The 70,431-nt window shown below is 37.6% G+C and overlaps 9 protein-coding genes and 1 non-coding gene across 12 annotated transcripts; 4 read left to right on the forward strand and 6 right to left on the reverse strand.

Moving 5' to 3' along the window:
- Positions 1-3,048: 3,048 nt before the first annotated feature.
- Positions 3,049-3,130, reverse strand: BDBG_16591. The gene has a single exon. It is a non-coding gene; the product is annotated as a tRNA-Val (tRNA).
- Positions 3,131-4,182: 1,052 nt separating this feature from the next.
- On the forward strand, positions 4,183-8,952 carry BDBG_02510 (forkhead domain-containing protein). Its single transcript, XM_031720820.1, has 2 exons — positions 4,183-4,460; positions 4,520-8,952. Exons 1-2 carry the CDS (start codon positions 4,259-4,261, stop codon positions 7,912-7,914), a joined length of 3,597 nt encoding a protein of 1,198 aa, XP_031577127.1. The 5' UTR covers positions 4,183-4,258; the 3' UTR covers positions 7,915-8,952.
- BDBG_02511 (ESCRT-III component) lies at positions 5,786-10,920 on the reverse strand. Its single transcript, XM_002627794.2, has 4 exons — positions 10,273-10,920; positions 9,926-10,130; positions 9,608-9,816; positions 5,786-9,504 (listed from the first exon to the last, which is right to left on the reverse strand). Exons 1-4 carry the CDS (start codon positions 10,445-10,447, stop codon positions 9,422-9,424), a joined length of 672 nt encoding a protein of 223 aa, XP_002627840.1. The 5' UTR covers positions 10,448-10,920; the 3' UTR covers positions 5,786-9,421.
- Positions 10,921-10,943: 23 nt separating this feature from the next.
- Positions 10,944-14,907, forward strand: BDBG_02512 (uncharacterized protein). The gene is made up of 2 exons (XM_031720821.1): positions 10,944-11,173; positions 11,413-14,907. The coding sequence occupies exons 1-2, from the start codon at positions 11,076-11,078 to the stop codon at positions 11,924-11,926; spliced, it is 612 nt and encodes a 203-aa protein (XP_031577128.1). The 5' UTR covers positions 10,944-11,075; the 3' UTR covers positions 11,927-14,907.
- Positions 12,107-15,990, reverse strand: BDBG_02513 (MFS multidrug transporter). Its single transcript, XM_002627796.2, has 4 exons — positions 14,188-15,990; positions 13,691-14,067; positions 13,335-13,611; positions 12,107-13,256 (listed from the first exon to the last, which is right to left on the reverse strand). Exons 1-4 carry the CDS (start codon positions 14,526-14,528, stop codon positions 12,512-12,514), a joined length of 1,740 nt encoding a protein of 579 aa, XP_002627842.1. The 5' UTR covers positions 14,529-15,990; the 3' UTR covers positions 12,107-12,511.
- Positions 15,991-16,645: 655 nt separating this feature from the next.
- On the reverse strand, positions 16,646-20,612 carry BDBG_02514 (cell wall anchored protein). Its single transcript, XM_002627797.2, has 3 exons — positions 19,344-20,612; positions 18,614-19,248; positions 16,646-18,530 (listed from the first exon to the last, which is right to left on the reverse strand). Exons 1-3 carry the CDS (start codon positions 19,666-19,668, stop codon positions 17,391-17,393), a joined length of 2,100 nt encoding a protein of 699 aa, XP_002627843.2. The 5' UTR covers positions 19,669-20,612; the 3' UTR covers positions 16,646-17,390.
- A 453-nt stretch (positions 20,613-21,065) lies between these two features.
- BDBG_02515 (BCAS2 family protein) lies at positions 21,066-24,373 on the reverse strand. Of its 3 annotated transcripts, XM_031720822.1 has the most exons (4): positions 23,716-24,373; positions 22,347-23,641; positions 21,524-22,006; positions 21,110-21,440 (listed from the first exon to the last, which is right to left on the reverse strand). In XM_031720822.1, exons 1-2 carry the CDS (start codon positions 23,750-23,752, stop codon positions 23,019-23,021), a joined length of 660 nt encoding a protein of 219 aa, XP_031577129.1. In that variant the 5' UTR covers positions 23,753-24,373; the 3' UTR covers positions 21,110-21,440; positions 21,524-22,006; positions 22,347-23,018. The 3 variants fall into 3 exon arrangements, with proteins under 3 accessions (XP_002627844.1, XP_031577130.1, XP_031577129.1); XM_002627798.2 differs by having other exon boundaries at positions 21,066-21,440; positions 21,524-23,641; positions 23,716-24,318; XM_031720823.1 differs by having other exon boundaries at positions 21,107-23,615; positions 23,716-23,894.
- Positions 24,374-24,741: 368 nt separating this feature from the next.
- On the forward strand, positions 24,742-27,194 carry BDBG_02516 (alkaline ceramidase; the record flags this gene model as incomplete). The annotated part of the gene is made up of 3 exons (XM_031720824.1): positions 24,742-24,944; positions 25,037-25,823; positions 25,890-27,194. The coding sequence occupies 3 exons, from the start codon at positions 24,742-24,744 to the stop codon at positions 27,192-27,194; spliced, it is 2,295 nt and encodes a 764-aa protein (XP_031577131.1).
- Positions 27,195-28,742: 1,548 nt separating this feature from the next.
- On the forward strand, positions 28,743-30,491 carry BDBG_16592 (uncharacterized protein; the record flags this gene model as incomplete). Its single annotated transcript, XM_031724516.1, has 1 exon — positions 28,743-30,491. The coding sequence occupies one exon, from the start codon at positions 28,743-28,745 to the stop codon at positions 30,489-30,491; it is 1,749 nt and encodes a 582-aa protein (XP_031577132.1).
- Positions 30,208-32,542, reverse strand: BDBG_02517 (uncharacterized protein). The gene is made up of 4 exons (XM_002627800.2): positions 32,261-32,542; positions 31,528-32,168; positions 30,524-31,460; positions 30,208-30,443 (listed from the first exon to the last, which is right to left on the reverse strand). The coding sequence occupies exons 1-3, from the start codon at positions 32,309-32,311 to the stop codon at positions 31,289-31,291; spliced, it is 864 nt and encodes a 287-aa protein (XP_002627846.1). The 5' UTR covers positions 32,312-32,542; the 3' UTR covers positions 30,208-30,443; positions 30,524-31,288.
- Between the last annotated feature and the right edge of the window lie 37,889 nt (positions 32,543-70,431).

Below are 70,431 nucleotides of genomic sequence, written 5' to 3' on the forward strand. Positions count from 1 at the left end.
GCTGTGCAGTGTGAGAAAGCTGTAACTCTCAGTCATATATACAGAGAATAAATCACTGTAGTAAGTGTATATGTATTAAAGTAATACTTTTTAATAATACTCAGTCTCTGATATAATGAAAATAGAGTCTCTCTGTAAGATCTGTTTTTATCAGAAGTCAGAGAATCTTATATTTCTCAAGATCATCTTCACACATCTTATCTATGAAATTGATGAAGAAAATCATTAATTTCAGTGTTCTATTCTTAATATTATTCAAGTGACAGCAGAGTTCACTCTGATCACACTTTTTAAGTGTATATTTTCTAATTATTCACATTTATATAGATATATACTGATTATTTATTAGATAATGTTAAGATAATGACTTATTACAGCTGTGTTACTCTCACTATAAGAGATACACAGTTAATAATGAATATTGTGAAGACTCTGAAGAGTAAGTATTTTGAAAATACTGCAGCTCTGTGATTTTGATTTTTTTATTTTTTCTTTTTTATTTTTTTCTTTTTCTTTTATTTTTTTCTTTTTCTTTTATTTTTTTTTTTTTCTTTCTCTTTCTTTCTCTTTTTTTCTTTCTCTTCTTTTTTTCTTTCTCTTTTTTTTTTTTATTGTGATTTTTTCTTGTTATTATTTTGTTTTTTATTTTTTTATTTTTTTTTATATTTTATATTTTTTTTTTAATTAAAATGATATTAATTATAATCTGTATTCAGAAAAGTAATGATATTTGATAATACTCTTTATTAAATTTTCAACAAATGAGTACTATGTTATAATATTATGTAAGTGAGAAATAATTTCATAGTCTTATTTAATATCATTTTTAATAATGAAATCAGAATGAAAATGTAACTAAGAATTCAAATATATTCTTTATCTGAGACTAGATTTTTATTTGAAAAGTGAATCTGAAATCTTTAATATTTGAAATAATATAATTTGAAATCAATGTAATAAACACAAATTATGATCAGAAGTAATGCTTTTAAACAATGTAATAACTGTAAAGTTTGATTCTGGTCTCAGACATAGTCACACGGTCAGTCTATCAATGAGTAATTATTTCTAATAAGAAGATAATAAATGTTTTTCTAGTATAAGAAATCTATACTGAATAGATCAGTATGATATTGATAGATCTTATATAATAAAGAGAAAAACATTAGAGAAGGAAAAGAAAGAGAAAGTGTGAGAATTAATAATTAAAGTGAATATTTATACATGTATGTAATAATGTATGTGATGAAGCTTTAAGATGAAAGAATCTATACGCGTTAGTAATAGCTGAGAATCAGTGATTGAGAATGGCTGAGAATTAAAGTATACATATTCAAGAATGAAGCAGTTGAAATCTGTGAAGTGTAATAGAATAGTCTATATAATTGATCAGACACAGTCTGTTACACTGTAATTTATAAAGAGTTTTTATATTCTGAGCTGAAATTTTCTGATTTTATATATCTGAAATTGATAAATATATAATATTTAACTCTATAGATATTATAGTCTCTGACTGTATATATTTATAATTAAAGAATAATAATAATAACTATCTACTCTTATCTAGACTGGCTGCTGAGACCATGAATTTCACATTTGATCTCATTTAATCTGGTCTCATACATTTCTTGGCGTGAATCCCGCTGGGACTGGCTATCAAAAAAACATGTAAAGTGACTATATATCAGATCTTAAAATGAAACCATGACTTGAAAAAAATAAGAAAGTGGTCTCATTTGATCCCATTTAGTCCCATTCTTGGCATAAAGTTACTATTTTTAGACATTTTAAGGTTTTTTTTAGACTATTTTTAATTTTTTAAAAAGTAACACTTTTTGATAACACTTAAATGAGATTTAAAGTCATTTAAAGCAATAAAAATAATTTAAATTGAGAAGTGGAAATCATGATCTCATTTGAAAAATATGATAAGAGTAGACAGTAAGTCTCACTGAGACAGTATGAGACTACTATCTAATGTTAAAACTGTGTAATGAGATCAGTCGAGTTGGTAATGAGACTATTAAAAAATCTAGTTCTAGTCTCAGACACGGTCACACAGTCAGTCTACTCTTATCACATTTTTCAAATAAGATTATAATTTTCACTTCTCAATTTAAATTCTTTTTATTACTTTAAATGCCTTTAAATCTTATTTAAGTATTATCAAAAAATATTACTTTTTAAAAAATTACAAATAGTTTTAAAAAAAACCTTAAAATGTCTAAAAATAGTAATCTTATATTAAGAATGAGATTAAATAAAATTAAATAAAATTACTTTCTTATTTTTACTAAGTTATAATCTTATTTTAAGATCTGATAAATAGTTACTTTATATATTATTTTAATAATTAGTCTTAGTTAGATTCATGTTAAGAAATGTATAGAATTAGATTAAATAAGACTAAATATAAAATTTATAATCTTAGTAGTTAGTCTAGTAATAGTAGTGTACTAATCTGCATGAAGCTAGAGCTTATATTATAATTATATAAGTGTGACTGAATCTGATGAGAGAGAATGTGATTTAGAAAAATATATAGCTGCTGAATAATAATACAGTTACTTCTGAATAAGCTTATAAATGTAAAGAGACTTTAGCAGCTGCTAATTAATTTACATATAAGAAGCCAGTGTACGCCTGTAATCTTACACTGACTCAAGCAACTTTTGAATCACAGCAGAGCAGTAGAAGTAGTGATAATAATAGAGAAAATAGAGAGTGAAAAAGATGAAAGAAGTGATAAAAAAGAAGTAGAAATAAAGAGTGAAAGTGATAAAGAAGGCTGCGGCCCTGCGGGGCGGTAAAAGTGATAGTGATAATAGAGAGAGTAGAGAGTGAAAGAGGTGAAAGAAGTGAAAGAGATGAAAGAGATGAAAGAGATAATAGAAGTGAAAGAAGTGAAAGAGGTAATAAAAGCCTAAGAGAGAGATAGAGGTAGAGCGTGCAAGTGATAGTTAGAGAGCTGCGCCAGCAGCAAAGCGAGCGTAAGCGAGCGTTTGATGCTTGTCCAAAATTCAAAAAAGAAAAGATTCAAGAAAATGATCGATGCAGGGATCGAACCTGCGATCTCCCGCGATTTTCCAATGTAAAGCGGGCGCCTTGACCACTGGGCCAATCGATCGTCACTAACAGATTTGTCATCGGAGACCTAGCAAATTTACTCATCCTGGGCAATATCTGGAGGATATAACTTGGTAGTTGAACTGGCTTCTACACTGAATCTGCTCATATGGCAATCTAATCGTATCAACAGTGGCAGCTTGATACATGTCCTTAAATGATCAATTCCGTGGAAGAAAGCCTTAAACTCCTTGACAAAGCAGAATCCGGCTCACTTATATACAGGATCACTACGGGTACGAAAGAGCCCCAACCCCAGACGCATCTTCGACCTCGCTTTCTTTTGTCAGCTTTGTCGTGGGATCATTGCCTAGCATCCGTTGAGGGAAATGGATGTCACTCCCTGGTCCTTCCCCTGCCTTGCTGTGCCCATCTCAGCACACCGTCAGTGTCCCATTCTTGTTTACTGTACGGAAACAAATACACCCACATTCGATAAGCAGTTGGCCTTGTACCTCGTCAACGTAGGCTCCTCATTTCCTGGGTGCGCTATCCATGCACAAAGCGCTGTTTATGCAGCCCGCCCAGGAGCCGACCAAGTTGCTCTCCTTTGAGCAGTGACGATAGTAGATAAACCGTACAGTTCAATAAGAGGTAATATGAAAACCTCGGACTCTAGCTTGGTAGGCTGTACAATGCTAAAGTATTATCGGGTTCCCTTGACACGGCATGGTGCTGGTTTGCGCAATATCACTGGGAGAGAGTTGGAGCGCTGTGGAACGAGATTAGCGTTGACACCATGGTCCATGGTTGGTTCTTAGCATGATCTTCTTGTTTTCTGAGTGGAGTCTGGCCCGTCCAAGCCGAACCCAACCATATCCTGGTCCAGGAATAGGATCCGGGGAAGAAATGACCGATGTCATCTGTGGAAGCTGTGTATGGGGGAGTCTGGGGAAATTGACGGCAGGCTGTTCTAGATATACTGTGGATGAGTCAGCATTCCGCTAGCATCAAAGGAGATAGCTAAGCGAGGGGCGACTAAACCCCAAGAAGGCTAGTGTGTTTCCGGTCCTCGCAGGGTTCTACGGTTGACTGCAGCTGCCCGGATCCCGACAAAATTGTCTGGATTCTTTTCAACTTCACCGCTTTGAGCTTTTGCTGGTTGGGTTGGTCCAGGCAACTTCATGCAATGTCGTCGTCTCAGACTCTGACGACGTCGCTGATGGGGCACACGCCTCATGAGCCGGCGCCAGATAGGTCTGCGTACGATCTCGGCGATCCCTCGCGGGATATCCCAAATGACATCGACATCCCCTCAAAGCTCGATGTACCGAACAAAGCCACCCTCGACCACATCCAGACCGTGCAAAACACCTTCTCCGCTCTGTCAGGTATGGCATTTCCTTGAATTTCTATGATGGTCGTCATATTGCTGACTCGACATGTGTAGATGACTACAAAAAACAAACTGATCGGGAAAAGCAGAGTGCGGCAAGCGCTCTGCTTGCCCAACTTTTTGCCAATAAGCCGGCCACAAACGAACCACCGCAAGAATCCCCGCAAATCGAACGCGTACCGGAAAGTTCAGTAACAGGCAGAGATCTTGCGTCCGAAAATCTGTTTCAGATATCGGAAGCCCACGCGAAGAACAATGTGAACGGTACAGATGGAGTGACTGAACCTGCAATGGAGGCGGCTTGGGGAATAAACCAGGGAATAAACGAGGGTTCGAAAACGAATAAAGATATGCTTGCGGGCATCTTTCAAAGAACCCAAGATGGAAATATACCGAAGGATCTGGGCGCCAACTCAGGGACAATACAGAACAGCAATAATAAGGCGGAGGAGGAATTAGAAAGTCTTTGCTCCGGGCTGTTACCTCTTGCTACACCTAAAAACGCGAAAGATGCACTGCGACAAAACGAATTACTCACTAATTCTTATTTTAATGCGGACATCAGCTCTGGCCCAACGCCACGGATTGTCAACTATCCCGAACCGCCACCGCACGGCGACATGGAAAATTCTCAAGCTGCGCCAGAGTCTATCGCGGGATCTGAACCCCGTATTCAGGCCTTTGCTAAGCTAGAATTCGACGATGGCCATTTCTACGTTAATACCTACTCGTTTATTCTAGGCCGTGATGTTCGTGCTGCGCGCGCCGCATTCCAGCGGGAACTCCAAGCCAGACAGGCCAGAGGGCAAAGCTCAAGTGGGGGTAATAAATGCTACACTCCAAATAGGGTAAAGCACGAAGGAAGTGCTATAATGGGCAGCGTGGTTAGCGACAGAGGAGGCATAATGGGCTTTGATCCAGACGTTCCTCAACAATTTCCGCCCCAAGTTAGCTGGAAATCTTCAAATTCATCCCATGGCGATCAGCGACGGCCCACGCTGCACATGTCCGCTGCAGAGGTACCTCCTACTCCTCTCGAAACTCCAGAAGTGACTAAGGACTACAATGCCCTTGCGATGCAGTCATTACGTTCTAAGAATGAACCTAAGCCTGTCGATACATTATCTTTATTACCTTCACCCGATGCATGCCCTACGATACCAGTACACCCCCCGGCGCCTGCTAATGGATCTGTCGCTACCCACCGCGGCATTTCTCGAAAACATGTCAAAATAGCCTACAACTTCGATCGGAATCTGTTTGAGATGGAGGTCATCGGGAGGAACGGGGCATTCATGGGTGCAGATTGGCTAGCACCAGGCCAAGTTAGGCCGCTCCATAGTGGTGACTTCATTCAAATCGGTGGAGTACGAGTGAAGTTTGTCCTCCCTGACGTTCCCGTTGGTGAAACTGGGGCAGAGCAGGATGAACCCATAATGGCCGATGAAGAAGAGGTAGTTGATCTCAAACGGGTAGAAAAAGATGCTATAGCTAGTAGTGATGCAGTCGCCGGTATTATGGAGACAGATGGTTCAGAGCTAAGTGGGGCGGACAATCGATCGCGACCAAAGAAATCTGGTAATGAATCTAGGTCCAAGTCAAAACCTTCACTGGAAGTCAGCCCGGAAGCCTCCTCGCAACCCGCTCGCCGTCGCGGCCCTGGTCGCCCACCCAAAGATGGAATCATGTCCAAACGAGAACGTGCTGAAATAGCCCGTGAGCAGAAATTGGCTGCTAAGCGTGAAGCGAACGGCGGAGTAACGCCACCTCCTTCATCAGCCCGTGGGAAGACCGGTAAAACTGGGAAGGATTCTGGGCAGGAAGATCCTTCAAATGCAAAGGCGGAGAAACGAAAATACACGAAACGCAAGAAGCCCGATTCAACTACTGATACTGTTATGCCGTCAATTGAAGGCGGTGATGTAAATGCTATCATAGGGGTTGAGGATCTCCCCAAGCCGGCACCCCTGAAAAAGCGAAAACCATCAAGATCTCCGTCCCCTGATTATCCCCCAGAGAGCTTCTACACAAGCGAGGACCTCGCGAAGCCTCCATATAACTATGCGGTTCTGATTTTCGATGCACTTACCGAATCTAAAACCCCAATGACTTTGAAGCAAATATACCGCGCCCTGAAGCTGAAGTATCCGTACTTCCGATTTAGATGTGAAACTGAGGGTTGGACGTCTAGTGTTCGTCACAATCTTAATGGCAATGCGCATTTGTTTGAGCATGCAGAAAGGGATGGAAAGGGGTGGTCGTGGAGACTCGCGCCAGGAGCATCTGTTGATAAGGAAAAGAAGCGGAGACCATCACCCCCTCCTCCCTCACAGAGTGCCACACAAAACCTTGGGAACAATCAAACCTACCTGGCGCCAACCCGAGGTACTCAGTTCAATGCCTCCCGCCCAAGCATGCCCGAGCGCCATAACTCTCTTCCGTTCCCATACCCTCCCGTAGGGAACAATCAATCCTCCCTGGGAGGAGGTGCTCCACCGTCACATAATAGTCCCTACGCCGTGCCAAATCCTGCTGCTCAATTTTCGCTTCCCAATGTATTGCGTAATAATCTCCCACCATCGTTTGCAGCTCCTACTACCTCGACCTACCGATCACCGTACGCCTCAGCACCACCACCGGAAATATTACAAGCGCAACTGCAGCAACAACAGCAACAACGCCCCCCTCCGCCTCCGCTACCACTACCGCAAACACAGCAGCAACAACAGCAGCAGCATCGACCGCCTCCCCCTCCTTCGTCTCAGCCGCAGCAGCTACAGCAACCACCTCAACAGTCCCATCATCCCCAACAACCGCCACATCAAAACCAACAGCAACATCAACCCCACCCTCAACCCAACCCTCAAACTAACCCTCAACCTCCTCAACCTCAACATCAGCCTCAACATCAACCACCACCGCCGCCGCCGCCACCACAGCAGCAGCAGCATCGACCCCCTCCCCCCGAACAATACAAATTCCTCAATCACACCCTCCTCCCCCCCCAAAATACCCTACCTCCTCCCACTAATAACTCTGCTCCCAAATCCCCTTCACTTCCTAATGCGAATCCCCCTCAACCGCAATACCACCCTCAGGCCCAACCTTCCCCTTCAACCCAACATCCTCCCCATATCCACAGTCAACAACACCAGCATCAACCGTCACCAGCACCACCAGCATCAAATCAAACACCCCAGCCTCCTCCATCGCCTCCAGAGCCTGAACCGTCATTCCTCGACCGAGCAAACCAAGCCATCGATAACTTCGAAGCAGTACTGATGGAAGACTACGAAGATAAAGAATACATCTCTAAAGTCTTACGAAGTGCTCGCGACCGCGTGCTCAATGGTGCGACGGAAAGCTCGTTCCCCGGTGGAGAGCCAAAGGATGAATCCGTCATCATTGATGCTTTGAAGGGAATAATCGCAGGCTTGAATGAGGAATGATTTTTTTATTTCCCTTTTTTCTTCCTTTTGGTATTGGTGGATCCACGCGCTTGCGGTGACTCTTTCCCCCTCCCCAATCCGTACTTTTTTGCCCTTTTTTTTATTTTTTTTTATTTTTTTTATCAAGGGATTTTTGGAAACGGCCTGTACATAACTAATGATCTGTTACGTTTCGTTCTCCTTCTCCTATTTCCCTTCTTCTCCCTTCTATCTATCTACCATCGCCTTGACGCACTTTGCTCCGGCCCTTTTGCTGGTTTTTCATCCGCCTCTGTCTCAATCTTCATTAACCCCCATTATATCTTTCTACTGTTTCATCTTTCATGTTTCCTCTCTTTTTCCTTCTTATGAACGAATGAGAAACGAAGGGAATGAATCTCATATATCGTTGGCTTTTGTCTTTTTTCTCTTTTTCTATTATTCTCTTTTCTTTTATCTTTTTGGGTTAAGGTAATTTTTAACGCTAGGGCAAAGGCTGGCTGGGTTGGGAAGCGGAGCACATTGCAACGGAGAAAGAAGCGCTGGTTTGGTTTTGGATTGGTATTTTTTTTTTCTTTTTCCACATGCATTAGACGGACTAAGACAACCTGAAGCATGATTAATTTATTTTCGTTCATGCCTCTTCTTCCGTCTTGGTTTCGTTTACTCTTTTTCTTTTTTTCTTTTTATCTTTTTTGCTATCATGTCTCGCCTGTTATTTATTTTGAACTTCAAAACGCATGGCCCGTTTGCTACCACAATACAGCGCCTTTTTATTTAATTCTTTTTTACATTTTTTTAAGACGTAGTTACGTTGTGTAGCTAGATGAGATCTAGGCTATTAGATTGGAGAGAAAGGAGGAAAATATAACAAGAAAAGAAAAGGGCGCCGGGAGAATAATGGTTAACCATCCATCTCGTCATTATATCCATGATTTGAGCAATAAAAAGAGGAAAGAAAGGAAAAAAAGGAAAAATGACATGTAAAGTAAGGCTAGAAACAGGAAAACCGCAAAATCGGCAGCAATACAAGGGCGGGAGAGGTAGCACAAAAGCAGGGAAAAAAAAAAAAAGAAAAAAAGAAAAAAAAAAAAAAAAGAAAAAAAAAAAGAAAAAAGAAAAGAAAAGAAAAGACCCCATACCATACATAGTATGGGTTCGACCATGATAGATGTATGTAAATTGGAGAAAAGGGGGGTGTGGATATAGATAGAATTTGTGTCGCTGATTGATGGATGATGAGGATGATGGCACGAGTTACAAAAAGTAAGTGCATTATACCAAACATCGAGGCAAGTGGGTAAATTCGGCAAGAGGGTTCAAAAGCGGGAAAAAGACAGACAGACTGACTTACAATAGGATGTGAGATTCTGGACGAAGTGTAATGGTCTTGTTCCACCCACCCCCTGCCCCCGAATGCGCCCGTTGAATAACAAGAGGCAAATAGTTTATTTATCTTTTACTCCCATTCCCATTTCTCATGATAGCACAATTAAAAATAAAAAAAACGGAGCGTTTCTGTTGCACGTTACATCGCCATCTCCGCTCGCAGTTTCTCCAGCTCCGCTTCCTCGTCGTCCTCTTCTGGGGTGGCTTTTTCTTTGCCCTTGACTATAAGCGCAACGACATGTTAGTCCTCGGGTGTTTTTTAATAAATAGATTTTATCAGGGGCATAAGACGCCCATGATTTGAAACGGTTAAATGGTGACTCACGTGGTCCATTTGCGGCTGCAGGTAAGGTACCCAGTTGATCTGCGACTGGCACAGTCCCACCCTTGAGCATTTGTTCGTCTATTTGTTGTTGTTGCATCCCCTCGAGTTCTGCCTCCAGCTCGGATTCGTCTAGTGGATCGCCTAAAGGGGTACTTGTTATAGCGGTTACGATCTCTTCGCTGAGTGCGTGTTGTTCTCGTAGTTCCTCCCTATTGGTCCCAACTATATTAGCACCGCTGCTACTCTTTATAGACAACTAGGTTTCCCGTGTGCAAGCAGCCTGCAAGAAAATATGAATAAATGATCAAGGTAACGTACATGGTCTCATCTACTTTCTCGATCGTAAGCCCGCTGTGGATCTGTTTCATGGCCTTTCCAGCATTCTTCATTGCGAGGAGGGTTTCTTGGTTAATATTCGCCGCCTCGATAGAGGATATTTGTTGTTCAATCTGAATTATCTGCGCGTTTGTCTGTTCGAGGGATTTCTCATGGACTTTCTTCCGTCTTAGGGCAGCCTTTGCAGCTATATTCGTAAAAAGAATAAGTATTAGTGAGAAGGGCTATTCTAGTTAATTATTCGTACCAAGCTCCGCAGTTGAGAAACAGGCTCCCTCTGTCGAAGCGGGGTAGGGATTTGACCCTCCCCATCTGATTGGATAACATACCATTTTTATTTGTAGCAACATGCTTCCGGGCTAGAGCATCTTGTTCTGCCATTTGGTTCTCCAAAAATGACTCTCTTTTCTGAAGCATATCGAGTTGTTGGCGCAGGGAAAGGATGGCATTTTTAGGCGCATCCTTCCGCTGCTGGGCAGATCCGCCGCCAAACCACGACCACATGGTGACGGTCAAAAAAGCAGCTGGCTAGGAAAGCTCTGAAAAAAGTGGCTCACAAGAGGTTGTAGGACAGGGGGGCTGTGGAATAGTGGTTATAGATATGGGCGTGGAACCTTGGCTTTCGGATGCAGGCGCTGCGATAGGTATCAAAGTTGGTAAATGCGGGATGGTAGAGTGGTTAGGCGGCAGAATGAGAGTAGGAGGCGGGATGATAACGGGAAGGGCTAGGAAACCATATAGAGTGGAGACTTGAGTAGGATAAACGACGGCAACAGTTTCTAGGGAGAGATACGCAGAGGTATGGCTGTGCTGGTCGGCCTGTTGGTTGCGGTGAGTCGGCTAGCGAGGTTTCGGGATGCGGGCGGTGGTCGTGATCGTCTTCGTCTGGTGTGGTGAGGCTCTAAGCTATCCATGACATGCGTAGTAACATCACGTGCACAACTCTATTTGAACGCCCGCCCTTGCTTATGTCAGCTCCTTATCAGCTCTTCCATCTAAGATAGTTGCAAGATGATAGAATGATAGAATGTTTACAAAGTGGAACACAGGCTTATAAATATATCTCCCTGCTTCACGGAAGTACCAGTATGGAATTGGACAGAATGGATTTTCCTCTATTTGCCCTGCTACCATGAGCCAAGGCCCCGCCGGCCCGCTCCCTACAACACGGGCCTTTCTCTCAGAAATCCCCAGCCTGCCGCCTGGAGCAAAGATACGCTTTCTCGGATGGTGAGTTTATTTTTTTTATTTTTTATTATTTTATACTGGAAAGATATCATGATGGAATTGAAATAAACACCGCAATTTTCTCTCTATGCTATAACAAACAATCGAAATACCCCTTATTCAAAAGCTTCCAGAAAACCTCCCATCTCTCTCTCTCTCTATATATATATCTATATATCTACACCCTTACTCCGTACGTAGTATACAAAAACTAACAACCACCCCTCTTTTCTCCCTACCAGCGTCTCCTCCTACAACCCCTCAACCGGCCATCTCACCCTAGAACATAACTACCCTCTCACATCCGGGCCGACCCCCGCCCCCTCCTCCATCGCAGTAGACGTAACTCTCCTCCTAGAATCTCTCACAGCAACCGATCTACAAGTCGGCGCCTGGCTGAATGTGCTAGGCTACATACGAGAGCGCCACCGGCCCTCACCTACCACCACCACCACCACCACCACTACTACTACTACTACTACTACTACTAATAATAATAATAATAATAATAATAATAATAATAAGGTGCTTCCGTCCGCCGCGGACCGCAAATGGTCGACAGCGGTAGCAGCTAGATCAATTTACGTGGAAGCCGTGATGATCTTTTCGGCCGACGCTGTGCAGCTCGGCGAGTACGAGCGCGTGCTGCAGGAGTGGGAGGAGGCGGATAGGAGGGTGGAGCGGCCTGGGTTAAACTGGCGGAAAGCGACGGGGACGGGACGGGATGGGGAGGGTGCGAGGAGGGTTTTCTTATAGTATTTTGCGTCGGGTGTTTTTTTCTTTATGGGAATGTATTTTCTTTTCCCGGGGGGGAAGGGGGGCGGAGGGAAGACGTATATTCCCATTTCCCCACCGCCTGACAACAAGAAACGAGCGAGCACTTTCCTTTTCTCCCTTCTCCCTTCTCCTTGAGGGGTCCGCTGCCCGGCCCTTAATCCGAGCTGAATTTTTCCCTCCTTCGCTCCTCTCAGATTGACGACGACGAAACGGTGCATGAAGATATGAAGATGCGTCTTCATCGATCCCGATCTCCTATCGCAAAACACACGCTGGCACGCATCCCCGCTACAATCTTGCTCCAGGAAGATAGAAAAGGGAATATTAATAATAAAATTATAAAATCTATGTTGTATTTAGTGATATTCCTTTCTCTCTCCTCCCTCCAACCCCCCCTATATACTCCTAAACTAATTTGTCCAGAAGATTTGAAATCCAAAACGCGCATCGATGCAATATGTATATATGCAAATAGAGTATAGCCAGAAAATATACCCAAAAATGAGAAAGAACGCCATGTCTGATGCAAAAACTAAAAGAAAAGGATAAGATGGGGTTCCACTTTCAAACCACTTCCTTCTCCACCACCCCGCCACCTTCTTCCTTACCGTCCTTCTCTTTACTCCCACCGTTCACAATCCTCTTCCGCCTCTTCCCATCCAATTTCGCCTTATCCGCCTGCATAGTCTTAATAAGCACGCTCTTCATCCGAATCCTGTGTCCGTACTTATAAAACACAAACGGAATCGGAATAATCATAATTTCCAACAGGCCCAGGAGTGTGCTCGCCCAATTGGGACCTAGCTTCGCATACATCGCCGGCCCAGCAAGCGGAAGTACACCGCCAAGCACACTTCTCATCACCGAATTCCCAGCCATCGCTGACGCGGCGTACACCCCGTAGCTGTGCGTTAGGTAGTTGGATGCGTAGATGAACACGGCAGTGTTGCCCGCGCCGAACGGGATGCCAGCGAGGATTGGTGCGATCCAGTGAATTGTTGCGGGTGCGCAGGTCCATGCGAACCAGAGCTCGCCGGCGGGGATTAGGATTGCGGCAATGCAAACGACGGAGACCATGGATTCTGGAGGCACTTTGCCCGTCTCTGGGTCGAGTTTGTGGCTGTTTATCATGCGGCGGAGGAGTGGCTCGACAGCCACGGTTGTAAGGGAACCCACGCCGATGCCGAGGAAGGCGAGGCCCGATTCGCCGACGGACCATCCGCGGATTTGACGAAAGACGATTGGGTACGCGACGAAGCAGAGGTAGAGGATTGCATAAACGACGGCGATGTAGAAATTCCAGAATATGCTATGGGGGGGGTGGCTTGTTAGTGATGGGGCCCGGTTCCCATGGTGTTTGGGGGTTTATAGAAGGGGAGTATCATACCAGATAGGCTCAAGGACGGCCATGACGAATGGTCTGCTGAGGTTGACTTTAAGAACGGCGGTTATGGACGCTTTTTGATCGTATCGGCTCCACCAGCGGGGATCATCATCCTCCTTTCGAAGGCGGGCGGCCTTCCTTTGGAGAAGCACTGGAGTGTATGTTTCCTTCATGATGCACATGAAAATCAATGCTACCCCGGCAAAAATCATCGTCAGCCAATTCGTCCATCTCCAGCCTAGGTATTGCGTTACGTATCCGCCAATGATGGGACCAAACACTGCATTTCTCTATGTTAGCAGGAATAATGTTTTGAAAAATGAATCTCAGGATAGATATTAACTCGAGTTAAAACTTACCAGGTCCATTCAGGGGCCCAATACTCCAAATGGAGAACGCCAACGCGCGGTGTTCATCATCCACCATATCAGCTATTGAACCGGGGGCACTGGAAACCATAGCACTTCCGGCCACAGCCCCAAGGAACCTCAGAACAATCAGTTGAACAACAGAGGTGCAAAGTCCGCATGGTATGATCAGCACGGTGAACAGAAACATGCTCCCGACCGAAACAGGCTTTCTGCCGTACATCTCACTCAGCGGGGCGAGGATAACGGATCCAATGGCGAGCCCAATGAGGTAGAAAGTCAGGCCAAGCGTCACTATGGTCTCTGAGACATCGAATTCCCTGGCTATGTCTGCCAGCCCTGCAGTGTATCCGGTCGAATATAGGACTCTATATCAATTGCAACAAATAATTAGATATGGGAGCTCTAAACCTAGCAAAAATAGAGAGGGGGGGGGGCGTGGGGGGAGGGACAAAAGAATAGGAAAACCCTCGACATCCACCACTTACACCGTGAATGTACTCCACGAAAGGAACGCCGTTGACATTCCTTTAACCCTCAAGGGCCAATTTCTGGGATTTGTAGGGTCATTCTCTTCCATGTCGACTTCAAAATTGGGATCTGTGGTACCAGTCGTGCCGACTGAGGTGATCTTTCTCGACAGCGGCGGCATCGAATGCCTTGTAATCTGAGGAGTGATAATATCATCGTGATCCTCCGCTATAATCTCTATGCTTTTATCCGAAGCCGATTCGGCACTAGAAGCGGCCGAGTCAATGCCATCGTGCTGCTGAGATTCTCCAACAAAGCTTTCTGCAGGGGTCGAGCTCGACTTCTCGGAGTCGGACATGGGTTAGATATATAATAATGAAGCTGGCAGCGGAGGGGTTTTCCTGTAGAGGAGAAACTGAGAGCGAGCAGGCGTTTATATCGCAATGGGTCTAGGGTAGTGTAGTATGGTCCCAACGACGGAAGCGGCGAGCGGAACAGGTCACTGATCAAGCAGGAAAGCTCCGAATGGGATTGCGCTCAACCGATGCATCAGTCGGGGGGATATTGTAATAAATTATAATCGCTATGTAGTATAGCTAGTAATAAAATGGGGGGCGGAAAGGATGAGCAGCTCAGATTGGTGGAGTATACGTAGTATATCAACATATAAAAAATAACGTTCAGCAGCTTATCCCAACCACAAGAAATGAAAACAAAATAGGTAAAATAAAGAGTAAAATTAAGAAACGAACGGCAGTCGCGAAAGGGTTTATAACCATTTCCCACGATTTCAGACGCTTACTAAATAAAAGACCTCTCCTCAAAACCGATTATTCGCAATATTTTTTTTAATTTCGATTCTCCTCCTTCACTGTTCCCCCAAAATATTCCCAGGGCCGCTGTTTAGCCTAGGCTTCTTTGCAGTTCCCACTCCTCGAGGATTAGCCGAACAGTCTAAAAAAAAAAAAAAAAAAAATAGCAGACAGCACCATCCCCACCCAGCGAGAGGGGTTCGCTCATGGATTCATGGGGCTTAGCCCGCGCGCGCAGCCAGTAAGAACGACCGCATCGCCGGGAAAGGCGAATTCCAAGCGTGTCCGGCGCCGGTCCAGTGTCTGGCGCACCTTTTAGCCTGGAGCTAGAACCTAGGAATGAGATCTCGGCAGCAGTGGTGGCCGAAAAGAAGGATCAAATGTATGGAAGTTTCACGGTAGAGTGAGTGAGTGTTTCTATTCACGTCTTTCTCGACTGCTTTGTCCCTCAAGACTGACGTTCTGTGATAGTTATTTTACCTCAGATACCCTGAGCGGAGGCGGGGGAGATTGAGGGAAAACATGAATCATGATGGCCATCCCGAGTCTCTATTCCGAAGATATCGAAGTAAAGGAATTTAATATGGAACCATGGGACCGACCACAGGGGCATCGGCACAGCGAAAGGGTGAAGGGGGTGAGCCAACCAACGTTGTTGCATCCATGTGTCCGTGTTGTTGATTTGTATCAGGCTTCTTCTTTTTGGCCATGGCATGGCGGGATGGTGAGAAACAAGCCACGGAGATTATTTAATATTACTAATGATAGTTAAGGCGTGATGGAAATATTTCCGCCGCCAAGCAAGCAGCATATAACTTAAACATAGCGGAGGATAAAACCCAAGGCGCGGGGTGCATAACCAACATAACCAAACATAACTATAAGAATAATAAATGGTAACTCTACGGGGTACCTGGATTGGTTCAGCGGATAACTCTATTATATTATTACGAGAACATTGCCTCCGCGTACGGAGTTAACTTCTACTAGTAGTAACCACGCAGTCAGTCGGTAGTAGTTAGATAGCAGTAGAGTAGTAGTAGTAGTAGTAGTTAGTAGTTATTAACTTACTCAGCTCAAACGATTGTGCTGGATTGCCGGCGGGCTTGTCTTCCGCTTTGGGCATAGCTAGCCCTAATTCATTTTTATATCCTTAACAAACTACGTAGTACATGTGAAGAATCTAAGTATCTTTCGTATATGTTGTTAGGTCGCTACAAGCTCTAAACTCCGCCGCTAGATATGACGACGATACTAACTTATTATAAAGATTAATTCTCCGAAATATAAACCTTTCCTCCTCGCCATTATTAATAATTGCTTACTTTTTTTTCACATCACCCAACTCTTTTGTTTTGTTTTGTTTTGCCACAGGAAGCTCAAACGGGAGAAAACGTCAGTTCGCACTCCAAACATTTATTTATTCACAAAAGAAAACACATAGTTATAGAAATACAAATTCTTACGGCCGAATTTAAGTGGTCTTAGCAACACGTTTCTCTTAACACCATGCATCGTAAATGCCTCGGTGTGGCGCTCGCTGGTCCTTCATTTGCTCCTTACGCACGGGAGAACCTCGTGACGTATGGGGAGGACGTAGCCTTTGATTGACGACGCTTGGCTTACAAATGAATCTTCAAAATCGAAGCGGATGGGGTTGGTCTTTTTTTCTTTTTTTTTTCTTCTTTTTCAATAATAGCTACGGAGGGAGCTTTCGTGTTATAACCCGTGCAGCTTCCCCCCCCTTTTGATTAGGGCGGGAGAGAGGAGGAAAAAGGGGGATAGGGGGAGGGGAAGTGGTAGTATGAGTAAGTAAGCGGTCCCGAAGAAGGGCAAAGGTGCAGGTTGTAGGAGGGAATGTAAAATTAAGTACCAACTGTAACTATTATTATATTGATTATCGTCTTTCATCATCCTTGCAGACAGCAAGAGCAAGGTAGATAGATAGATACAAGAAAAGAGAAAAAAAAAATAGAAAAAAGAGAAATTCAACTATCGATGAAATAAAGAGAGGAATCCGCATGACGACACAAGATCGGGGTATTATTAACTGTACGATGAAACGACAGGTCAAAAAAAGGGGAACTTTTTACATGCATGTTTGAAAACACGTGTGAAGTAAAAAAAGACGAGCAAGTGGGAAAGAAGAAGAACGAGAAAATTAGCCATAGCACAGAGAGAAATGGAAAACATGCAAAACGGCATCATGATACGGAAAACAAAAATCATTATGACGCAAAGGATAAAAAAGAATAAACCGACCAACGCCCGCATGCATGCAAAAAAAGAAACATAGCACAAATACAAAACCATGCACACAATAGATATACCATATTAGCTATGACCGCATATTAAAAGAGAAAAAAAAAAAAAAAAAAAAAAAAAAAAAAAAATAGGGGAAAAGAAGTTCAATCCTTATTAATAACCCTCAAACTCCGCCGAGGATTCAACATCACCCCCAAAAACGTCGGCTCCTGCCCAGCAAGCAGGTCGTCCGTACTGCTATACGCACTCCCCAACCCCCCAGCGGGTCCGCTGGACGGTCGAAAATCTCCCGTAAACCCGCGATAGCCCGGCTGCGTCCCTCCTCCCGCCCCAAAGGCAGCAGTTACGTTCGACCCGGTCTCGCTGAACGACATGTGCCGTGCGCTACCAGTATTCTCAGAGGAAGAGAGAGGAACGAAGGAAGCTCCGAATTTGTCGCCGTTGAGCGCGATGCGACTGCTGGTTGGCGAGCGCTGGACGGCGGCGATGTGGCTCTTGTACAGCGCTAGCTGGCGGCGGTAGACGAAGATGCAGAATCCGAGATAGATGGCGAGGATGAATAGGCACCCCGCGACAACGCCGGCGGCTATGGCCGCTACGTTGGGTCCTCCCCCCCGGCCCTGGCCCGGTAAGCTGGTGTGGGTGGTTACGGAGCCATCCGGGTTCGTCACGGTGTATGTGATGGGTTTCCCTGTTGCCATGGGCCCTCCTGTGGCTGCCGTTGCGGGTTTAGTTACCGTTGCACGCCCCTGGTCATCGCCGCCGATGACCTTTTGGACGGCCTTGGGGACCTTATAGCCATAGCTACCGCTCAGGCCTCTCATGTCATGCTTTTGGGAGTCTTGTTGGTTCAGGTAGTTGGCCCCTTCCAGCGCAACGTATTGCGTTTTCCATTGTAATGTGGATGCGTCGAAGATGTAAATGCCGGGACTGTCGCAGGTCAGGTCTTGCCCCACGTAGCCGCCCATCACGATGATTTGAGAATTCCAGATATTGCACGTGTGTCCTGCTCGGGCTGGGGGAACGGACTGGCCATTCGTGTTGACTTTGATCCACGTGAAGCTGGGGATGCTGAGGATCCACATGTCGTCGTACTGGATCTGTTCTCCATACGGAATTAGGTTTTGCCCAGCATATAGATACACCTGAGTGCTGCTTCCATCTGCTGCGGACGCAGCAACTGCGCACGGATTAACTCGGATCGCTGGCGTCTCTCCGCTTGTTGCTTGTTTGTACCACATGGAAGTTTCAATGTCATAGACATCGATAACATTCATTTGGGTCTATTAGTCAGAGCAGTTAGCGAGCTGGTTTGTATGAACATAACAGACTATCCACATTGGGGGGATTTTAATATAACACTTACGAATGTCGCATTGGTCCCACCAGCCAGACCCAGAATAACCCCATGTTTTCCAAATCCAGGCACATATACCAAGACTCCATCAGCCCTTTCAGTAAATCCGGCAGATTCTTGGAGTCCACCCTCGGTGATATTTCGCCAGGCACCATTCGATCCGGCAGGTTTATCTCCTTTTAAACTTTCTACATCGTTGTTCATAAAGCCAGGGAACGTATACTCGATGAACGACTTCAGATATACTCGTGGGACGGAGAGGTCCCAGCCCTCAGTCGTGTATCCATCCAAATGCCCTCCAAAATAGAAGCCCCTTCCCAACTCCAGAACCGTAATGCCTGCGCCTTCCGCAGACCGCTGAACAGGCCGATCACCGGCATTGGAATTGCTCCCCCGAGAAGTACGGGGATTTTTATGTTCCTTCCAGCTCGACGACGGAATGTGGTACTCCCATAAACTGAATGCCGTAGGGAAGTCCCGTGGATTATCGGAGTACTCTCCGCCATATAGATACAAGGATTCGAGGGAATTCCAAAGGTATCCGTTTGACACTGGTGGGGGCCCGGATAGTCGGGGGAGGCCGGTAAGTTTGGGAGCCGATATATCCCAAGTGGTTTTTAAATCGAGGGTCATAAAGTCATTGTCTATTATCATCAAAACGAAACGGTTAGCAGAACACATTTCCGAACAGTGAGAGATATAGTTATCCACCTTGAGGATCGGAATTGCATGTACATACTCCACGTGTTATCTTTTTGACTTGAATCGGTCATGGACCGTCCTCCAAAACTATACAGTGTCCCATTGACCACTGCTGTTTGTTGAGACCATCGCTTGCAAATATCCGTCGGTGTATCCTCGCGCCTAAAGATCCTGTCTCTACCCACCCGGTTATATATTCGATCCGAGCTCGGTGTCGCAGCCCTCGCCGCCACACCCATCACCCCGACCCCGTAAGAATGGTCATTATGAACAAGGAAATAAGTAAAAAGCGCGAAAGAAAGAAACCGCAGCGACAATCGAGGCATCGATAGATGGGAAAGGAAATAAGCGAGAGGCATCATCTATCATCGGGAATACAAAATCCCCTGGGGTATCCTATCGAAAGAGTCGGATTCTTGAATCTAACCCGACCACTGATTACTAGTTACTATATTAGTATGTTCGCTCTCGCTCAGTTACTCATCACCCAACGCAAAAAGAAAAAACAAACCCCGGAAAGTTCAAACAAATCCAATTATTTATTGAATAATAAAGAAATCAGAAATGTAAGGATATTAGAGGAAGAGGAGGAGGGGGGGGGGGGGTGGAAAGAGCGAATAAATGTTGAATGTCCCAGGTCTGAGAATGTCTCACTCTCCGCCGGCCTCCCAAGTCGACAAAAACCTAGGGATTGTGCCGGGATTGGCCAGTAGCTTCAAACGGCCAAAAAAACGCTTGACCTGACCGAAACGGGACCGTGTGATCACCGATCAGAAAGTAATAATAATAATAATGAGAGTAATCATGAATAATAGTCTCTGGAGTTGGCATAAAGAATCTGAACGGATAATGGAGTAAGCCAACGTACAACCGCCGAAATTCTGTATGTATCGTCGTCCGTAGGTTGAGAAACAAAGAAACTTCTTCCATGCTACTCCGTACATCGTAGGAATAGAGGAGTTTAACCAGCCGTTCCTTGCTGACTCCCCGCAGCAAGATACGTAACGCGCCAACCGGCAGCGCTTGGCAAGTCGGCAATAAACAGTATATTCCCAAGCAATTGGTTCGTCTTCGTCCGGCATCATCATGCACTTTGTTGGTGGATTCTTTAACTACCAGGATGTTGCTTGAGCAAAACGAACGCAAGGACTCGCAGGTGGTGGTGAGGATCCTCGGGGCTCGAAACCATATCACGTGATGTAGACACAGAGATTGCCGGCTCAAATCAGTTCCACAGTTGTTTGTATGGCTTTTTAAAGCATAAAAACTCTCTGAACAGGGGAAGGAGGTGTACATTGTATGTATGGACTAGTACCTGTACCTACCTAGGTTAGACGCGCGATGTTTCAATTGAAAGGGGAGCGAGTTTAATTTGATCTAAATATAAATACACTTTCTCTTAAGTTAACTTACCCCGCCAACATCTGTACGGACTAGCTACCTATAACTTACTCCGTACTTCTTACAAGGGCTTGATGGATAACTAAAACATGTGGCAGAAGTAGGCGAGCTTTGGCCGCTTCGATTTCCCCGAGAATTCACGGGATCGCTGCTTTAAAACCCATTACATTGTAATTTGTTGAAGCTCGTTCTTAAAAACAGGGCGATAAACTACTTAGCTTATTTGGTTCTTGTATGCTTATTTTCAGGCCGGCGCTAGCTTAGCGGAGCCCAAACTTTGGTCTGGAAGTCTAGAGTCAAATGGTTGGTTGTTATGCAACCGTCCCTGGAATAATAATAATAATGTTGTTCACTCCTTTTGCTACGAAGAACAGAAGTTTCGATTTGAAACTTATTACTGCGTACTAGTTTTATCAATCCCAGAGAAAGCATATATGCCATCGAAGCTACTTATAATATTAACAGCAATTGGAAGGTTAATTAACAAGGAAACTCAATTTCGGTTTCTGCATCCTTTTCTTTCCTTCTCTTTCTTCTTTGACGGTTATATATTCGCCGATTATATTGCAAACTGAAATCGCCCCCCCCCGCTTTGAAACCAATCTAAAGTCGGGCGAGATTGCCAGTGACTCGTGAGAATCTTTCAGATCCAGTGCAGCTACCGGAATACACAAAATCCTCCGCAGTAGGGACTGCACACTTTTCACCAATAAGAAGCGCGGTCTAAGTTATTCTACAGTCGCGCAAAAGTTAGCATCGGGCGTATGTGACTAGAAAGGGAAAGAGAAGGGACAAGGACGCCGGAGGCATCCCTACACTGGAATAATGTCAGGAGATACGGAAAGCTTCAGCCCCTTCATGCCGTCGAGACCATTCCGATGGACGGGAATAGTTAGAGAGAAGCTGTGATCGAATGCAGCTTCACGTCACGGGGAGATATGCCAGGGCGATAAAACCCTTCTCAAATAGAAAGAGCTTCAATGAGGTGCACATGAATATTACAATCCAGGTTGGTCAGGCTGCCAACAGGGACGCAAAACGGACCTCCCTCCTCGCGGTAGATCAATTTGAATTAGAACCTGCGGAAGGAGGAAGAGGAGGGGGGGACCGGGGGGGTTGATATCCGTGCCCGTACTAATAGACCCCTAGACCCCGCTCTCCGCATTATCGGGAGTGGGAGATAATATTTCGTCGTATTCTATATGATATATAATAAAATCTTTGTGGATGCAAAGCTAATTGAAAAAAGAGCAAGGTAGGTAGTAAGGAGTTCAGGAGTTAGGTTCCAATCGTCTAGGGCTAGCGGGATAGTTAGTCATAAAGTCATAAGAAACGCAAACTTCTTCCAATGAAGTTCCTCTCCACCATTGGAAACTTTTGAGGGGGGTTCGAATGAGAAACAATATATGAGAAACTCTATATATTGAGGTGAAGGGGAAAGTAGTAGTGCTGATTTCTGGCAAATGTGGGGACGATATGGTCATGGCGGTTCAGAAAAATAAAAAATAAAAATGAAAATAAAAATAAAAAGAATTCATTTATAGAGTAGGATGCCATTGAAATGTGAAATCTTAGTTTTAAATGGAATTGATATAACCGTTGGCACCTTCTGCCCTAGGTTAGAAAGATGGGAACTGACTAATGGACATAATATTGTTGGAGTTTTTATGGTAGTTTGGCGGTCATGTGTGGACAAGGTGAATGACGAGCAAACCCGCTCGGTCCGTCGCGCCCTCTAAGGAACAAAATGCAGGGCGTTATCTAGGTAGCTGGCACTCGTTGACAATGTTGGACGACATATGAAGAATTCCAGACTTTGATATAGCATCCGCTCCCATCCTTCCTCTCGGGATGTTGTTCAAGAGTTATATCCAAATATTGTGTAGGGCCCAAGCTCCCTTGTTTCTCCGCTCGAGACACGCATTCGTATAACCGACTAAGGCATTTGCCCTGTGAATAGATAGTCGTTTCCGAGGAAAGTTGATAAAACTGGTCTTGTACTGACTCGGGTGATGAACGGGTAAACGCAAATGCTCGCTGAAAACCTGCTGCAGCCAATCGCTCTTTACCCGTTAGACTTTTCACGAGTCATGCATGCCAATGCGCCCGTTCAGTTTTGTATGTATTTCCCATCAAAATCCTTGGCGCTTATTTTTTATATTTTCTCGGGCAGCGGCTCGACCCAAATTCTTCCTTGATAGGACTAACGCGTACTAGGAGAGGCTCGGGAGAACCAACTAATTCCGCCAGAGCTGTGTTTCCAAGGACTCTTGATATATAGCGTAACGAAGATCCTGGGAATGTGCATCCATTATTGCATCTGGACTCCTGATAGCTGGCGTCTCCGCTCAAGAATGTCCTGCCGAAGCTTCTCCGCTGCCAATTCCACATCGATTATCCCACTCACTCCTCGTTTCCAAGCATCCTCCAACCCGACAAGCTCGCCCCTTGCTGTCTCCTGCCTCATTTTCCTCTCTTTATGGACGGCATCTGTAGCTTCCTTCGTTTCCTGCAGTTCTTTTTCAATCCGTCGTAGTATATCCTCCAGTTGCGAGTTACCGATAAGCCACGCGTTCTTTCCGTGTGCCTCTAGTAGAGCTAGATTTTCCTGTCTTGTGGATAGATGAGAGCTGGCAGTGTACGCTTTTCGTAGCGTTTGTTGCCAGCAATGTAGGATCTCCGCAGGTTCTTTCCCTGACGCCAGGGTGTCCTCTGGAGCCTCCGGAGCCTCGTATCTCGACAAGTCAATGCCGCCCGTTAGAGGCAGGTTCGCCTCCTTTCGGTCCAGTTCCTTTTGCATGAGGCTGGAGAATTGACTTTGGGGTAGAGCGGGGATGGACGGGTGGAGGACTGTTTGGTGATTGGGAGCCATTTCAGCGGAGATGAGTTTGTCAATATCGGCACGAGCCTGCGCCGTTGGGTCACCATCAATGTCTGGCCAAGTGTTAATAAACCATGAAGCCGTCGATCGCACGGGGAGGAGGATGATCGCGACTTTAGCAACTTACATGGTAGGGAGTCGTGGAATTCGTTTATAAGAGGCATTTTCCTGTTGTATACTTGGTGGTTGAAGCCCTGAAAGTCTCCTCCGGTCTGTGTGTTGAATGGTTTGGGGGAGATAAGCAATGCTGTAGTTACACCACATCGCAAGAATAGATATCACGTGATTACACTAAATTCCCTCCTTGTACCACCTAGGCAAATTTAGTATGTGAGGGTACCTGGGAGACAAGCAACACAACCATGTACCCTTCCACACTAAATTAGCCTGCTGGTACATGTACATATAGTTACAAGCCGAACCGAGCTACATGGGTTCCTCCATATCACAATAATCTTTGGCAGCTGCGAGTCTTTGAATCTTTCTGATATTTTCATGATTACCCCGGCTTCATGGCAAGGCGTGGCACATGTTTATCTCGAGTTGCACTCTAATTCATCGGCAATTGGCCCCTTAGAGTTGCCTGTACTCGGCACATCCTGCTCGTCGGTTGCGATGCTAGCACCGGGGATGGGGAAACAGTTGGCTTCAACATGCCATTTGACAGGCAAAACTTCCCCAGATTTCATGTCCCGACGGCGATCATCCTTCAGTAGTCGCTGGTTTGGCCCTGACTACCGTGCGCGAAGATGGCCAGCTCTGGTGCTACCAGTGTTTGTCCACCGCAACAGGGAATTCTAAATCCTGATTGATCCAAAGTAAGCTCGCTTCGAGATTCTTTGGCGGGGAGGAACCTCCATCATGTGGCCCTCATCCACTCCGCAGGAATCCAAACGCGCCCTTCAACCGCAGCACCAAGCGTGAATAGTTGCATTGCCCCTGAAATATTTACTCCGGATCCTGAAGGGTCTCATGCCCTGCTCACACGATGTGGGCCATATATAAGTAGAACCCTTTTCGCTGTACGACCACGCTACAAACCCCGAGGCAGGGCCTGCTGTCCGACATTCCTGCGTCGCTCTGAGTCTTTGAGCGCATCTTGTTCTACTGCTATTAAAGACATTTCAACCACGACTGAAGATCTCCATTCAAGATGGCGCCTGGGGGAATCCTCGCGGGCTTGCTCGGTTCGTTGGCTTGCGTACTCGTCCTTTTGCACTTTGTTTTCGTCGTGGAAGATACTCAACCCTCACCATGGTACTCTTCCAAGACAAGCGCATATTCCGGTAGGTCACGGCAATCGAATGGGGAAGACGATGTGTTTCTCTTGGGTACTGGGAAGGCTGATATTACTGGGCAAGTCCCTCCGGTCAAGCGTCTATTCGGTTGTATTGGTGTTGCCAACTGACTAACAATTCCTTTTTATTTTTTATTTTTTGCCTCTGAAGACCTGTCGTGGAGCTCAACCTCATGGGTTACGCGGATATAAATCAAGTGGGAACCGGACTTCGACAGCGCATCTATTCCCGTGCCTTTATCGTGGGAAGCACCAAGAATCCTGATGAGCGTTTTGTATACCTCGTTCTCGATAATGCGATGGGTGACACTGCAATTAGACAAGGTATCTTGGACGGGCTTAGAGCTCTAGGTGGAGAGTACACTCGCTACGGAAAGATGAATGTTGCCGTTACAGGGACGCACTCACACGCGGGACCTGGAGCATGGTTGAACTACCTCCTACCACAGATTACAAGCTTGGGCTTTGATAAACAGAGCTATCGGGCAATTGTTGATGGCGCATTGTTATCTATCAAGAGAGCTCATGAGAACTTGGCTCCTGGCCGGCTGAGCTTTGGATCTATCGAAGTTGAGGACGGCGCTATTAACCGCAGCCCATCCGCATATATCGCGAATCCGGAGGAAGAAAAAAAACGTTACAATTCCGATGTTGACAAGACACTGACTCTCTTGAAATTCGACCGGATCGCCGATCAGAAAACTATCGGTATCCTTACCTTTTATCCTGTGCATGGAACATCGCTTTTCGGTAACAATACACTTATCGCTGGAGATAACAAGGGCGTTGCTGCGTACTTGTTTGAGAGAAGTGTTCAGGATGATGCGAAATATGCAGATGACTTTGTGGCCGGATTCTCGCAGTCTAACGTTGGAGACACGTCCCCCAACACCCTTGGAGCTTGGTGTGAGGATGGATCTGGTCTTCCGTGTACCTTCGTATGTTCACTATTTCTCCAGTACAATCATTCTAGCTTAAAAAGGCATACTGATATTATACAATAGAAAGAAAGCACTTGCGGTGGGAAAACCACAGCCTGCCATGGTCGTGGGCCCTATTTCCGCGAAATGGACCAAGGGGCAAAAAGCTGCTTTGAAAATGGTCGCCGACAGTATGCTGCAGCCAAAGATCTGGTTGCCAAAATGAACTCAACGGCCGTTACAATTCGTGGAGCCGATAATGTAGCCGCCTTCCATACATTCCAAGACTTTTCAAATTTTACTTTCACGTCTCCGCTTGATCCCAGTCGTGGCAACCTGAATACTTGCTACGCCTCCCTTGGCTTTTCGTTCGCCGCAGGCACCACCGATGGCCCTGGGGTGTTTGATTTCACCCAGAACGCAACGGATGGATCCACGAAAAACCCATTCTGGTATGTCGCAAGAGACCTCCTCCATGCCCCTTCGAAAGAGCAGAAGAAATGCCAAGAACCTAAAATCATCCTGCTTGACGTTGGCGGATCGAAATTGCCCTACGCCTGGTCTCCAAACATTGTAGACGTCCAGCTGTTCCGTGTAGGCCAAATGGTCATAATTGTGTCTCCAGGTGAAGCGAGTACAATGGCTGGCAGACGATGGAAAGAGGCTATCTCCAAATCAGCAACCGATGTTCTCGGGATCTCCGACCCTATCACCGTCTTGGGCGGTCCCGCAAATACCTATGTCCATTATATCACCACAGAAGAAGAATATGGTGTACAGCGTTACGAAGGAGCATCTACACTCCATGGACCCCATACCTTGGCTGCTCACATGAATCTAACCCTCACATATCTGCCATATCTCAAAGATTCGCCATCTAGAAAGAAGTTGCCGCCCTTCCCTGCGGGACCTAGCCCACCAATCCATACGGATATATCATATTCTTTCATAACTCCAGTTATCCACGACACCACGCCGATTCAAAAGAAATTTGGGGATGCTATCTCCTCTCCAGACAAGTCCAAAGCTTACAAACCAGGGGACACAGTTAGAACCAAGTTCATCGGCGCCAATCCACGGAATAACCTTAGGCTCGAGGGAACATATACTGCTGTTGAGTACTCAGCGCCAGGCTCGAGGAGCTGGGAGGTAGTTCGGGACGATTTCGACTGGACGTTAGTTTATCATTGGAAGCGCATCAATCCTGTCCTGGGCACCAGCGAGGTTACCGTTGAGTGGCTTATTGATGACGAGTTCTATTCTGTTGGGAACCCAAGAAAACTCAAGAGTGGGACCTATCGCATGAGATACTTCGGCGATTGGAAGAAGATAAACGGGGAGATCACACAATTTGAAGGAATTGGAGAAACCTTCCAGGTGCAGGTGTGAGAAAAAAAAAATTTTTTTCTTGGGTTTGCCGTATTGCATTTTAGGGAAAGAAGCAAATGAAGTAACCAACCAACTCCATGTCGGATTTTCTTTTCTTGTTGCTTTTTGCAATTTTTCTTTTCCCCCGCCTCCCTCATTTCTTTGTCCCCGAATTCCCCTTGTACAACATCAAATATAAATCAAATGAAGAAACATTTTTAAATCTATCTTCACGGCCTTTGCTGATCTGCATATCCCGATATCTCCTGGTCTATTCGGCTGCCGTCCGGGGACCTGTTATAAAAGGACCCGAATGCCTGCTATCACGCCTTCGCAAACGTTCGCATGACTTACGTAGGCGTGGTGCAGTATTTGCCTGCAGGAAATGACAAATGCAGGACGGAGTACGCTGGATAGTTCTTATTCCCCCAGGATCCGCAAATAAGGAAAGGCATTTTCATCCGATTCGAGCAGTAAATATGTATTTCCAACAGCTCTCATTCGATAACGGAAACCAACCCGTCGACGGCTTGTGTTAGTTTTATATTAACATGTTCTGTACCTTGCAGAGATCCGAGCTATCTCGCACTCTTATATCGCTCATCCAAGCCCAGTTGGCTGATCTGGCCACGGAAGAACGCAGAAACCAGAAGTATTTATCTCCGTATTAATTCATTCTCTCCAGATTCTTTTCTCATAATTCATTATTTTGCTTTGTTTCGTCGCAATCCTCTTTTATACCTGCTCTTTCATCCATCCCAACCCCCATTCCGCCAATCGGGTGATGCGTGCTGTGCCGCTGGTGCGCAACGTCTGCTCTTTGTCAACGCTCCCGTCGCCCCCGCGTCCCCCAACCATGCCTCCGTGCGACAGAGTGTACTTCCAACATAACCCACATCTTCTCTTTTGTGTTGCTCTCAAGTCGAAACACCTTTGCTTTATCTAGCTTCAGTTAATCCACTGTCATAAAAAATAACAGGGCCATAACTAACGCGGTATACCTCCCTCCACCACCCACACCATGGTCACATACTAACACGGTTATCACAGACTGGTTCATGGCGCCCACAAGAACAATGTCCAAGTCTTTCGCGCCCATACTTCATCCCCTCCCCCCTAGTTTAAAATCTAGGTCAAGGGAAGAAGAATGCGTCTTTGGCAGTTAGCTGTCGGCTCTCTCTCACAGGGACTTATAGGACTTGTGTTCTCCCACTGCATCTGGTCTTCGTTTCCCCCCCGGGCCTCTTGAAGATTAGATATTTTTCCTCTGCCACAGCTCCTCTGCCACAGCTCCTCTCTTCAGAGCTTATTATCCGTTTCATGGGCTTGTCATGAAATCTTGCTCTTTACTCTAGCTTTAGAGAACCTGTTCCTTACGTCTTTCTTTCCGCTTTAATCAGTCGTTTGTTCTTTTGCTATCTACCCAACACACTTGCTGAAACATTTCGTTAAATCCTTTCGCTTCCGGCATTTCACCATCCTTAAAACTACTTTTAACTGTATAGGCACGAGGCCGCATAAGTCCCGGCTCCTAATAGCGAGATACATCTGCTGGTTTCATTCTCCAAGATGCGTTTCGAAAATTGCGTCCTATGCTCTCTGACATTTGCAATCTTCGTCGCGGCCGGTCCCGTTCCTCAGCGTTCGCAATACCCCAACCTATCTCCATTGAGAAGTGCGACGAATGAAGTGAGCCCTCTCTCGCCTGGGGAAGTTTCTTCTGTTGCTGCAGCGCGTCAAGGACGTGCTCTATTTTTCAACATCAATGATGTCGTCGAGCAAAAACTAGCCGGAAACAATGAGGCCTGCGTGGTAATAAATCGCCCGCATCTGTCTACAACGATATGTTCGACTTTTGGAGCTCCACGATCTACGAGTCCTACCTTCCGCAGTACAGACATCCCGGTCGCTACAGCAGATGTACTGGTAGATGGGACTACCAGCATTACCAGCACACAAACTGTGACGGTTACTCGACAACCTCCACATACTAAACCTCCCTCGCCTCCTCCTGCTTCTTCACCTCCACCGCCACCACCACCACCACCTCCTCCTCCGCCTCCGCCTCCTTCTTCTTCACTTCCGCCTCCTCCGCCTCCTCCACCACCCCCTTCGAGTCCTAGTCCACGTGATGGAGGTGATGCTTCTAGGCGTCCCGCCATAATTTCTATCCCAGCTGTGTCCACGGAAATTGGCCCCGATCATCCTGGTACACAAGCTCTAGCTACGCGAGTGGACATGGCATCTACTCTAGCTATACCAACCGAGCCCATCAGGCCCACCAAAGCACCACACCCCCCGGCCGAAACAGGCCGACTATCTCCATTCCCATTCTCATTTCCCTGGTCCCTTCCGCTGCCCTGGTTTCTATTTCCGGGTACAAACCTAGATACAAACTCAATTGTGAACCCAGGTGGGAGCACTATCATACCGCAAGGCACAGAAGAGCCGCCTCAGGCGACGGGTACAACAACTACCATCCGCGTTACCAAGACCTTTGTGTCGACAGTAATCATGCCGGCGATCGACACTGCGCGTGCACCTGCTCCTGCACCTGCTCCCAAGCCCGCACCCGCACCTGCACCCGCACCTGCACCCGCGCCTTCACCCGAGCCTGCACCCGAGCCTGCACCCGAACCTGCACCCGCGCCCCCGGGAACCAACCAAAAAACTCCGCAACAGCCACCCCAGGAGCAACCACCTCGGCAAAACGTGAAAGGAGGCCAGATGATGACAACCACAGTATATATAACGGCATGCGGCCCCGCATACTCTCCAGAACCTGTCCAAGGAGAAAACCCTCCATCAGCTCAACCAGCACAACCCCCGCCAGTACAAGTAGCACCAACTCCAACTGAAGCACCGCCCCGAAAACATGCACCCCCAGCTCCACCTGCACAGGTGGCACCAACCCAGGCGCCTTCAAGGGAAGAACCACCGCCATCACCACCGCCGCCGCCGCCACCTCCCCCGGCTAACCAAGCGCCACCCAACAACCCTCCCCCAGCTAATGGTCCGGGTGGAGACGGCGAGCGAGGCGGCGGCGGACGCGGCGGCGGACGCGGCGGAGGTAACGGCGGTGGCCACCATGGCGAACCCGGTGGCGGACGCGGAGGGGGTGGACGAGGTCACGGCAAAGGCCGTCACGACGATGATGATAATGGCCGTCGCAAGGAAAAGACCTACGAGGATGTTCACCCTGTCACAGTAGGAGAGGATGGGGTGCTAAGGGACGGTGGCCGTGACCGTGACCGTGAGGGTGGAGGAGGGCTGGTCGGCGTCCTCACGCGGGCAGCGGATGAGTTATTACTTGGCTAATGCTAGAAAGGCGGAGGTTGTTTTTTCCGTACCGTTTATTGTGATGGTCTCTTACTCGGTTTTGAGGTGTTGTATTCTTTTTTTTCCGCTAGTGGGAGAGTGAATAGAATAATATTTTTGAAAAAAAGGAAGGGAGCTTAATATTAATATATGCCATGGTGGACATTGGTGGTTCGAAATATGTCTCTGTCCTGATAGGCATGGGTGTGGATTCGAGTTTACCTTTTCGGAAGGAGAAGTTATACATACATAAGATGCTATTCTATCCATTGGCAATATGAGAAGAACTGGTAGTCAATTACCCTTTTTTTTTCTCCCTCGAGTAGCCTCTATACATGTTCAGTCGGCGCCTCTCCACCTAGCGTGAGATATTAGGGGCCCTCAAGTTCCCCATACAACGGCTTTCTCTCGTGTAACTCGGTTTGAAGAAAATCGCATTATCATACAGACATTATTATGGTATCATATAGTTAATAACTACCCAACGAGGCCGGAAACAAACCAAAAGAAAAGAAAAGAAAGAAAAAAAAAAAAGGGGGGGGAAAGAAATGATATATCGGTATAGCGCGATTCATGAACAATAAATCAACCGGAACAAAACATACACCAAACATTATCCGTGCATAAATATCGTATTAGATGCTTTAAGTTCAACTGTAACTATCTTTAACTTTAACCTTCCACTCCGTGTCTACCGGAACCGAAACCGAAACGCCCGAAAGGAAAGCCGAAACCCAGAAAAATTGAAGATGGGGAGAGAGAAGAGATAGTACGGGCGTGTTTGATTGTCGAGAATATTATGGAAGAGTGCGATATTCACTATGACGTCCTGCCTCTGCGCGCTCGATGGCTATCCGCCGACGTCTCTCAAAATCGGCTGCCCATAGAGCCGAACCGGCGGCGGTGGTGAGAAGGAAAAACATGGAGAGCATGGGGATCAGTTGCAGGATTAAGGCAACTGTTCCGAACCTGTGGATGTATTTGATGTTAGGGGGGGGGGTTGGAGCAAGTGAATCTAGATTTCCGAGGGACTAACCATGTATACCGAATCCTCCTTTTTGCCACGAACTTCTTCCTTTCATTCTTATTAAACCCTCTTAATTCAAAATACCTCCAATGTTGCAACGGCCCCGCACGATAGCCTGCTAGGATCAGAAACATCGGTGTCCCAGCCACGGGCACAAAGTTAAGCGGCAGCAGAACGATAAACTCCACAATCTGCCGCACCGAGAAGGGCGCATATATGGCACTAGTAATCGGCTTACCCAGCCTTTGCATTGGATTTAGCGATAGAGCAGCATCCCCGCTGCCGTTCCCATCACCGTCGCCATCCCCGCCTTGACTCTGGTCTGCTCGAGGATGTATGGCCCGCGAGGTAGCGACCAGGTCTTCTTCACCCTGGCTTATTAGAACGGCATCAAAGACATCAACGAGCGTCTCATCGACGAAGAAGGCTTCGAAGAGTATTTGGACGATTGCGGCGCCTTCTCCCAGGACGAGGAAGAGTCCATTTACCCAGGCGCCGCTACCTTGGAAGATGGCGAGAAAGGCAACTTGTGGGAGATAGGTGAGGGTGAATAGGAGGGTATAAATGAAAGCAGAGAGGAGGGAGATGGAGAGTAGTCGTGCACGGAACAGAGGCCATAGGAAAGGATGGGAGATAAAGAATATTATGCCCTGGTTGTAAATAAAGTTGTTAGCAGTATACCTAGGCAGTAATCCAACGCCCAGGTGATAAAGCTGGGGGAGAGCTTGGGGATGGTGTTTACTCGTAAAGGATAGAGCCAAGATGCCTGACTCAGGCTAAAGAACGAAGCCATCAACTTTCTCTTTTTTTTTTTTTTTTTTCTTTCGCGTTAAGACATGAGTGAGTCGTCCATGACAGTTGGTCTTTGTATCTACTTTGCGATAGTTGGTTGATGCTATGTTCATCGTTCACGCAGTCGGCATCATCAACTATGACGGAGGTTGGAATAGACTGGACGTTTGCCAAGAAGGAACTCGGCTACTTTAGATCTAGCGCCATCTGATATCAATTTAAGGTTAAAAATCTTGGAGGATAACGTTGTTGTGTTGTATTGTAATCTAACTACGCGAGTTACACTAAATGAATAGGTTGGGGTGGCACGTGACTAGGGTAGGTGTAGTAATCACCAACACCCCCCCTTGCTACATCTTTTGAAAATGCAATAATAATTAATTACATTAATCAGACCCTGATTTCCTTATTAGGAAAGGCATTCATACAGTAATAACTGTAAAAATTAAGAAATACATACAAAATTCACTGATTCACTGTATTATTATTATCATTCAATTATTTCTTTTTAATCTCTTTCAAATCAATTCTTTTGATAAAATCTTCAAATGCAGGCTTTGTCAGTAACTTGATAAGTCTGTCAGCTATATTTACTGTAGAATTAATATGTTTTATCATGATTTCCTCTTTTTCAATTAAGTTGCAGAGAATATAATATCTAATCTTGATATAATGTGATCTTTGTATTAAGAATTCCTCCTTTACTAGATCAATTGCTCTCTTATTATCAACTTATAAATGCAAGTATATTTTTGCTTTTTCATCATTCATTAACTCAGTGTTATATAACATATTATTCAATCAGATTATCTCACAAGCTATCTTACTAACTGTAATATATTCAGCTTCTGTGATTGATTTGATAATAGATGTCTGTCTCTATAACTGTCATGAGATTAGTGACTCATTAATCAATATAACATAGTCAGTAGTTGATTTATATTGAGAATTCACTCTTACTCAGTTCAAATCACAGTATATTACAGAACTCAGGCCATCTTCTATCTTCTTCTTATACAATATATCATGGTTTTTCATCTTCTTGACATAATATAGAACATGCTTCAATGCTGCTCAACATGCTTTGTATGAATATAAGTTAAAATGTGAGAGATAGTTAACTGTGAATATCAGATCTGACTGACTGCTTGAGATTAAATACTGTAATAATCTCAATTCTTGATAATATCTCATAGCTGTAAAGTTATCATTCAATTCTCTTCTCTTATCAGGTGAGAATTTCAGTTATATATCAGCTGTTATTGAGATGTCAGCTGAATTTATCTTATTATCATGCTCCCGGCCGCGCCAAGGTTCTGTTGCGGTTCCACACAGCTCATTGATTTCATGCGGATGATTTCATCTTATTCAAACCAGTTTTCAATCACTCTATGATATTATTTAAATATATTATAGAAAGATCTGATTGATGAATATAAGAACCCTGCTTCTATATAAGATCAGTAGATTACTCTTTCTTGATAATAAGATGCTGCTGAGATATCACTCCAGCTATTCTTGCTTATAAAATGAGAGAAGAATATTCACTCATTATCTATATAGAATAGCTAGATGCTGGCTTCTTATTAAAGAAGTCAGTAATTCATTTTTCTTCTACTGAAATATATACAAGAGTTACTGCATATCTTATATAATCTTCTTAGTATACTAAGTATCACATCTGTGATATTCTCATAATAACTCTGTAGTCTATAAGCTCACTATTCAAGCAAGATAGTTAAGCTCACTTATACAGCTTCTCAAACAACTATCTCTACATGATATTAGTAACTAGTTATCACTTCAGCTTCATTATATTACAATTCAAATTACTTAACCTGATTATATGTTTGAATCAGTTGAGCTTTAACAGACTAATATAATCTTATACATCTATACTGAGACTGATCTGATCTCACTCTCTGAAGAAAACACTACATTATTCTCTAGAGTGTGTACATCTCTATCTCAGCAGAAATCTGAGATTTCTGAAATCACTGTATATTTTAACATAAGCTCTTCAACTGCTCTATTATCACTGCAGTCTCTACATATCTATATCTATTATGAAGATAGAGAGATTAAGATCAGAGATTCTTCAAGATATAAGAAAAATATCTTGTCTGAATTTCACAGCTTTATCTGTACTCTTGAACAGAAATTCCGCCTTAATCTGAGTCAGTATAATACTCATAAGATATAAGTAATATATATTATCAATCTTCTTGAAGATATCTCTGCAACTACTTGAGTCATTAAGAAGAGAAAGCTTAAGTATATCAATACTATTATAACTTGAAAAGAATTCAAGAACTTTCTACTGAATCAAATCAAAGATTACTGCAACTGCAGCTTTATAGTAGCACAGCAGTTCAACTTATTATATTAATAAGATAATGAGAATTCTTTCAATTTCAATATAAAATTTGAAGAATATTGAGAGAAATTGACTGATAATTTAAATCAATTAAAAACACAGCTTTATCTTATGAAGCTGACTTACAAGATGTGAATAATAATATTATAATATCAGAGTTCATTAATTAATTATACTGAGCTTGTTAATCTGACTTTCTGAATCTATTTGAATAATCAATTCTCTGAGAAAAAGATTAATAAAATCTCTTCTAAGTAACTGATAACAGAATCTAAACAGCACTGTGATAGCTTCAGTGTAGAGAAAGTAAAGAAGAATTCTAAGTATTCTAATTCTTCACTCACTGCAAAGAAATATCAAAAAAGATTTGATAAAGATCTCTATTTCAACTATAAAGCTGATAATCACTATATCAGTGATTATAAGAAGTCAAAGAAGAGAAGAAACTGAGAAAATATCTTCTTAAAGTTAACTTCTCTTCTGATAAATATATCTGTGAAAGATAAAGAAGAGAAAGAAATGAAGAATTAATAATTCTTATATCTTCAAGTTCATGTTATAATCACAATGCATATTTTAAATGAGAAGATATTAGTGAGATGTCTACTTGACTTCAGAGTAAATGTTAACTTCATATTCTATTTCTTTTCTTTGATAAAGAATTGAAAGAAGATAGATTCATCAGATTATGTGAAATTTACTGATAAAACAAAATATTATCATTTTAACATAATTCAAGTGAAGTGTGTGACTACAGACTCAGAAGAAATCTTCAAGAAAAGCAGTCTGCTTCTTCACACAGTTAATATTATAGATGAGAATATTATTCTAGATCTTCTGTAATTGAGAGAAAACAATTCTCTCATTGACTGAGTCACTTAGATGTGATGATATCATCTCACTGATGAAGAGACAGTGATAGAGAAATTTAAAGAGTTTCATCAGAAGAATCTTAAGAAAAAGATTGAGTTAATATACTGTGTAGCAGATGACTGAGACTTGAGAATAGGTGAAGAAGCTATCACTCTCACTGCAAGATTAGCAGCAGTATCTGTTATTAAAGACAGATATATACAACATCTCTTTACAGATTTTAAGAATGTCTTTTCAGAAAGAAAAGCAGCAAAGTTTCCTGATATCAAGATATAATATAAGATTCATCTTAAAGATGATATAATAGCACTGTACAGATCTCTTTATAACTTATCTGTAAAGAAATTGAATATTCTGCATAAATATCTTAAGAAAGTATAATCAAAGAACTGAATATATTTATCAAAGAGTTCAGCAGAAGTATCTATACTCTTTATACTTAAGAAGAATGATAGACTATGTCTATACATAGACTACAGAGACCTCAATAAGATGACAGTTAAGAATTACTATTCATTACTGTTAATTAACAAGATGATCAATTAATTATCTGAAGTAAAGATGTTCTCAAAGATTGATATACAGAATGTCTATCATAGAATCAGGGTTAATAAAGACAATGTTTGAAAAACAGCTTTTTATACTAAGTACAGCAATTTTGAATATCTTGTTTTATCTTTTGATCTTTGTAACACTTCAGTCATCTTTCAGATCTATATAAATAAGGCACTGTGAGGTCTTGTCAATGTCTTCTGCATAGTATATCTGAATAACATTCTAATCTTCTTAAAATCAGAGAAAGAATATGATACTCATATTCAAGAAGTGTTGAGTCACTTGAGACAGTATTAACTCTATATAAATACTGAAAAATGCTTATTCTACATGCAGGAGATTGATTTCTTAGATTATATTATTGAGATAAACAGCATTTCAATGAACAGAAGCTGAGTCTCTGTCATTGAGAACTGATCAGCATCATGAATGTATCACAAGATACAGATGTTTCTGAGATTTGTGAATTTCTATAGACAATTCATCTATACATATTCATAGATTACTGTCTCTCTTACAGATCTATTAAAGAGAAGTGTGAAAGATAGAAAAACAGAACTGTTTATTCTCACTCAAGACATTATACAGGTATTTGCAGAATTGAAACAAGCTTTCACAGATATTATAATACTGAATCACTTTAATCTCAACTTATTCAGTCAGTGTAAGACTGATGCATTCAAGAATGAGATCTGTGAAATCTTTTCACAGTTGACACTGAAGACCTTTCAACATTGAAAGAATCAGAGAATAATCACTTCTAAGAAAATAGATAATGAATTGTCTGTGAGAGAAGACTTTTTCACAGAGTCTATAAGACACTGTGAATGAAGATTAGTGATCTTCTTCTTCAAGAAGTTATCACTCACACAGAGAAGATATGATACTCATAATTAGAAGATGTTAGTAATTGTCAAATTCTTTAAGATCTAGTGACATTATCTTCAAAGTAGTAAGTACTCAGTGTAAGTTCTCACTGATCATGCAAATCTGCATTACTTCTTAACAACAAAGAGCTTGACAGAATATCAAGTCAGATGAGTGAAGCTGCTTTCAGAGTATAATTTCTATATCTGATACTGTTCAGATCAGCTTAATCTCACTAACACACTGTTTAAACAGTCTGATTATAATATTGTTAATACAGAGAAGAATTCTATAAAAGAATCTCTGTCATCACTGTAGAAGAAGTTAACTGCAGAGAGTTGAGATTCTCTGAAGCTCAGAAACAGCATTAGTAAGACAGCTATATAACTTAGTATAGAAGGTAAAAGAAAACTCAGATCTCTGCAGAGAACTGACACTGAAGATCATGAGCTTCTCATATTATATCTTACAATTATTGAATTGACAAAAAATGAAACAGTTTACAATCTTTCAACTCAACTACTTTTGAAATTCATTAATAAGTTATAGAAGAGAAACATCTCTACTGTAGCTTAAATTCAGAAGTTGAAGAAGAAAGAATTCAGTTTAAACTTGAAAGAGATAGACTCTGAGCAGAGCAGTACTGCTAAGAAATCAAGTCACTGATAACTAGAAGAATGTGAACTTCTACTGCTGAATAATTCAGTCTTTATCTCTTGTAGTAGAGCAGTGTGTCAGAAGTTATTGAGAATTTATTATAATAATTCTCATACAGAACACTTCAGATTAGAGAAGACTGAGAAGCTTCTAAAATATAAATATATTTAAAACAAGCTTCAGACAGATATCAAAGAGTATATTGAGACTTGTAATATCTGTTAAAAAATAAAGATCTCATAGTATAAGTAATACAGTGAGTTGATATTACTGCCTGTTTTAAAGAGCTCATGACAGAATCTATTAATGAATTTCATAGTTGATCTGTCAAAGTCAACAAGAGTCAAAGAATATGACTTAATTTTGATCATTATTAATCACTTCACAAAGATAATCAGATATATTTCTACTTATAAAAAGATTAAAGCCTCTGAATTAACTGATCTGTTTTTAAATATCATTATTTATAATCACAGTGCTCTGAAATTATTAATAATAGATTAAGAATCTCTCTTCATCAGTAAATACTGATCAGCTTTTTACTATCATCTTATAATAAGATATCTTCTCAGTATTACATTTCATCTGCAGACAGATGATCAGACTGAACACTAGAATCAGACACTAGAACAGCATCTTCAAGTATTCTATTCATATTATCAGAATAATTGACTTAAACATCTTTTAATTATCAAATTCATATATAACAATATAAAGAATATAATCTTAAAGATATCTTCTTTCTATACTTATTATAAATATAATTCTTCATTACTCAGTGATGTTGTGAATAACATTTTAAAGAGAGAGATAGACAGTCAGAATGTTAAATAGATACAGAGAACAGAGTATCTCTCAGTATCAGAAGTAAAAGTGAGATTGAAACTTTTGAACAAAATTCATGAGAAGATGATAAAAAGCATTCATTATACTCAGAAGTAGTAGATAAAATACTATAATTAAAAACATCTTTCAATGAAGTTCTTAATAGAGAATCAAGTACTACTTTCAGCAAAGAATATCAAGACAATGAGATTATATAAGAAGCTCAGTGAGCAGTGACTAGAATCTTTCTCAGTAATAAGAGTGATAAGTAAGCAGGTATATAAGTTAAAATTACTTATAGAATTAAAATCAATTCATTCTGTTTTTCATATTTTCTATTTGAAGCTCTATAAGTAATGCTCTGAGACAGAGCTGTCTCAGTCAGATAATATTGAGATTGAGAGTAATACTGAATATCTTATGAAGAAAATATTGAATAAGTAAATATATTACAGCAAGCTTCAATATCTTATGAAATGAGAAGATTATTTATTATCAGAGAATTTATGAAAATCACTTGAGTATTTGAAAAATACTGAGAAAGAGATTGTAAGCTATGAGACAGTTAGTAGAGACTGTCTTATTATATATCAGAGATATTGAGTAAGAAATGCTGCTTAAGACTTCTCATTTTTTCTCAAAGAGTTTTTAGAGATAATCTCATAGTGATGAGTCAGTATCTTATAAGCTCTGTAGCACTCTTCTTCTATTTTCTCTCAAAGAGTTTTTTAGAAGTTTAATAAGACTACACAAGTGTAAAATTCCTGAAGCAGTTAATAAGAAAAGAAAGAAATATTTGAAATCAATAAAAATTAATATTATCAACTTATAGACTGCTGCTATTCTAATAGAGCTGCAGCCTACTGAAAAAGTAAAAAGAAGAAACTTCAGAGTCTACTTATCAACAATCACACTCTCATTAAACTCATTCTTCATCATTGAAGTCTTCAGCACTAGCATCTTTATCTGTCAAGAAGTTAGTACTGTAGTATCACAGAGAAGCATGCTGTAGAAGAGTATAAGAGATGCTTAAAGTATTAACTTATCAATTTATAAAACATCTCAGTCATCTGCTTTAATTGAAGCAAGATTCTCTTCAATCAGTAATTAATCTCTATAACACTTTCAACAGCAGTGTTAACTAATCTCTTCTTAAGATCAGTTATTCTGAGATGTTTTTTTATCTCAGAGATTCACACTTTCATCTTCTTTTATAGATAAGCAAGAGGAATCTCTTCAGTCTTGACAGAATTTATTAACACTTGAAGCTTCAAGATTCTCACTCTATACTGCTTAAGCATCTAGACTTCTAGTCAGAGCTGATATAACATCTTTCTATGAGATAATACTTACAGAGAGATAGAAGTTGTTGTTACAGATATAACAGAAATAATAGAAGTGAGAGAAGAAATAGATGTATAAAATCTCTTTCTTCTTCAGCTGCTTGATGCAGTGTAGACAAGTAACAGTGTCAGTCAGAGATTATATCAGAGTCTCTTCACAGAGAGAGAATGAAGAAACTATAAGACTCTGCAGACTCAATCTAGTAGCAGCCTGAGCAGGGCTCAGACATGCTGTGAAAGAGAAACTATGAATTGAGCTTCTTGAAGTCACTGTCTTCAGAATCAAGCTCTTCTCAGATTTCTCTCTGAATGATCACACAGAGTCATACATCACTGTATTGACTGGAAGAAGAAGCGGCGTCACAACAGTGATGAAGAGAGCAGAGAACAGACTAGATACAGACACACCAGCCGGCAGAAGGAATAACATCTCACTGCAAGGCACAGCAACTATCATCACAGCTGTAAGAGAAGCAGGAGAAGATGTGATAATGAGAGCAGTGCTTCTGTGACTCATTGATATCATCATCTCCAACCTGGCTTTCTTGACAGTCACAGAGGCTGCAGCTGCATCACAAAGATATTTACTCACTAGAAAACATCAGAATAAGTCCCTTATTGTCTCTCAAGAATGATGCTCTCATGCACTCACTATTATAGATGAGAGAGGGGGAGAAAAATATGTCACAGAGAGAAGAGATCTTTTCAAAAAATCCTGTCACTACTGTTAGCTTTGTCTCTAAAACACATCACTTTTACAGAGAATTTCATATATAGAACAGAATATATTAAGAGATCTGTAAGTTACTTATTAACTACATTTTTCACATTTCAAATTAATATATAAGAAACCTACTTATCACACATTTAATTTGAATAAAGATGAGAAAAGAAAGATCTACACAGTTAGCAGAAAAACTCATCTATTTCTTTATATCATACACAGCATATGCACTGTTAATCAGTTAATAACTGTTGCTATATAATAAAGATAATTTCTAATTCAGTAATCTTAAGAGCATCAGAACTATGCTTTTAAAGAGAAGAGTATTATCACACTTCTGATTACATCAAGACCTTATTATGATTTCACACAGCTCATTAATCTCATGCAGATGATTTCATTCTATCTGAACTGATTTTCAATCACTCTATGATATTATTCAGATATATCATAGAAAGATTTAATTAATAAATATAAAAACCCTGCTTCTATATAAGATCAGCAGATTACTCTTTCTTGATAATAAGACACTGCTGAGATATCACTTCAGCTATTCTCACTTATGAAATGAGAGAAAAGTATTCACTTATTGTCTATATAGAATAGCTAGATGCTGGCTTCTCATTAAAGAAGTCAGTAATTTGTTTTTCTTCTACTGAAATATATACAAGAGTTACTGCATGTCTTATACAATCTTCTTAGTATACTAAGTACCACATCTGTGATATTCTCATAATAACTCTGTAGTCTATGAGCTCACTATTCAAGCAAGATAGTCAAGCTCACTTATACAGCTTCTTAAACAACTATCTCTATGTGACATTGCTAACTAGCCACCGCTTCGGCTCTGTCACATTACACTTATTCATGTTAAAATCTTCAAGAATCTTCTTAATATAACAGTTCTGTGTAACTGCTAGATTGCTATTTCTCTGATATTTAATCTTCATTTTAAGATATGACTTAGTCTTTTCAACATTCTTTATCTCAAATCTCTTTACAATCTTTCTCAATACTCAGTCTAATTGCTGTTCTTAAAGTTCTATCACTTAATAATCATTAATATACAATGTCAGATAGATCTTGTAAACAGAGTGATATAGAAATTCATCATCATAAGATGATATCTTGAATTTCAATGTGATGAGGTGTTTCATTGCTAAGAAATATCATATTCTTACAGCTTACTTCATTTTATATAGACTCTGACAGAGTAGTCTCATCAAGCTCTTTCTACTGTGCTTAATATCTGTAAGCAGTTGTATATAGATTATCTCATTCTGTAGTAGTATATCATTCAAAAATGTGAATACATAGTCAATTAATTTGATCTTTCATTCTTTAACAGTTGATATAGTGAATAGACTGTGTAATATAGACTCTAATACCACTGCAGTATATAATCTCATATAATAAATATTCTGCTGTTGCAAGAACTCTTTAATTACTCAGTGAGCTCTAAAGTGAATAATCTCTCTCTTATTATTGAATTTCTGATTATATACTCATTTATCTATAAAAATATTCATTTTCAGAGTCTTCTCAATAATAATATATATCTTCTTCTATTCAAATATCTTAATCTTCTTTTTTATTGTCTTATGTTAATAGTCTCAGTCTGAGCTTCTTTTGACTTCTGTCAGTATAGTTAGTCAGTTTGTCAGAATACTTAGAACAGAATCATTCTTATTAACAGAATCTTCAGACTCTTTATTTATAACAAGCTGTATCTTATCATCTAAAAGATAAATTGAATCAATTGCACTCTCTAAGTTCTCATTGACAATTATCTTTAAAATATCTGACTTTTTCTTTACTAGATGTTATAGTAAGCAGTGCTGTCATCTCTCTCTGATATTCAGAATGTTCAATTTATTAGACAATTCATTGAATTCTCTCACTGTATTTACAGGTGTATTTGTACTCATGTCAAGAGCTTCATTAAATATGATATCTTGTGCAATCTCAAGATGATGTGCAACAGAATCTCACACATGATATTGATGTAATTCTTGATATTCAATCAGCTGTCATTTCTTGCTATCAGTTCTATTTATGAGCTTATTTAACACTTTCAAATTCTTCTTATAAATCTTGCACTCTCATCTGTGATTCGGAAGAACATACGACCGTTGAATAATAACGCGGCCGCTTCTGAACTTGCTTACGAGTGTAAAGGGGCCATAGCAGCCACTAATTAATTTAGTGTACAATATTACAATATATAAGAAGCCGGTGTACGCCTGTAATTATACACTGACTTAAGCAACCTTTGAATCATATCTGATAGCATGTCTAAAAACTGGTGAGAAGTGCAGGCTTCTTCAGAGTGTGATAATTTTATCTATGAAGCAATTCATAGTTATCATGTCAGTGTGGTTCTAGAATGTCTCAAAAGATAGTGTATAAAGAGCAGTGAGTGAAAGAGCATCTGATTAATACTGCTTCACTTGTTGAGGGAAAACTTCACACTCAGATAAATGTCATGTATGAGATGCAAACAGATGAGATGTGAGAAAGAAGATAAGAGTGATGAACCAGATTCAAAGAAGTCTGCTCTCTACTCAAAAGAAGAATAAAAAGAGAGAAGTGATCATCATCAGAGTTGTATGATAATAACAGAAATCATACAGCAATATAATGATAGACATTGTATAATTAATAAGAAATCACTGAAATGAATATCTCTTCTAGTCAATACAAACAACACCCTTCTCTGCTATCTGAACTGAAAGATATGCAGAATCTCTCAGAGAGTTTACTTAAAGCAGTAAGAAAAGAAGCTGAAACTGCTGAATCAGAATCAAAGCTCTGTACACATACAAGAATTCTAAATGAGATTGAGGCCTTGTGTACACAGTGACAGACTGAGACAGAAGTCAAACAATAATTGATATTCACTGCAGATCAAGTATTCACTATAAAGAGCTTTATCAACACAATCATCATCATTAATAAGAATAGAGAAAACCAGATCTTAGACCTGCAGTGAGAGATTAAATATTTACACAGACAGATAACTACACTGAATCTGAAGATTTCATCATGATTATTCATAATCTCTTCAAAAGTATACATATTATCAGAGACTGCTGTGCAGGATGAGAATCTGAGTATGAGATATATTAAGTCAGAAGATCTGCTGAAGTCATTAAGCTTTAATAACAACTGAAAAAATAATACTGCAATCAGCTGACTAAGTCAGATGCAATCATATTATCAGATTGAATGTAAACTCACAGATAGACAATTAACAGAATTTTAACAAGTCTTAAGATCTGCTGTATTTCTACATAGAAAAGTAAAGTCACTGTGAATAACTGATGAAAAGATGAATCTCACAGACTCAGAGCAATATTCATTCTCATGAATATGAAATGAGTTTTTCAAATAAATCTTACACAACTTTGAGAAAGTGAATATATAAGATAAGTGTTATAAATACTTCACTGAGTGTAAATAAGTGAGCAATCTTATATCATACTTCACACACTTCAGCTTACACTATCTTGTATTGAATGAAGAGCTTTCAACATCTTTCTGTTTACAGATCTTCATTCATGATCTTATATCTGAGTTGAGAGCAGAATGAAAATGCTTAATCTCACAGTCAGATACAGTGAAGAAAGTATATAATATTCTCATTATATAGAAATAAGTAAGTTAATTATAACAGAAAATACTGTAATCAAGTATGTCTCAGTGAAGAATGAGTAATCAGACTTCTATAATATAAGTTACATACTCAGATATAATAAATCTAGATCTGAATGCTATTGCTAAAGCACTGAATCTCTTAAAAAAGAGATTCTCTGAGTGAAAATCTTGATATTGTAAGCATTAAGCTTATTTCAACTACAGATACTAAAATTATGATGTAAAAGATTACATTCAGCATGCATAGTCAAGAGAAGCAAGAGAGTCAAAAAACTAGCAGAATCAGTGAGCTTGAAGACACTCACTGATATTCTATGAAAAGTCTTCAAAGTGAAAGAGATGTCTGTGTTAGATAATTCTCTGAATTTTATAAATATAAAGAAGAAGCAGGCTTCTGAATGAGATGTGAATAAGAATGATGAAGTGAACACTCATCTCAATGTCTTAAGACCTGAAATGTTAATATATAAGAGACACTTGAGTAAGAACAGAGAGATGACTGCAAAAGTATTAGTAGACATAGAAGCTTCTATGTAATATATCAGTGATTATATAATCTGAAGACTGAAAGAAATCTGCTGAGTGAAGAATCTCTGATATATAAGATTATCTGATAACTGATATTTAATATCATTTATAAGAGTAAGAGTTCTCTTACACTTTGAAGAATGATCTTGCTATATTTGAGCACAGAAGCTGCAGAATGTGAAATATAATCTTATTCTTAAACTTGATTGATTTCAAAGGTTCAATCTGCAGATTCAATGATGTACATGTCATATACAGTTGACTGATAGAAAGAAAATGATTCATACAATTCTATCAATTAATATGAGAAGAACATTTCATGTCTCTGATATAGAAGGATTAAATCTGCTTACACATCAATAAGCAAAGAGAATGATTTATCAGATCTTATCTGAAAGCATTCTGTATGTTATACAGGACTCAGAAGTGAAGGAAACTAAGATAAAGAATATACAGAAGAATAAGTGTATGAAGAAGCTTCTAAAGAAGCATGAGAAGATCTTCTGAACAGATCTTTCATCAGAATTACTGCTGAAATGAGGATTCATACATAAGATTGACACAGAGAACACAAAATCAGTTAATCAGAATGTATATTCTCTGTCACAAACACATCTCAAAGAACAGAAGTGTCAGATCACTGACCTTCTAGAACATGGTCTTATACAACTCTCATCAAGTGCATGAGACTTTTCAGTTCTATTCATGAAAAAGATAAGTAAGAAGTGATGAATGTGTATTAATTATTAAGCACTTAACAAGCTTACAATCAAGAATGAATATTCACTATCATAGATTCAACAACAGTTGAATATGATTGAAAACACCTAATATCTATCAAAGATCAATCTTCTCTCAGAATACTGACAGATCTGTGTAGATAAACTGTCAGTTTCATGAATTATATTTAATACACAATGAAGAAAGTTTGAATTCCTGATAATATCATTCAGTCTGATAAATGTGCTCATCATCTTCTAAATGATGATGAATACAATTCTTTATAAACAGAATGAAATCTTATGTCTTATATATCTCAATAACATTCTAGTCTTTTCAAACTTATATAATGAACATCTGAAGCATCTCAATAAAGTGCTTATAACTCTGACAGAGTATAAGCTCTATGTTAAATTAACAAAGTATGTGTTTGAAATAAAAGAGTTGAAGTTTATAGAATATGTAGTGAGTGATGACTGTATACATCTCATTCTGAAGAAATTGAATGTCATAGTAAATTAACTGTGACTGAGAAATGTATATTATGTACAACAGTTTCTTGAGTTGATCTCATATTACTGCAGATTTATCAAGGATTTCATACAAATATCTGTATCACTCTCAGATCTCTTAAGAGAAATGAATGCAAATCTGTAAAAGAAGAAGTTTCATTCAATTATCTGAAATACTGTGTGTGAAGAGGCTTTTCTCACACTGAGAGAATGTATAACAACATTCTCAGTGCTTATTCAATCAGATTGTGATAAACCTTTCTACATTGAGACAGATATATCTGAATGAGCTATCAGAGATGCTCTTCTACAGATGAGTAAGAATGACAAGCTGCACTCAGTGATATATAATAGTAGAAAACTATCAGATGCTGAGCTCAATTACTCAGTGTATGAAAAGAAATTGCTAGTGATTAAACACATGCTGGCATTGTGAAATAGATATATTAACAACAGATATATAACAACAGTGATCACAGATCATGAAAGCCTCATTTATCTATAATTAATAACAAAATCTTTCAAACACTTAGCACATTGAATCTCGGAGTTTCAAGTATATAATCTTCATATCAAATACTGAAAGAAATCAGACACTGTGATGCCTGATACAATCAGTTGCAGACCTGATTTCATGAATGAGAGTTCTGTGAACCAGATACAAGAAATGTTCATGTTAAATGTGCTGAGAGAATGCAAGAAATCAGAATGAGTGAATATCATGATCTCTCACTTGAAGAATGACAAGATATCAGATGATAAGTGTCTCATAAGAGTAGTAGAAGAGATGCTTCTGAACTTCAAGCTGAGGAAATTGAAAAATGATGTTATGCTTTACTGCAATCTAGAATACACAGAAGCTCTCTATCTAGAATCTTCATTTAGACACAACTTAATAACTCACATACACAAGGAATTTAGTCACTTAGAAAGTTCTGAACTCATGAGTGTACTTGAATCAAGAGTATACTGACTAAGCATGACTGAGAATATTCAGATATATACTCATGAGTGTTCAAATTGTCAGGTTGTAAAAGAATCTAAGAAAGAGTTAGAATATAAGAAAGTACAACATCAGATGAAGTGTATAATATAATTATTTAAATGATGAGAGGTGAATCTCATAGACATATTACTGTGAATGTCAAATGAAAATCAATGAATAATCACAGCTATTGATTACACTACTGACTGGCCAGTTGTGAAAGCAGTTTCAGAGATGATAGAGAAGGTGATGATGAAGTTTCTACATGATAAGATCTATATCAACTATGAAATGCCATGCGAGATTCTAACTGATAACAGTGCAAACCTTGTAGAAGAAGTGATGAGGCATTTCATGAGCCAGTTACAGATAAGATATTGTAGAACAATATCATATCATTCATGAATGAACAGAAAGATGAAACACTTGAATGAAATCTTGAATAACATACTGACAAAATATCTAGTAAGCAAGCCTATAAGATTATGAGATGAATATCTTGATCAGATACTATTAGTCACACGAATTCAGCAGCATGTAGTCTCTAAGTGTTCATCATTCTATCTGTTATATGAATTGCATTCACACATTCTGAAGAATGCTTCAGAAAAGATGAGGAAGAAAACAGCAGTTGCAGACACAACAGTCATGAACATGAAATCAAGATTGAAAGAGATCAGCTATGCATGTATGAAAGCTAATAAGTTACTTCTGAACTGAGCAATTCAATTGAAAAGAATACAAGACTCACTAGTTAAGAAATCAAGTCTCAAGATGAGAATATGAGTTCTTATACACAATGAGAGTTCTGAGAAGTTTCAATCTAGGTGATTTGAACTCTATAAAATACTCAAATCACATTCTCTGAGAACTTATACATTGAAGAAATCAGAGAAACAGATCTTATACAACTTAATCAATAATTTATAACTTATAAAAGCAAAGATGCAAGATCTGAGTAAATTATAATTATCTGCAGCACTATCATCAGTGTTGAAAAAGAAGAAGCTTATAATTGAAAAGTCTTACAAAGTAAGAGAAATCATAGACACTTACAAATCAGATGATCTCACTTATTCTAATCTTTTCATAATTACAAGAAAAGAATGAGAAGCAATGAAGAAATCAGGTAAATATCATACTTTAATAAGTGATGAGACTGTAGTCAGTTGTATAATAACACACTGCAGACAGCAGGTGCAACACAGCAAAGAACAGTCTCAAAGTAACAGACTTGTATATAAGTCAGATTGCAGAAGAAAAAGGAATTCAGAGTTGAATTCAACTGTTTATATCAGTTCAATCACAGAGATCACAGAGAATAAACTATCTGAAACATCTGTGAACATGTGAGACTAAGTCATCTTAATCTCTGAGAACACTCAGAGATCAGATAAGATTGGTTTCAATAAGCTGTTTACTGTAGTAGTCTGAGTGAGTGAAGAGAGACAGTATAATATGTGAGACAGAATTATAAAAGATGAAAGCTGCTGAACCTAGTTATTAAATACTGTATTATATAGAGATTAGACTGGCCGGCGGGACCATGAATTTCACATTTGATTTCATTTGGTCTGGTTTCATACATTTCTTGGCGTGAGTCCCACCAGGACCAAGCCTCAAAAAAATCTGAAAATGAACCATTTCTGAGAGAAATGATGTGAAAAATGACCAGATTTAATTCAAGAACAGTGAAATGAGAGTAATTTCTCAGAATAAACTGTGAAAGATGATCATTCTTTCAAAATCAGAATGAGACTGAGACTGAAGATCAAAATCAGTTTCATTCAGTTCATTCAGTGATTGCTTATATAATCAGAATTTGGTAACAATTATTGATAATGCTCATGAAATAACTAAATACATTCTTGTACAAGTTTATTCTTCACTTTCTCATGAAAACTACAATTCTCTGATATACTGTAATCAGAGATATTAAACTGTCTGATAATTCTATGTTTTATAATCATGAGTTTCTTGATTGTTTCTCCTTGTAATTGTCCTCAGTGATAGTGATAAATATCTTGACTTGAGTTGAACTTTCACTTCATTCCCATCTCTGTCAATGAAATTATCAGAATATCATGCACTATCAGTACAACAGTTGAATATATACTCTCAACAATTTTTCATAACTTTAGAATTGATTTGATGTGTAAATTTGTTGAATTATCTTGAAAATAGTGATCAAATTCAGTTTTACAAGTATGTAGTTTTGCCTGATTTTTAATTGCAATCAATGTATGCAAGTTCTGTTTCAAAGTTAGTATTATAGTTCTATGAAATATGAAGTGTTATCAAAGATTGTTACTTACTAGAGAATTGTATTTCACTGTCTTCACATCTCAAACATCTGCTTGTTCAAATCTCTGATAGTTGACATTGTAGTAGTCTTGAGCTAATTTAATATACAAGTCTCATTCCTCCTCTGTTCAATCTTGAGAAGTGTAGATGTTAACTCAATAAGAGAGATCTAGTAGAGCTGCTACAGCATAGTACTCTGCAAAAGATTGTTCAGTTTTGCTGTAGTAATATACTAGTTTATTCCTTGCAGCAATAATAGCCTGTGCTATAGTATTATCTCAGACTGAATTTCTTTTTAAGTGATTCAACTGCTTCTCAAGATGAGTAAATAAACTGTTATACACTCATCAGACTGACTGCAGCATTGATGTATAAGTGATTGAGACTGTCTTTATTGTCTTATAAAACTGAAACAGTAAATCAATCACATATTTCAACTGAGTTCACTTCATATCAGAAAGTTTCAATGTCTGAATCTTTTCCTGATCAGAGTGTTGCACTCAATGATTAATTATCTGACACAATTGAAGAGTCTGAATAGTTATTTTATATATTGAACTTCACTGTATTCTAACATTCTGTATCATATTCAGTGATGTGACTGATTTGTTTATTTGTTAAATATCATGAAATTATTGTTATTATTTAGAGAAGGTACAAATTGCATTAGCAATGTTTCAAATCTATGATATTTAAATTATTAGTCAATCTATTCAAAATTAACAGTAGTGTTATCAAAAAGTGTTATCAAAAAGCAATATTAAAAAGTGTTGTTAAAAAACATTATCTTTTGCAAAGTGAATGTAAAAGTTACTTGAGTAATCACTTTCATCTCATTCTCATCTTAAGAATCAGTCATCTCATTATTCTTTGTCTCAATGTTAAGATTCTTTATCAGTGTTTACATCACAAGTTGAATCACATGAGCAATGCAGAGAATATGACCTTGTTTATCATTTCAGAAATGCAAAGTCAATTTTTGCTTCAAGCTGTTCATCATAGTGTAGTTATTCACAGCATTATCAGTTGTAATTGTAAGAAGACTGAGACTAATATCTCAATAGTCATTTTTAATCACAGTCATTAATACCTCTGTTATATAATTCTCAGTATGACTACTGATCAATGATTCAAATTCAATTAATGTCTCTTGATAAGTCCAGTTCTCATCAATGTAATAACATGTAACTCTTATAAATGTAAGATTGTTTATACTAGTTTATGCATTTACTGTGAGAGACACTTTTCAATGATTCTTCAACTCTGATTCTAGATATTGCATATTGACTTTGTAGTGTGTCTCAAGATTGAACTGAAGACAGAATTGATGTGAAATATGAAGATTTGAATTAAGCATTTAAAGAAGTGTTCAGAATTCAGGGTTTTCAATTGATTAAAGAGAAAGATTCAGAGATATATATATATGAAGTAATTGTTCATGAAAGTTATCAGATGAGAGTTGTGAAATCAGAGTACTGATATGTGATCATTTTTGCATGATTTTCTTCAAATTAGAAAGTTAGTGTTATTAAAAATCATTATCTAGTAGAGCAACTGAACACAGCTTGAACAACCGCTTCACCACGAACTCACTCGATTTTTCAAATAAGAACCCGCTGATAGATCCATTGAAAAGCCCTCGATCATACAAGCATTTTGACCCCATCGCCGACTGCATACCCCGTGTGGTTGTGGAGTTATCCAGCCAAATGTGAACCAGATGTTGTTTGAAACTCCTGTGTGGGATTATCCCCCATTCTCCCCTACCACACCACAACCCTGGGCCAAATTGCCATGCAAATTGTAAGGTGAAGAGACCTAGTCATATGCATCAATCTTCTCAATTTTGAAAGATCTCTAATCTGTAGTTGTGAAGATATCTGAGGGATGACCTCCATGAAAACCCTGTCCATCTTTGATGTTTCAAAACATCAACACCAAGTCTCACCCTCATATCGTCCTTCCTAATCTGGCCCATCCCCAGCAGAAAAATACAAAAAGATATCTCAGTGATAATATCAAGCATATAATCAACAGCCACTTCTGAAGTGCAATCTTCACAGTCTGTCTTCAGTGTATCTAGACATCAACATCAAGTCTCACCCTCATATCATCTCTCTCAATCTGGCTCATCCTCAGCAGAAAAGTACAAAAAGATATCTCAGCAACTGTATTTAATATATAATCAGCAGATACAACAACTATAAAATCAGTATACTTCAAGATCTGACTGAGCCTTTGATCCCTGCACAGTGAGATATATTAAATCTAGTTTTAATATCTCAATATTCAATAGATTCTGTAAGAGATTGAGAACAGCAACACTAGATTTCTATTGAATTTGAGAATTAACTCTATATTAATATAATCATTGACAAAGTCTTCTATTTTAAGATATAAATAACCAGTTCCTCTACATCTCACTGACAATATTTATATTATTATATAGAAATAGACTTATATTCTCTATAATATCAAGACTCTGAAGAGAGAAAGTCTTGATAGAGAGTATACAGTAGTATATATCTTAGCAGTTTCTATCTCATTCTTCTGCAGCAGTTAATGCAAAAAAAAAAGATCTTAGAAATAGTTTTTTACTTCTCTTGAAAAAGTAAGATGTTTTTCTCTGAGTTTTATACAATATTCTTACAAAGAATTAAAAACAGAGCTGTTTTCTGTCATAATTTTATATTCTTTTAAATAAGAATTACTTTTTCAGTGACTGAAGAGCTTTTATTAATACTTAATTCTTTTTTATACTCTTTATTAACTGATTTGAGTTGCACACTTATTATGTGAGAAGAATTAGATGATTTAGAATAAAATTGAATAGTTTTAATTAATTTCTCTGTAAAAAATTGATTTATTTTTTGTCAGTTTTTCTCTCAAAAACTGTCATATTATCTGATTTATTATCAATTGATATCATACTTTTTCTCACTGTATTTCAAGAAAGAGATTATAAAGATTTTATTAATTTATCTTAAAAATCAATTTTAGTTTATTAGATTCTCTTCAAAAATCTAACCTAGTTACTGAACTAGTGTGAAAAAAATCAGATGTTTTATATATAAAAGTCTTCTATTCTTCTTTTAAAACAGTCTAACTAACTTTTCAATTGAAAACAGACTTAGAAACCTCTTAATTGAAACAGTCTGATCAACTTTTCAAAAGAGTTTAATACATATCTTAATTAAAACAGTCTGATCAACTTTTCATTGAGTGAGAACAATGAGTTCAAAAATACACTCAGTTGATATGAAAAAAGATGCTTTCTCAAATACTATTCCTGAGATTGAAATTCTGAAGAGAAGAAAGAAAGAAGAAATAGAGAAACAACAAGTTCTTGAAATACAGAAACTTGAAAAAGTAAGTAAGATTCTTAAAAAGCAGTGTCTGAGTGAGATAAATGAAGAAGTTCTGTTAATTCTTCATGCTCAGACTAGACAACTACAGAAGATGATCAAGTTTAAACTTGGAATTTCAAACACAGTTTAAAAAACATTGAAAATTCCTAGTATAATCACTGACTTCTTATCTTGCTCTTCTTTCTTCTTTTCTACTTCTTCTTCTTCTTTGAATCAGAAGAAAACATATGCTTAAGCAGCTGAATCTGCTGTCTCTAAACCTGCTATCTCAAAATATACTCAAAATCCTGAGAAAACTGAGAAGAATAATGCTCATACTTCTATTGATAAAAAAGTGAAGAAAAAAATGTAAAAGAAGAAAAACTTTCAAATCTTCAGAAATAGAAGACTTATTCTCAAAGTCTTAAATCAGAATATCTTGCAAAGGAACAAGCTAAACTCAAATCTCATTTTCAGAATCAGAAATGAAATTAATCAGCAGTTCTTTTCTCAGTTAATAACTGATATTAAAGTTTAAAAATCAGTTATAGCTTCAATTGAGTTATTCTTCTTTGAAAACACTATCATTCTGACTACAATGTCTGAATTCAGTGCAGAATTCCTTATTCAGAATGAGAATCTCTGAAAATCAGCAGTAGAATCTTTATTAAACATAATAATTCTATCTGAGAGAGATGAAAAGTGAGACAAATTCATTCTTTATAATATTTCAGTTGAAATTTTTGACTGTGAAGAAGAAATGCTACTTCTCAAAAATAAATTAGAAGAATACAACTCTATTCAACTGAGAAAAGAGCCTGTATGACTAAATTCAATTGAGTTCAGACAAAGCAGAAGAAATGCCTCTATTCTAGTATATACAAAGACACTTGAACAGTCAAAGATCTCTGAAGTAAGAGTAGCAGATTTGAAAATGAGAGTTCATGAATACAAAGACTCAAGAATGAATCTCAAAGCTCAAACACAGTATTCAAACTGTCAAAGATATGAATACTTTACAATCTTCTATTTCAGAGACTCAAAATGTGTATTCTGCACCAGAGATCACAAAACTAGTGAGTATAAATGTGAAACATGCTTAAAAAGAGATGAAATATGTCAACACACTCTGCTTAAATGCTCTAATTGCAAAGAAAAACATGCATCTAGCTCAAAAGAATGTATGTTTACTTCAAGAACTCAAAAGAACTGAAGAAAAGATGAAGCTCAAAGCAAATCTAGAACTGAAGAGAATAGTCAAGTCAGTAAACTCACAACTGCAAGCTCAAAAAGAAGAAACTCTCAACTATCTAAATCTTCAAACTTCAATTCTTCAGCTAAATGTAAATAGAATTTGAATCCTCAAACTTCTGTTAAGATTAGAGAATTGAGAAATAACTCTGATAATAAACTAGATATAATGCAAGCAGTTGAGATTCCTACTTTTCAGAATAGTTGTAATCTACTATCTGATAATAGTGATTAGATTCTACTCTACTCTCTTTTAGTATAAATATACAACAAAAACAACAAAAAAAGTTTAAAAACTCTTCAAAAATCATATTTATTCAAAATAATGTGAATAGAAACTCAAATTGCATTTATTCTTGTCTTCAAATTGTATTTGAATAAAAAGTTGATTTTATACTGCTTCAGAAGCCGAATTTTGATGCTGAGTAAAAATATGTCATTTCTCATTCAAGCTACTACTGCTTTTTATCTCAAAAGTCTGAGATAAAGTCAAGAGTAGTGATCTATGAAAGAAAGAGATCAAGATATCAATTTAATCTAAGATTTGATATCATGTCTGACCCTGATATTCTGGTGGGTAATATTATAGATAAAGAGAATGAGTTTGATACTATACAGCTCATAAATATCTATAATGAAAAGTCATTGAAGAAAAATAATAACACCTGAATAATTAATAGAGAATTTCTGAATATAACTTCATCAAGAAACTCTATAATTACAGGAGATTTCAATGCACATCATCTCTGATGAAATTCAGAATGCAAAAGAGCAGTAAGAGCTGATAACCTGATTAAATGAATCTTTGAGTATTCAATAGATTTAGTTAACAAGTCTGATTAACAAACATTCTTTAGAAAAGGCATGAAAGAGAAATCTATTATAGATCTAATCTTTCATATCACAAAATCTAATAGAAAAAAGACTTGTAAACTGATTTATTAATTCAAATGAGACATCAGAATCAGATCATGAGATTATTCAATTTAATATTGAACTGAGTGAGAAACAAATGAGTGAAAATCCTCTTCTCTCTAATCAGTTTAACTTTGAAAAAGCTGACTGAAAGACAGTTGAAGAAAGTATAAAACTATTAAAATCTGAAAGACAGAGTGAGCTGTATTGAAATCCTGATCAAGATATCTCAAATGAAATGCTTGAGAATAGAGTGAAGCTCATTACATCTATTATTCTAGTAAGTGTTAAAGATAATATTTCAAAGAGAAAGTCTTCTGAGTATTCAAAACCTTGATGAAATGAGAATATCATATCTAAAAGGAAACAATTGACTACTGCTAGAAGAGATTGAAAGAATGATATAATTTCTGATAAAGAGTTTAAAACTGTCAGAAATGAATATTTTTCAGATATTAAAAAAGCTAAAACAGACTGCTGGAATAAATTTCTTGAAGAAGCATAAGAAAAAGAAGTTTTTAAAGCTTTTAACTATACTAAAACAAGAAGTGTAGCAAAACTTTCAACCTTAGAATATGAGTTTCAGAATGAATCATATACAGCAAACTCTTTTGAGAAAAAATGTCAAGCTTTTATAAGAACTCTCTTTCAAAACTCATCAGATTCAGATTCAGAGAAAGAGAATATGTCACTTCTCAACTATATTGATGAAAATGACTGGGAATGGCCTGATCTTACTCAAGATGAATTAAAGTCAGCTATCTTCTCAAGTTCAGTTAAGACTGCTGCAGGGCCTGATTCAATTAATCACTTGATTATTTAAAATACATACTTCTACTTAAAGAATGAATATTTTGAGCTCTTCTTCAATCTCTTAAAAAATGAATATCATTCTGAATGCTGGAGAGAAGCCACTGAAGTGATTCTTGCAAAACCTAATAGAAAAACTTCAATTCTCAAGTTATATAGAGTAATATCTCTTTTGAACTGCCTAGAAAAGGTTTTAGAAAAGATAATAGCTACTCAACTATCTTTTATAAGCTCTATCAGTAATTCTCTTTTATTCAGTGAATAAATGAGAGATAGAAAACAGTGTTCTGCAATTGACACTGTTCTCTCAGTTATTCATGATATTTAAATAGCAAAGTATGAAGATCTGGTCTCAACTGCAGTTTTTATTGATATAAAAGAAGCATTTGATTATGTTTCAAAGTCAAAGTTAATTCAGACATTGAAGATGTTAAAACTGTCACTTTCTCTAATAAAATGAGTTAACTGTTTTATATCTAAAAGAATTATACAACTTTTCTTTGATGAAATGAAATAAGACAAGACTGAGATAAAAATAGAAGTATCATAAGAATCTTCAATCTCACTCATTTTATTTGCAATATACACTGCATATCTATTCAAAAATAGAAATATGAGAATAGTGTGATCTCTGAGTTATGTGAATGATATTAGTCTAGTCTACAGCTCAAAAACTATCAAAGAGAATTTGAAAGTGATTGAAGAAGCTGCAAAGAAAATCTTTGTTAGAGTAGATATCAATCAAATTCAATTTGATATGAATAAAACTGAGTTAATTCATTTCTTTTCTAGATTCAATGAGAAAGAACTATCTCTAGCTCTTTTAAATAGAGAGATTAAACCCAGTGTAAATATCAAATGATTAGAAGTATGATTAAACTTCAAGTTGAATTTTAAATATCACATTCAACAAAGAACTGTCAAGGCAGAAAGACTATTGAACAACATAATCAGACTATCAAATACAGAGAGAGGTCTATTCTTCCAGGCTATGAGACAGTTATATATAGTCTGTATTACATCAGTAGCTGATTATGAAGTTCAAGTTTGATGAAATAATCAAGGGAATTTCACTGAACTCTTTCAAAGTCTGCAAAATAGAGCCTTGAGAAGAATTCTGAGAGCATTCAAATCATCTTCTATTAAAGTAATGGAAATTGAAGCTTCAATTCCTCCTTCTGCTATTAGATTTGAAAAGGCCTGTATGAACTATGCTCTGAGAGTTATAAAGATGAGCTCAAATCATATAATCAGAGAAAGAGTCTTATCTTCATTTCTATCAATTAACTCTGGAAATGAACTGGATTGGAATAGATTTCTTGATTAGAATGAAAATAATTCTTCAAAGAAAATGTCTTCTCAACTGTACAGACTATGCTCTCTGATTAAAAATTAATTTTCTTCTTTAAATATTGAAAAAGTTGATCATGAGAAGTTATCTCTCTGGAGAGAAAAGCTTGAATCTCTTATAGACTTATAAGTAAGTGAACTATCAAAAGAGAAAGAATATGAACAGCATTTGAAGAGAATTTCTACAATCAATATAAAAGACTCTATTCTGATTTATTCAGATGACTCAAAAAATGAGAATTTGAATAGATTAGGTGCAGGCATTGCTTATACTGAAGATAATATCAATTTTATCTCAGATTTCTGAAATCTAGGCTGTGAATCTGAAGTCTTTGATGCTGAACTATTTGCAATAGTGAAAGCTTTCAAACTCATAGAAATAAAATCTCATAAAAGAGGAAATAGTTTGAAAGAGGCATGAATATTCTCTGATAGTCAAGCTGCTTTAAAAAGACTTAGAAATAGTCAGATTCATAATGATCAAATGAATCTTGAACTAATCTTAAACTCTGCTTTGAAAATTCAAAAGAGAAGAACATCAAAGCTGATAATTCATCTGCACTGAGTTCCTGCTTATATGAATATTCATGGCAATGAATTGGCTGATTCAGCTGCAAAAAAGGGTGCAGAATTAAGCAGATCTATTCAAAAAATTATGTCCTGATCTTTTATAATAAAAGAATCTTGTTTAGACAAGTGAAATGAAAGCTGGCAGAAACAAAAGAAGAGTATACATTATTCAAGATTTGAAACAAAACCCAAGTGGAAATCTTGTTCAATTAAATGTAAAAAGAAAATATTCTCATCTATAATACAGCTGAAACTAGGACATGGCTATTTCAAATCTTATATACAAAGATTTGATGATAGATTTGACTCAATAGAATGCTCATTCTGCAATGCAAATGAGAATCCTGAGCATATTGTAATGCACTGTGCATTATACAATAGTCTCAGAGCCAGATTGAAAGAGAATGATCTAAATCAATTAAATATGAGATTCTTATTCTCAACTGAGATGGGAATTAAATACTTAATAGACTTTCTATCAGAAACTCAAGCAGCTACAAGAAAATGGCTAAATTCAGAATTATCTGAATATGAAGAGGAGGAAATCAATCAGATATAGTCTGTTAAAACAGCTATATACTATCTTTTAATAATTTGTTTTGTTACAGTCTCTCTTTACTTTATCTTTTTCTTTCAATTCCTTTCTATCTATCTATTTAATGTGTCTATCTTTAAGACTGTGTTCTCTTTCTCTTTTCCTTTGTCATGATATTGTCAAATGGTTTCAAAGTATCAGAAGATGTTAAAACACTGCAATTTGTAAACAGTTTTTGTATTCTGAGCTGGAATTTTCTGATTTTGCATATCTGAAATTGATGAATGTATAATAGTTAACTTTACAGACATAGGAAAAACCCTGAGAACTAAAAGTTCTCAGGTAGATGTCATAGTCTCTGACTGCATACATCTATAATTGAAGAATAATAATAATAATAATAGTAGAGCAACTTATCAGCTCAGTAGTAATTTTCTGATTATTTTTCTTTTATTGTCTGCATTCTGATAACTTCAGATGTCAGGAAATTTCTTCAGAGCTATGACCAGTTCATGATGAATGTTTCTGAATGAAGTTGCAGTGATTATAGCAGAGAGATGACTCTTCAGTAATCTGCAATGCAACTGATTGATAATTATTTCATAGTTTATCTCAGTGTTTGTGTTGAGTTTTTCATAAATTTTATGACCTGGAATCAGATGTGAAGAATGAAGTAATCATTCATTATAATTGAAAGAAAGCATTCTGTGTTGAATTATAAACAACATAGACTTTGTGATTCACAGTGATTTCTTGAAGAGTTTATGAATCTTCAATAGAAGTAAAAGAAGTGAAAGAAGTGAATTCAGAAGACATGATAATAATTTAAGAAAGATAATAATTTATTTTCAACAACTGATCACTGATGTGTGTAAGAAGAATTAATATAAGAGAAAATAATCTTCTTTCTTAGCTTAGTTATAATTTTAGTACTAACTCAGATTGAATATCATCAATGTATAAAAGTAAACAAACAATCTTGATTAATCTCTGGCATATTTCTTGAAATATATTAATATTATGAAAGAGAGTGTTATCAAATTGTATTATCAAATGATATTATTAAAAATATATTAATATTATGAATATCAATGTTGAAAAAATGTTGATACTTATACATTATAGTGGCATGATAGTTGAATATATATATATATATTATTCCTGATATTGATAATTGATTACAACTTGTACAATAATTTTTGAAAACTTAAAATTAATTTCAATTATTAACTAATAGTTACAAACTTATAACTAATTAATATAAAAAGAAAAAAACTTTTTCTACTCATTATCTTTCTTCTCTTTCTCATTCTTCTCATTATTCTTTATAATTCACTTCTCATTCTCATTCTCCTTCTTCTTCTTCTCATCTGAGATGATAATCACCTCAAAATCTCTCTCTACTATCTTCTCAGAGAAGGGTTTCTGCTGCTCCTCTTCAGTCAGGTCAATCTGCATCTTAAAATCTCACATTTTCTGATCTGCTGTCTCAGGTTCCATCTCAGCAGTAAGCAGATTGACATGCTCAGAGAGCAGAGCTGTCTTCTCAATATTCTGAATCATGAAGTGCATTTGAGATCTGAACAAGATCTTAATTCTCTTCTCTGTCAGCTTCTGCTAATCAATTAGAGAATAGAAGTATTATCAAAAATTGTTATCTCTTAATAAAAAACTTATCAGTTTTGACTTCTTTATCTTCTACTTCAATATCTTCTCAATCTTCTTCTACTGCTGCTTATTTATAGTAATACTCTTCTTCTCTCTCTCTCTCTTTATCTTAGTCTCAAATCATTCTCAGAACTTCTTCTAGTCTCACTGCTGCTGTATGAGACTCTTCACTGTCTTCTTTTTCAATCTCTCACAGGCAGTGTCATCTGCATTATTTCTATACTTAGTTCAGTCTAAATCTATCAGAAGTGTTACTTAAAATTATTATCATTCTGCTTTCTTACAGAGCCTCTTCAAGGCATTATAATATATCTTACAATCTGTCTTTTCATGCTTGAACATCTTCTTCTTCTCTTTCTTCAATCTGTGACAGTGCTCACGCGCCTTGATGATCTGCAGAACCGCAGAATATTTGAAGAGAGATGACATGATTGATTTTAATGAGCATTGAAGAGAGAGTGAAGACAGGTAATAATATAATGATAATAGTGATGATGATGATGATGATAATAATGATGATAATAATGATGATAATAGTGATAATAATGATAATAATGATGATGATGATGATGATAATGATGATGATAATGATGATGATAATGATGAAATGAGAAGTGCATCGGAATATATTATTAACTTATCAAACATAAAGAGACAAAGAAACTATTAACAGCTTTCAGAGATGTACAGAAACAGCTACAGTGTTGTATAGCAATATTATCTTCATTCAATGTATGCACTATTGATATTCTTTGTATACATTTATCATATAATCTATATCAGGGATACATGCAGAAAACAGATCTTTGTTGCTAGAAAGAATGATTGCAGTGATTCTCTGTTTTTATATTATAAAGATAAGTTATTCTCATTTCTTTCTTCTCTCTTTTCTCTTCTTCTTCAACTCATCACTAAGTTCAAGCTGATATGAAAACTATTAAAACACTTATAGAAACTCTCAAATTGAAGAGTATAGACTAATCAAATTTTAAATGCAGATGAATCAAATTACATTCAATAATACTAATTATTCATTTCTCTCTTAATAAAACAACAGTTATATCTTCTCTCCCCCTTCTTAAATGAAATATGACTTGTGAAAAGCAAGTACCATGCCAGGCCATAATGACCAACACAGCCTCAGCATGCAGGGCTGCATATGTGCAGTGTGTGCTGAACTGAAAGACTGTGTGAATTGCAAACTGACAGCAGCATTTCAGAAAGAGTCATGCAGTGTGAAAAAGCTGCAACTCTCAGCTACATGTGCAGAGAGTAAATCACCACAGTAAGTGCATATGCATTGCATGAAAGTAATGCTTTTTAATAATACTCAGTCTCTGATATCATGAAAATAGAGTCTCTCTGTGAGATCTGTTTTTATCAGAAGTTAAGAAATCTTATATTTCTCAAGATCATCTTCACATGCCTTGTCTGTGAAATTGATGAAGAAAATCATCAATTTCAGTGTTCTGTTCTTAATGTCATTCAAGTGACAGCAGAGTCCACCCTGGCCATACTTTTTAAGTGTATGTTTTCTAATTATTCACATTTATACAGATATATACTGATTATTTATTAGATGATATTAAGACAATGACTCATCACAGCTGTGTTACTCTTACTGTGAGAGATACACAATTGATGATGAACATTGTAAAGACTCTGAGAAGTGAGTATTTTGAGAGTGCTGCAGCTCTGCAATCTTGATTTTTTTTTATTTTTATTTTTTGTTTTTTTCTTTTCCTTTTATTTTTTTTTTTTTATTGTGATTTTTTCTTGTGTTTGTTTTGTTTTTTGTTTTTTGTTTTTTTTTGTATTTTATGTTTTTTTCATAATTAAAATTATATGAATTATAATCTGTGTTTAGAAAAGTAATGATATTTGATAACACTCTCTATTAAATTTTCAACAAATGAGTACTATATTATGATATTATGTAAGTGAGAAATGATTTCATGATTTCATTTGATGTCATTCTCAATAATGAGATCAGAATGAAAATGTGACTAAGAATTTAAACATATTCTTTATCTGAGACTAGATTTTTATTTGAAAAGTGAATCTGAAACCTTTAATATTTGAAATAACATGATTTGAAATCAATGTGATGAACACAAACCATGATCAGAAGTAATGCTTTTAGGCAATGTAACAACTGTAAAGTTTGATCCTGGTCTCAGACACAGTCACACGGTCAGTCTAATAGAGATTATGTAAGAGTAGTAACTAGCAGATATAGAAAAAGTATAAGAAAAGAAAAATGAATTGATTATTAACTGTAAGAGTCAGCTGTAAAAGACAAATGTTATCATATATATCTCATTCATTTTCATATGTCACATGTTTAATCTATTTTCAACATCACATCATCTGAAAAATGTCAAAAATAAAGAAAATCTCAAAACTCAAGATCTGTAAGGAATTCAAGAGCTGCAAGCTACTCTTGTAATAACACTGTGCATATCTCTGATTTCTCTACTGCTCTGTGTACAACATTAATATCATTTATCACAAGATTGACTGAAATGTCAATATAGAAATGTGTATGTGTATACATAGAGAAATTGAAGAAGAGCACAGAACTTGCAGAACCAGAAGTCAAGAGAGAGAGAACAGAGACAGAAGAAATGAAAGAGAGAGACACAGAATTGAATGAATAACAGTGAGAGTTACCCAGTACTGAACACTTATAACTCAGTGTATGCATAACCTTCTCTGCAGAAGAGAGAGAGAAAGTGATAGAAGAAGCTTGAGAGTGAGAGAGAGTAGTCTCAGCAGTGTTATCATCTTTGATTAGAATAGCCTCTGACATCAGAGCAACTAAGAATCATTATTAGTGTATAAAACTGTAAAAAGCAGAGATAATAATTACTGAATAAACACTCACTGATCTTAGAATTGTACATGCAATTACAACACACACAAGGCTTCTCAGAAAGAGAGAGAGAAACACAGAGAAATGCAGAAAGCAGAACATAGTGTGTAAATGACTCATTTTCATGACAACATCTCAGACAAGGTGTACAAGTCTCATACTCACAGATGTAAAAGAGTACAATATCTGCATTCTCATTTCTGAAAACATGAATATCTTTCATCTGCATTACAAAGTCAGATGACAGATATCAGAGAATAGACTGATACAGATCTATTATTTTAAAGAAATTCATCAGAGTGAATATCTCTGTGATGTTAAACTTTACAGTTATGAAAAGCTTCTTGATATCTGTGAATACTATAACTTCATGCACAGTAAAATCTATAATAATTTTTCCTAAGAACAGAAAAATCAGTGTCAGAAAGAAAAGATGAAAAAGAAAAAGACTTACAATCTTGACACTGTTGAAGAGAGAGATGATTCTCTGATATAAATGAATAATTACTCTATTACAAATATTTAAAATGAATATAATAATTAGTGTCTGTGACTGAGCTTCAGATCATTGTGTCATACACAGTTTTCATACAATAAATGGCCCGGTGGCGTAGTGATTAACTACGCTATTATGAAGTCTTAATTAGCGGCCTTTCTCTCAGAGAATGAATGCTAAGAGGGGGCAGGTTTGAACCCTGTGAGAGTCATCTTAATCACAGCTTTCACTGTTAAGTCATAAAACAGTACTGAGAGTCTCTGAATGCACTATAGTAAATCATCATCAAGCTTAAGATGTTTATCTCAGGAATTCCCAGATGCTAATTCTCACTGATCTTAGAGTTAACAGTCTTTCAGACACTTCAAGTTAAATCAGTACTAGAGTAATTGAGATCTAGAGTGCTCACAGAATAGTGAATTATTGTTAAGCTTAACTGATCAGGTCTCATCTCTCTCACTCTAGACACTCACTTTCAGAGAATGAGATTTAAAAACTATCTGATTAGAACACTCTGAGCCTAGCAAGAATCTAGATGAGATAAGGCCTAGGCACTCTTAATAGATGATTAGTGTAAGCAAGACTGTGACAGTCAATTGATAGACTGAAATACTGAGATTAACAGCTGAAAGATTAGAGACTTAACTAGAATTGAGTAACTCTGATATTATTCTTAGTAAGAATCTCACTTATGAGTAAGCTAGTTACAGGAGCTAGCTGGGCGGCAGCTCTTTAGAGGGAATGATAATCCCTGAAGCAGGCTCAAGAGAACAGAGACAGTGATCAGTTATATAGAGTGTTAAAATATGTATATAACTTAAGATGTAAACTGCAGAGATCTTATTCTGTAGCTCTCTTTACTGTACTTGTTTTCTTCTATTCTTTTCTCTATCTATTTAATGTATCTATCTTTAAGACTATGTTCTCTTTTCTTTTGTCATAATATTTTCAAATGATTTCAAACTATCAGAAGGTGTTAAAATACTGTAATTTATAAACAGTTTTTATATTCTGAGCTGAAATTTTCTGATTTTGTATATTTGAAATTGATAAATATATAATAGTTGACTCTATAGATATAGGAAAAACTCTGAGAACTAAAGATTCTCAGGTAGATGTCATAGTCTCTGACTGCATACATCTATAATTGAAGAATAATAATAATAATAATAATAATTCATATAATAAATTATTCTGAGAGTCAGTAAGAAGAGTAGAAGTATACACACTGAGAAACATAGTTCATTAAGCCTACACAACATCTTCTTGAAACAGGGAGAGCTGATAATAAAAGCAGAGATGACAAAATCAGAAGTAACAGAAGTGAGAGTCATGAGAACAGAGATAGCAGAAGCGGGAGAATCAGATACAGAGATAAGTGTAGAAGATTAAGAAGAGGCAGCAGGGAAAGAAGTGACAGAAGAGGCAGAGAAGAATATAAAAGACTCAGTTACATATGATACAGACAATTTCTTTATTATCATATTCTTCAAGTTCTCAATTAATGATTCAATATTGAGATTATAATTATCAGCAGACACAGATCTGTCAACATGTGAAGATTCTACACAAATCAAAACATCAGTATCTGCAATCACACAATATAATCAGAAAAACATGATCAGATACTGCTGAAGAAAAGAGAGTCAGAGATATATAAGAAGATGAAGAAGATGTGCTATTCATAATAGTATGTTCTAGTGATTGTTAGAAGATAAACAAGTTCTGATCACATTTCACAATATATTACACTTACTGCTAATGAACTGTCTGATATGAGTACTACAAGAACACTTATTATGAGAATAGAGAGCTATTATCAGAAATATATATAATGTGATAGATGAACAGATGAAAAGAGTTGAACAGAAGAAGAAATAGAAATCTTGAATGAGATAATGATATTTAATGATGATGATGATAAAGATGATGATTGAAGAATGAGAAAAGTTAGTGAATAAGTAATATAATATAGTGAAAGTTTCTTTGTGAGAGTGTACATAAAATACTAGCTGAATCAGAGATAGATTATACAATCACAAAACACTAGTGATGAGCTAATCCACATGAAGTTAGAGTGTATGACATGATCATGTGAGCATGACTGAATCTGGTGAGAAAGAATGTGATTTGAAAGAATATACAACTGTTGAATAATAACACAGCTGCTTCCGAACTTGCTTATAAGTGTAAAGAGGCCATAGCAGTCACTAATTAATTTAGTGTATGATATTACAATATATAAGAAGCCGGTGTACGCCTGTAATCATACACTGGCTTAAGCAATCTTTGAATCACACATCTTCATATTCAATGAACAGAAGATTGCATCTCAGTTCAAGCTTTAAAACATGTAAGTAATGTTTCTTTCTTGTATTCAAATATCTTTGTTAATATTGAGAATGCATTAATTATTATGATCACAGCTTATATTACTTCACTTCAAAGTTCTCTTTCTAATTCACTATTAAATAGTAGGCTTTGTGTTTTTTCTGTAACTATTTAATTCATGCATTCTACTGAGTTATTCAATTATGATGTATCAGATGTAGTCATTTCATATGCTATTTCTTTACTCTGACAGTAGATCTTAAGTTCTTGACTTTTGAACTCTTCTTCATCATCTCAGTGTAGAATTTCAACTTGATATTATATAATTATCTCAATATCTATGATGAAATTTATTAATCTTACAGTAGATTCTCTCTTTCTTATCATAAGAATTACTCATCTATAATAAATTGTATTATCTATTATACTTAATCAGTAGCTTGCACTCTCTCTAGTAAGAGTGTCATTTCTGTTGAAAAGTGTTTTTTCACTCTCTGTCAGATTGATGAAGAATCTCATTACTGACTTAACAGCTTGTGTCATAGATATGAAGATTGAATATGTCATTTTTATCTGAATATAGACTTTGCAGAATGATAAAGCTCATTAATTAATAATTCTCATCTCTAGATATGAATCTACTGTCATTTTTACAATATCTGTAGAATTTAAATATTCTAGCTTTTAATATCATTGTATTATTGTAAGTTCTATAATCTTTGTATTATTTCTTTCAGATAGTGTTAATATTGTGTCATCTTTCATCTGTAATGTATTCACAGATTCAAAATCATCATTGAGTATAGTAAACTGAATTAAGTCTCTGTATATAATCAGTCTTTTCATCTCATAGATATCATTCTCATTTAATCTTGCTATAAATAAGAATATGTGATCAGAAGACATAATTAACATAGTATGATTATTCTTATATATTAACTGCTTATAGATATAACTCTGATGTATAAGCTTACTCATACTTATAAGATTCACTTCTAACTTTAGAATATAGTAGATATTATTTAACAGCATATTTATCTCTTTCACTGAAATCTTTATATCTTCTATAGCTGCAGCAGAGACTACTATTCTGTCTATCATTTTCAACATTACTTTCATCTTCTGAGATTTTATCATGATAAGATCTCTGTGAAGTGTGATATAAGTGTCTGATTCAGAGTCTAGAATTCAGATATCTTTTTCTATCTGATCACTTACATAGGTCTTTTTCTTAATATAAAATACTTACTTTATAATATTGTGAACAGGAGTAGTATCTGTATTCTCTGTATTCTTATCTTTATTCTTGTTTCTATTTATATTGAAGTTTGAAGAACATTATAACTCAGATATTGTTACACAACCGCTTCACCACGAACTCGCTCGATTTTTCGAATAAGAACCCGCCGATAGATCCATCGAAAAGCCCTCGATCATATGAGCATTTTGACCCCATCGCTGACCGCATACCCCGTGTGATGGTGGAGTTATCCAGTCAAATGTGAACCAGACATTGTTCAGAACTCCTGCGTGGGATTATCCCTCATTCTCCCCTATCACACCACAACCCCGGGCCAAATTGCCATACAAATTGTAAGGTGAAGAGACCTAGCCATATACACCAATCTTCTCAATTTTGGAAGATCCCTGATCTGTAGTTGTGGAGATATCTGAGGAGTGACCTCCGCGAAAACCCTGTCCATCTTTGATGTTTCAAAACATCAACACCAAGTCTCACTCTCATACCACCCTTCCCAATCTGGCCCATCCCTGGCAGAAAAATACAAAAAGATACCTCAGCAATAATATCAAGTATATAATCAACAGTCACTTCTGAAGTACAATCTCTGCAGTCTGTCCTCAGTGTATCTAGATATCAATGCCAAGTCTCACTCTTGTACCATCTCTCTCAATCTGGCTCATTCTCAATAGAAGAGTATAAAAAGATATCTCAGCAACTGTACTCAATACATAATTAGCAGACATAATAACTATAAAATCAGTATATCTCAAGATCTGACTGAGCCTTTGATCTCTGCACAGTGAGATATATTAAATCTAGTTTTAATATCTCAATATTCAATAGATTCTGCAAGAGATTGAGAACAGCAACACTAGATTTCTATTGAATTTGAGAATTAACTCTATATTAATATAATCATTGACAAAGTCTTCTATTTTAAGATATAAATAACCAGTTCCTCTACATTCTGCTGACAATATTTATATTATTATATAGAAACAGACTTATATTCTCTATAATATCAAGACTCTGAAGAGAGAAAGTCTTGATAGAGAGTATACAGTAGTGCATATCTTAGCAGTTTCTATCTCATTCTTCTGCAGCAGTTAATACAAAAAAAAGATCTTAGAAATAGTTTTTTACTTCTCTTAAAAAAGTAAGATATTTTTCTCTGAATTTTATACAATATTCTTACAAAGAATTAAAAACAGAGTTATTTTCTATCATAATTTCATATTCTTTTAAGTAAGAATTACTTTTTCAGTGACTGAAGAGCTTTTATTAATACTTAATTCTTTTTTACACTCTTTATTAACTGATTTGAGTTGCACACTTGTTATGTGAGAAGAATTGAATGATTTAGAATAAAATTGAATAGTTTTAATCAATTTCTCTGTAAAAAATTGATTTATTTTTTGTCAGTTTTTCTCTCAAAAACTGTCATATTATCTGATTTATTATCAATTGATATCATACTTTTTCTCACTGTATTTCAAGAAAGAGATTATAAAGATTTTATTAATTTATCTTAAAAATCAATTTTAGTTTATTAGATTCTCTTTAAAAATCTAATCTAGTTACTGAACTAGTGTGAAAAAAATCAGGTATTTTATACATAAAAGTCTTTTATTCTTCTTTTGAAACAGTCTGACCAACTTTTCAATTGAAAACAGACTTAGAAATATCTCAATTGAAACAGTCTGACCAACTTTTCATTGAGTGAAAACAATAAGTTCAAAAATACACTCAGTTGATATGGAAAAAGATGCTTTCTCAAATGCTATTCCTGAGATTGAAATTCTGAAGAGAAGAAAGAAAGAAGAAATAGAGAAATAACAAGTTCTTGAAATACAGAAACTTGAAAAAGTAAGCAAGATTCTTGAAAAGCAGTGTCTGAGTGAGATGAATGAAGAAGTTCTGTTAATTCTTCATACTCAGACTAGATAACTACAGAAGATGATCAAGTTCAAACTTGAAATCTTAAACACAGTTCAAAAAATCTTGAAAATTCCTAGTATAATCACTGACTCTTCATCTTGCTCTTCTTCTTTCTTTTTTTCTACTTCTTCTTCTTCTTTGAATCAGAAGAAAACATATGCTTAAGCAGCTGAATCTGCTGTCTCTAAACCTGCTGTCTCAAAACCTGCTCAAAATTCTGAGAAAACTAAGAAGAATACTGCTCATGCCTCTATTCATAGAAAAGTGAAAAAGAAAATATAAAAAGAGAAAAACTTTCAAATCTTCAGAAATAGAAGACTTATTCTCAAAGTCTCAAATCAGAACATTCTGCAAAGAAACAAGCTAAACTCAAATCTCATTTTTAGAATTAGAAATGAAATTAATCAGCAGTTCTTTTCTCAGTTGATAACTGATATTAAAGTTCAAAAATCAGTTATAGCTTCAATTGAGTTATCATTCTTTGAAAACTTCATCATTCTGACTACAATATCTGAATTCAGTGCTGAATTCCTTATTCAGAATAAGAATCTCTGAAAGTCAGTAGTAGAATCTTTACTAAACACAACAATTCTATTTAAAAGAGATGAAAAATGAGATAAATTCATTCTTCATGATATTTCAGTTGAAATTTTTAACTGTGAAGAAGAAATACTACTTCTTAAAAATGAATTGAAAGAATATAACTCTATTCAACTGAGAAAGAAGCCTGTATAACTAAATTCAATTAAGTTCAGACAAAGCAGAAGAAATGCCTCTGTTCTAGTATATATAAAAACACTTAAACAGTCAAAGATCTCTGAAGTAAGAGTAGCAGGTTTGAAAATGAGAGTTCATAAATACAAAGACTCAAGAATGAATCTCAAAGCTCAAACACAGTGTTTAAACTGTCAAAGATATGAACACTTTACAATCTCATGTTTTAGAGACTCAAAATGTGTATTCTGTGTCAGAGATCACAAAACTAGTGAGTATAAATATGAAATATGCTCAAAAAGAGATGAAATTTATCAATATACTCTGCTTAAGTGCTCTAATTGCAAAGAAAAACATGCATCTAGCTCAAAAGAATGTATGTTTACTTCTAGAACTCAAAAGAACTGAAGAAAAGATGAAGCTCAAAGTCAATCTAGAACTGAAGAGAAGAGTCAAGCCAGTAGACTTATAACTGTAAGCTTAAAAAGAAGAAACTCTCAACTATCTAAGTCTTCAAACTTCAATTCTCCAGCTAAATGTAAACAGAATTTGAATTCTCAAACTTCTGTTAAGATTAGAGAATTGAGAAATGACTCTGATGATAAACTAGATATAATGTAAGCAGTTGAGATTCCTACTTTTCAGAACAGTTATAATCTACTATCTGATAATAGTGATTAGATTCTACTCTACTCTCTTTTAGTATGAATATACAACAAAAACAACAAAAAAAGTTTAAAAACTCTTCAAAAATCACATTTATTCAAAATAATGTGAATAGAAACTTAAATTGTATTTATTCTTATCTTCAAATTACATTTGAATAAAAAGTTGATTTTATACTGCTTCAGAAGCTGAATTTTAATGCTGAGTAAAAATATATCATTTCTCATTCAAGTTACTACTGCTTTTTATCTCAAAAGTCTGAGATAAAGTCAAGAGTAGTGATCTATGAAAGAAAGAGATCAAGATATTAATTTAATCTAAGATTTAATATCATGTCTGACCCTGATATTCTGGTGAGTGATATTATAGATAAAGAAAATGAGTTTGATACTATACAGCTCATAAATATCTATAATAAAAAGTTATTGAAGAAAAATAACAATATCTGAACAATTGATAGAGAATTTCTGAACATAACTTTATCA

Source organism: Blastomyces gilchristii (genome assembly GCF_000003855.2).
Source record: "Blastomyces gilchristii SLH14081 genomic scaffold supercont1.3, whole genome shotgun sequence".
In the NCBI taxonomy this organism is placed as follows: Eukaryota; Fungi; Ascomycota; class Eurotiomycetes; order Onygenales; family Ajellomycetaceae; genus Blastomyces; species Blastomyces gilchristii.

Excerpts from the sequence above, each read along its gene's own strand:
- BDBG_02511 (XM_002627794.2), bottom strand. The coding sequence starts at position 10,447 with ATGTGGTCGTGGTTTGGCGGCGGATCTGCCCAGCAGCGGAAGGATGCG. Across the intron at positions 9,817-9,925 it reads GAGAAAGTAGATGAGACCAT|GGAGGAACTACGAGAACAAC; the intron begins GTACGTTACCTT and ends TGGGACCAATAG. Across the intron at positions 9,505-9,607 it reads TGCAGCCGCAAATGGACCAC|TCAAGGGCAAAGAAAAAGCC; the intron begins GTGAGTCACCAT and ends TTGCGCTTATAG.
- BDBG_02517 (XM_002627800.2), bottom strand. The coding sequence starts at position 32,311 with ATGGCTTCGTTCTTTAGCCTGAGTCAGGCATCTTGGCTCTATCCTTTA. Across the intron at positions 32,169-32,260 it reads CTTGGCTCTATCCTTTACGA|GGCATAATATTCTTTATCTC; the intron begins GTAAACACCATC and ends ATTTACAACCAG. Across the intron at positions 31,461-31,527 it reads AGGAGGATTCGGTATACATG|GTTCGGAACAGTTGCCTTAA; the intron begins GTTAGTCCCTCG and ends ATACATCCACAG.
- BDBG_02513 (XM_002627796.2), bottom strand. The coding sequence starts at position 14,528 with ATGTCCGACTCCGAGAAGTCGAGCTCGACCCCTGCAGAAAGCTTTGTT. Across the intron at positions 13,612-13,690 it reads TGGGCCCCTGAATGGACCTG|TGTTTGGTCCCATCATTGGC; the intron begins GTAAGTTTTAAC and ends AGAGAAATGCAG. Across the intron at positions 13,257-13,334 it reads GCCGTCCTTGAGCCTATCTG|CATATTCTGGAATTTCTACA; the intron begins GTATGATACTCC and ends CCCCCCCCATAG.
- BDBG_02514 (XM_002627797.2), bottom strand. The coding sequence starts at position 19,668 with ATGATGCCTCTCGCTTATTTCCTTTCCCATCTATCGATGCCTCGATTG. Across the intron at positions 19,249-19,343 it reads TCAAAAAGATAACACGTGGA|ACAATGACTTTATGACCCTC; the intron begins GTATGTACATGC and ends TGATGATAATAG. Across the intron at positions 18,531-18,613 it reads GTGGGACCAATGCGACATTC|ACCCAAATGAATGTTATCGA; the intron begins GTAAGTGTTATA and ends TCTGACTAATAG.
- BDBG_02512 (XM_031720821.1), top strand. The coding sequence starts at position 11,076 with ATGAGCCAAGGCCCCGCCGGCCCGCTCCCTACAACACGGGCCTTTCTC. Across the intron at positions 11,174-11,412 it reads AAGATACGCTTTCTCGGATG|CGTCTCCTCCTACAACCCCT; the intron begins GTGAGTTTATTT and ends TCTCCCTACCAG.
- BDBG_02510 (XM_031720820.1), top strand. The coding sequence starts at position 4,259 with ATGTCGTCGTCTCAGACTCTGACGACGTCGCTGATGGGGCACACGCCT. Across the intron at positions 4,461-4,519 it reads CACCTTCTCCGCTCTGTCAG|ATGACTACAAAAAACAAACT; the intron begins GTATGGCATTTC and ends CGACATGTGTAG.
- BDBG_02515 (XM_002627798.2), bottom strand. The coding sequence starts at position 23,752 with ATGCCTCTTATAAACGAATTCCACGACTCCCTACCAT. Across the intron at positions 23,642-23,715 it reads ATTCCACGACTCCCTACCAT|ACATTGATGGTGACCCAACG; the intron begins GTAAGTTGCTAA and ends ACACTTGGCCAG.